Below are 72,089 nucleotides of genomic sequence, written 5' to 3'. Positions count from 1 at the left end.
AATATCAGGTTTGATGATAAGCTTGGTCTTGAAAATCCAAAGTAGCTTGAGAATTTTGCAGATATAGATATTGATATATCAGAAGCAGTAGAACCAAGAAGCAAAGCTGCAGAAGCTGGCAGTCTCAGAAGAAATGGATCAGAAGATCAAGTTGCTGCATCTTTAGAGAATCTCAGGATTTCTGAAGAGCCAATAGTCAGAAGATCATCTAGACTTGCATCAGCTCATTTAGAAGATGTGATCCTTGGGAAGAAAGATGATCCTATCAGAACAAGATCCTTTCTAAAGAATGACTATCAGAAGTAGTGATCAGAATCAGAAGATGTTCAGTCTTTTCAGAACAACACAACTGTCATCTATGAGTATCTGAAAATGAATGCGTGTCCGTACGGTCAGTACAAAGCGTGCAGTTGAAAAGACGCCGATCTAGATAACTGTGTTAAATCATTTCTTTTACCACGTTCTCTCACCTAACGTCATTCATCATTTAATGCAATTGATTTCCTTTGATTCTGTAACTGTTCAATCTCAAAAATTTTATTGCATTTTTTTAAATCCGTCTCTATAAATTCTTTTCAAATCATATTGTTTATCCTTTTCGCTCCCATTCTCTCTTTCTTCTTGCATTTTTTTTTTAAACCCTAAACGAAAACCCATAATTTGTTCTTCTTATTTGTTCGTTCTACTTCAATGGCTGCTTCTTCATCTCAAAATGTTGGTTCATCTGCTCCTGTTCATCTTCAAGAAGAAGAAAATCAGCAAATCACTCCGGTTGTTGCGTGCTCCATTCCTAAGGATGAATTGGAAGTTCTATGTGAACTCATGGTTGATTTTGATAACATTGAAGAACACCAATATCATCTTAAAGATGATATCATCTTTCAAGGATGGACTTCACTGTTCGCTGAGTTCTGTGGACCAGCCTATCCAGATCTTGTCAAGGAATTCTGGGTGCATGCAGTTGTCGCCCCTAAATCCATCTTGTCTTTCGTCCATGGAAAGTTTGTGGTAGTGACTGAGGACATTCTGAGAATGATGTTTGATCTGAGAAACGCCGAGGGGGCTTTTGAAATTGATCAAAAGGCTGACTGGCAAGTTGTGTTGTCTACTCTCTACACCAACGCAAATAAAACAAAGCATGTCAAGGACATGAGACACCTCTACAAAATCTGGACCAAGATTCTTCTTGGGTGTTTCTATCACAGGAAGAGTACGCATGCTGCAGACTTCGTCAACAATGATCAAAAATACATTCTGTATTGCATTGCCACTAAGAAGAAGGTTGATGCTATCTACATTATCTTCAACCATATGTGGAAGGCTGTGAGGGATTCCAAAAATGCCTTCAGAGAAAAAAGCTGTACCACTATTCCTTTTGGTAGAATCATCACAAATCTTCTGGTTCATTCCAAGATTGTTGAGAACCTGGAAACTGAAGGTATTATCAAAGACCTTGCTGTCACCTCTGGGAGTTTCCTGAATGCTCTCACTTTAAAGAAGATGAAGGTGATTGATACTATCATCAAAACTCCCCAACCTCTTGCTGGAACAAGAATCATAAGAGAACCCGTTCTAGCTGAATTTGACACCTTCTTCAATAGTGAGGTACCAGGAGTCAGAACTAGGTATCTGAAGTCACTAAAAGAAGATGAAGGTGTTAAAGGTCAAGAGAAAGGTGCTCCTGCTAAAGTAAACCCCAAGAAGGAAGGAAGGACCAAAAGAAAATTTGATCATCCTTCTGTTAATCAGGTGAAGGTACTTCAGAAAGTTGCTGCTACCACTGTGAAAGAAGTGGTTCCAGAAGAAGTCATTGCAAAGGTTGTTAAGGCTGTCTCAGTTGAATTTGAGAAAAATAAGAAGGAGATTGAGAAGAAGAAGAAGTCAAATAACAATGCTGAGATTGTTAAAGTTGTTGAGAAGGAGAAAATCAGAAAAAGAAAGCTAATAATTCATGACTCCGATGAAGAAGAGGTTGTTCAAGAGGCTGTGAATCAACAGGAAGCTCTGGAGACCGTCAGAAGAAGAGAAATCTCTCGCGGCAAAACAAAGGTTGTTGAAGAGCCGAAGGGTAAGAAGGAGAAGAAGCTTGAGGCTGTGGTCGAAGCTGTTCAGAAGGTATCCAAAGGTATACATATCTCTGAACCTGATTCTACTCCTTCTTTACGTTCAGAAGTTGCATCAATAGCGGTTGCCCCTATCCCTGAACCAGAAATAGCCCCATCAGAATCACCTATAAACATCCATGTTCTTACACCTCCATCTTCTCCTGTAACCATTCCTTCTTCTCCACCCACCATCAATCCTGTTTTGGATATACCACCCCCTTCAAACTCTCTTTCCACCTCACACAAATATCTCCATCTCTCAACCTCCTCCCCATGCAAACTTTGAATCCATTCCTTCCACCTCTCAAAACAACCAAAGTGGTTCTGATCTTCCAAACTCTGCATCACATGAGCAACTGCTCCGTGACTGCAACTACACTCCAAAGCCTCGTCCTGAAGCTGAACTGGTTGTGTTAGAGTCTGATAATGAAGCAGAATCTTCTTATAGGTTGGATAGAGAGCCTCAACCCTATTATGTCCCTAACCCTGTTTCTTCTCGAACCATTATAAAATCCCGCCTAGTCTACCCTATTGATCTTTGATACCCTCAGAATTGCTGAAAGTCCTGGCTTGAATAACGTCGCTATGCGGAAGTTCTGGAGAATCTTACGCAGAGAAACAAATGCTTACTTTATAGAACTTCAGGAAGCTTGCGTAAAAGCTGCTCCACGACCTCGTGGAATTCTGAGAAGTTATGAAGACTTCTGATATACCTTGGAAGAAAAGCCCTTTGTGGATGAATTGGACGAAGCAAGACTTGCTGCTGCAATGGAAGCTAACCCTTGCAGGGAAATTGTGGTCTGGAGACCTCAATATCCTGTTCTACTCGGAGACTTCAAGACTCTCTTTGACTTTCTGAGGGAAAACCCTTCTAAGAAAGACCCAAGCTTGGTCATTCCAGAAGTTGTAGACCCACCAGAAGTTGAAGGTCCTTCTGCCCCTAGGAATCTAGCTGCCATTCTTCAGGCACTTGAGAATGGAGATTCTGAGATTCCGGCTGCAGAATATGAAGTTGCTTCTATGCAAGAAGCAGATGTAGAAGATCATGTTGCTGAAATAGTTCCTGTTGAGGAAAACCCTGCAAATGATCTATCAATGGAAGCTACAGATCACAATGCTATCCCTGTGGATAGAAGCTGTGAAGCTTCTTCTGATGAACCTTCCCGTCTTGCAAGGACTCTGGAAGTTATTCAGAAGAACCAGGATGAGCAAAGCTCAGTCAATGCTGAGTTTAGAGCTTTCATGGAGAGGCAGAATGAGCACAACAATGGGGTTCAAGATATGTTGGCCAAGATCTTGTCGAAGCTAGGGTCATCTTAGATTGAGTCTTAGTTGTTTTGTTTTCTCTGTTTTTTGCTTTGCTGCATCGGTTTTGTGCATCTTCTCTTGCTATCCTCATGTACTTCTGTACTTCTGTCTTCTTGAGCCTAAATGAAAGTTATCTTTTTCTTTCATCTATTTCCTTTTGTTTTTCATCTGAATCTTTTATGTTTTTGATGTTATGACAAAAAGGGGGAGAAATATGTGATAAATGATCTGATTTATATTTATCAGTTGCTAGGAGAAATGCTCCACTTGTCTAACAGAACTTGCAAATTTCTATGCTTTAAGTTTTGTTGTTGCAGGAATTGAAGATCCTCTTCAAGGAGAAGCAAGTCTAAAGAATTAAACTCTTGGATTCTTGAAGCAAGCTGAGTGCTATGAAGCTTCAGAATCAGAAGCAAGAAGGAAGAATGTTCAGATATTCTGATGATAGAATATACTCTGAAACATTATGTCCATTTGTTCTGATACATATTATGTGGCTCTGATACATATTATGTGTTCTGAAACATATTCTATGTTCTGACTCATTCATGCTGACTTTTGTCGTTTAGTTTTGTTCTGTAACATTTCAGGATGTAGAGATGCTCTGATGATGCTCTGGTACATTCAACAATGTTCTGATACAATCTAGCATGAAGTGATGTAAGAAGAAGTTCAAGCTCTGAAGTTGTCCGATGGAAGCAAGAATCAGAAGCTGTGAATGTTCTGAAGATCAAAGAAATTCAAGTTCTGAAGCTGTCCGATGAAAGCAAGAATCAGAAGCTGTGAATGTTCTGAGGATCTAAAGAAATTCAAAGTTCTGAAGCTGTCCTATGGAAGCAAGAATCAGAAGTCATGAATGTTCTGAAGATCAAGCATATGTGAACGTCTCTACTGAAATACTCAGGGAAGTCTTTTATTATTAAAATTCTTCTAGTATTAATTTCAGGGGGATATTATCTATCTCAGGGGGAGATTATAAATCTCAGGGGGAGACATATTCACATGCTTATGCTTTAGCTGTGTAATTGTCTTTAGCCGTCTGCTCTTTCTGATCGCAAATTCATATCATTTATATATGTTTATGTCATCATCAAGAAGGGGGAGATTGTTAGAACAAGATTTGTTCTGATCAATATTCTTAGTTTTGATGATAACAAGGATATGAATTTTGGATGAGATAATGTGGTACTCTAATACACTGCAATTTCCCTTTCAGGAAATATATAAAGAGTATGCACAAATCAGCGCTCAGAAGCTTTGACTCAGAAGGTTCACCATGCAACATCAGAACATGGTCTGGCAAGACATCAGAAGATGGTCAAAGCAGAATCAGAACATGGGTCTATGGAAGCATCAGAAGAACTTGAGATCAGAAGCAGAAGCACTGAAGTTCTCATGGTATCACGCTCAGAAGAACTTCAAGGTCAGAAGACAAGAAGATGCTCTGCACCAAGCTGTTTGACTCTGATGATATTCAAACGTTGTATACACAAACATCAAATCAGAAGCAAGTACAAGATGGCAGGCTACGCTGACTGACAAAAGGAACGTTAGAAGCTATTAAAGGCAACGTCAGTAGACACAGCGTAAACAAGGCTCGAGGTAGTTGACAAAAGAGTGAAACATTAAATGCAATGCTGTACGGAATACACAAAGCATTAAATGCTCCCAATGGTCATCTTCTCAAGTGCCTATAAATATGAAGTTCTGATGAGAAGCAAGGTTACCGATTCTGACGAATTCTGTGAATACAAACTTGCTGAAACACTGTTCAAATCAAAGCTCACAAACTTCATCTTCATCAAAGCTCACTACATTGCTGTTGTAATATATTAGTGAGATTAAGCTTAAACTTTAAGAGAAATATCACTGTTGTGATTATAGCTTTTCAGAAGCATTGTAATACTCTTAGAATTGATTATATTAATTTGTAAGTAACTAGAGTGATCAAGTGTGATCAGGATACTCTAGGAAGTCTTAGCTTGTGTGTAAGCAGTTGTAACTAGAGTGATCACGTGGTGGTCAGGATACTCTAGAAAGTCTTAGCTTGTGTCTAAGCAATTGTTCCTGGAATGATCAGGTTGTGATCAGGATACTCTAGAAGACTTAGTCGCGGACTAAGTGGAAAACCATTGTAATCTGTTGAGATTAGTGGATTAAATCCTCAGGTGAGGTAAATCAATCCAAGGGGGTGGACTGGATTAGTTTAGTTAACAACGAACCAGGATAAAAATAACTGTGCAATTTGTTTTTATCGTTCAAGTTTTTAGACTACACTTATTCAAACCCCCCCTTTTTAAGTGTTTTTCTATCCTTCAAGAGATCCTAACCAGGATCTGAGTACCTTAGGTAAATGGCATGAGACTAAGGAGACTGCACAGCGTATACTGATGTGGTTGATATGGTGGCCATCGTTAGTGTGACACATTGGTTTGTCCTGGTGTTCTTTGGGATCCGACTCGAGGAAACACTTGGCTGCTGCGTGGTGTCATAAGCACTAATTTGCCCCTAGAACCTTAGTTGAACTTGACTTTGGCCTATTAGAAAGTAGCGAGGTGGTTGGCTTTGGTTCCGACTGAAGTTGGTTGATACTCGAAGCTACACTCATATGGACTGGACTTTCAGGACCTTTTCGGTCGGTGATTCGATTGCCGAACTGAGATAAGCGCCTTCGAGAAAGATCAATGATATGAGCTCCCTATAACCCAATCTTTATATAGGACAGGATGAACCAACTAAACTTCAGTGGGGAGGGTACTTACCTACGAACTTCATGCAAGCCTCTAAACCTAAGGGTACTTGTGTGACTTATTTTTGTTTGCCACTAACCTTTGTTTTCCTTGCAAGTTTCCTCTGTAGGATTTGTTTGTCCTTATTATCTTACGACATTCCTGATGCATTGCATGACATCATGACATCATGTCATCATAAGCATAACATGATTTAACTGACCCTTTCAAGGATCTTAGGAATTTAGGACGCACAATTTCAGGTGCTCTTATCAAGGACTGAATTCCTATCAAGGGGCAAGAGGATTTATTTTCCTCTGGCCACACACCTTCCAATTCAGAGACTCAGTACCTATCAAGGGGCAAGAGGATTTATTTTCCTCTAGCCATATACCTTCAAATTCAGAAGTATCTCGAATCAGAGACTATGAACCACTCGATATGGAGAGCTTGATTCCCAAAGAAGGAAGTTCAAAGACAAAGTCAGGGTTCTTCAAATAAAGATACAACCAAATCATCCCCCGATGTTGCTAACTAAATTTCCTAAAGATCCTTGAAAGCATTGCATTTGCATTCATAACATCGCATCACAGGTTTCTACCGCAGGTTTATCACCTCCTCGCTGTTTATTTCAGCACCATGAATCTTGAGCAATCAGTCAAAGACCTTCAAGCTCAGAATGCCCAGTTTCAAGATTTGATCCTGAACTTGTCCAAGGGGCAAGATGAACTGAAAGCACTCCTGACCAAGAAAGAGAAAAGGCCTAGAAGATCTGTGGGTGTCCTTAACATGGGAAGAAGATTCCGAGGTCCACTCAAAAGGGCTGAAGAAGTCAAGGTTTCTCAAGAGGATGACAATGAACAAGACAATGGTGCTAGTGTCAAAACTGATGCGAAAAGTAACCACGATTCTGCCAAGCCCTCTGAGGAAGAAGAAGACTACTACCATGAGGATGAACATCACGATGATAAATACAAGTGGTTGGAAGAACGTATGAAAGCTATGGAAATTCAGAAAGTACCTGGGTTGGATTTTGAAGAGCTAGGACTCATCTCAGGGGTTGTCATTTCTCCGAAATTCAAGACTCCGACCTTTGCTAAGTATGATGGAGTCTCTGTCCTAAACTGCACCTGAAATCCTATGTGAGGAAGATTCAACGTCATACCGCTGACAAGATGCTATGGATCCACTTTTTCCAAGAGAGCTTATCTGGAACCCAACTCGAATGGTACTATCAACTGGATGGTGCCAACATTCATACCTGGGAAGACTTGGTCGGTGCTTTCTACAGGAAATACCAGTACAATGCTGATCTCGCGCCAACCCGCATGCATCTACAAAGCATGTCCATGGGACCTAATGAAAGCTTCAAAGAATATGCTCAGAAATGGAGAGACTTGGCTGGCAGAGTCCAACCTCCCATGGCTGACCGATAGTTAGTTGACGTGTTCATGAATACACTGACTGGTCCTTTCTATAGCCATTTACTTGGTAGCTCCTCGTCTGGTTTCACCGACCTCATACTGACTAGAGAACATGTTGAAAGTGGTATCCGAAGCGGAAAAATTCAGGCGGCTACTTCTTTTGGTACTGTAAAAAAGCCATACAATGGGAAGAATGAATCCAACACTGTTGGGGCAGTCCTAGTCTCTAGTCAGGCCCCAACACAACAGCAACAGAAAGATCAACGTAAGCAACAAGGTGGCCAACGTACTTGGAAATCCAAACCCAAAAGGTCATTTACCCCACTACACATGCCATTGGCTCAAGCTTTGCAACACTTGCTCGACCGGAGTCTGATAGCTCTACTGCCTCCATACTCAGCTCCTGCTAATCCCGTCCCTGGGTACAAGCATCATGCAAGATGTGCTTACCATTCAAATAGTCCTGGTCACGATACAGAAGATTGTGGGCCATTAAAACATAAAATTCAAGACTTGATTGAAGAAGGGATCGTCGAATTTGGCCAACCAGAGGAGCCACACAAAGTCTAAAGGATGGCTATTTAGATCATTAATTTACTCGCATTCGCAATTTCTTTCCTGTTTGTTTAAACATTCGTCTTATGTCAGACTCTATTCATTTTATCATAATCATTAATGCATTGCATACGTTTGTCTTGACTTATTTCTCCTTCGATTGCTATATTAAACTTTATTTTACTTGGTTTTCTTTATGATATTTAACTTTCGCTAAAGTTGTTAACCTTTTAAGGGAGGATGACGAAAATGAAACCGCAACCTCGTACAATATGCTTCCGAACAGACTATGCTGACGATGTACAAGCATTGTTTCATTTCCTAAACAGTGGAGATATAAGGATGTTAATCCCTCGTCAACCCCTTTGAGCCTAAGAAGTAGAAGTTTTCTTTCTCATACAGATTAAAACCCTTAATCATAACCTGGGGCAGGGTAGTTACTCAGTTAACTCAATTATACCAGGTGCTTTACACAAGTGATGGATTCCCGTAATTCTCAAGTCAGACAGTCAATATCCATAGAAGAAAAAATGTTAAGTTAAAACCTATGAAGGAGACTTATCAAGAACTAAAACATCCCGCTAACTGTAATCTCAAAATAAACAGTTCAGGCAAAAGTTTGGGATAATAAAGTCAAAAAAGAGGTCACTACAAATCCTCGATAAAAGAAAAACAATTACAAAAAAAAGGATGACTGCCTTTTCAAATAAACTTTCGGTGCTTCAACCATCATCAAATGTCAATATTACGACTTCAAGACCTGCTAGAACTTAAATGCAAAGTTAACTGAGCATAAGATCGAAGAACATCACGAAGATTAGGATGGGTACAAATAAACTTTGAGCCTTTATCCTCTGTTTCTTAAACCGTGAACCAAGCCACGTTACAACCCTTGAAAGTCCTAACTGAAGCATGGTTAGTTCGAAAGCATACTGTCACAAAAAAAGGGTATCCTGACTCCTTAAAGTTTACCAAAAATCCTGAGTTGATATCATGTTTTTACAAATATCACTTTCTTACATCTTTTGTTTTACTAAAAATGTTTTTAAACTCCAAGACAGACATATGCATTGCATTTTTATGAGTGTCATTATAAAACAAATTTTGTCTACGTAATTTAAAATGTTTGACATCAGGAAGAATTTGCATGGGGCATAATTACTGACTAAAAGTCCTCCCGACAAATAAATTTGCAGAGACGTCTGTATGCATGACTCGATCAGCTAAAAGCTTGTTTAGACAAGGGGCACGACATATTATTATCCCATCTACTGGGGGAAAGCTGGTCACGATTCATAGAATCTCTCAGAGGCACTGAAAAACCAGAGAAGTTAGTCCATCACTGGGGGCATGTCATATCAGTCACAAATCTCAACAAATGCTATTTAGCTACTAGCATCAGATGATGTCAGTATCTGTCTCTTCTTTGAAGTTCTAATTCCAAATGCAAGTATCAAGCATACCAAGCTATTGATTCCAGGGGCAGGTATACTCTCGCAAGTGTTTTTCAACAGCAAGTACTCAAAGACAAGGGGCAATGAAAAATTGAAAATCTCTGAGAACCTTCCCCACAGAGCAGTTTTCATAATATATCCCCACATAGCATTCCTTAAGAAGTTATCTTCAAGCAATCTCTTCCTAACTGAGACTTGGTTCCCCAACAGATTTTATACCTCTGACATTGCCGATTTTCTGACACAACCTTCTTCTCTAGCATGGTTTATTCAAACTCGCTATTTCCATTAAAGTTGCCGCTCAGAAATCTGGTCGGATAGTATACTCATCTCTCTTGTCCCCAGGATACATCAGGATCAGATCACTCAAGTCACTCTCATCCCCAAGCGAATATCAAAAATCCCCAACTGGATATCATCGAACGAAAGATAGGAATTCTCTTGTCATTATCTCCAACGGCATACAGGGATTTATTTTCTCAATCAGCAGTTGCTATACAAGAGTTATCAATATGCTTCGACTATATAGTCCATCCCTGCATCATTCATAAAGACATGCATAACATACAGTACTCTCGTTTATTTCGAGAATCTCAATACATGCATCATGATATTGCATAAAACCAATCTTTCCTTTTCAGGTCACTTCATAATCAAAAGAATATTATCATCCAAGTACTATGCAAATACAATCATATCAACGATTTAATCTCAACACTCATTCAAGACAAATAAAATTCTGAAACTTCATTCCGGGTCTTTCTTCAAAGATAATTCAGAAACAATCAAAGAACTTCTCATCTTTTCTAGGAACCTTTCTAGGTAATCTTTTCTAAGATGTTTCATATCCTTTCTAGGAACCTTTCTAGGTAGTCTTTTCTAAGATGTTTCATATCCTTTCTAGGAACCTTTCTAGGTAGTCTTTTCTAAGACGTTTCTTATCCTTTCTAGGAACCTTTCTAGGTAGTCTTTTCTAAGACATTTCTTATCCTTTCTAGGAGCCTTTCTAGGTAGTCTTGTTTAAGACGTATCATATCCTTTCTAGGCAGTCTTGTTTAAGACGTATCATATCCTTTCTAGGAGCCTTTCTAGGTAGTCTTGTTTAAGACGTATCATATCCTTTCTAGGAGCCTTTCTAGGTAGTCTCGTTTAAGACATATCTCAACCTCTTTAGGTAATCTTCCTTTAAATATTTGTCCAATCTTTTCTAAGACATCCCTTATCCTTTCAGGAATCTTTTTAGTCAGTCTTCTCTAAGATAATCCTTCCCGAGCTTTGTCTAAAACCTAATCTTCTTTACAACAGTCAGTGATCTGCCCTACTCAAGAACCTCTCCAGGTAGTCTTCTGAAAGACATTACTTCATTTTAATGAATCTCTCCTTCAAATACAATCAATGCATATGATCCAGTCTAAAAAGCATCTACTTTAGACGAACAACTTTTCAAACATCTGATGGCATCTTCAAGCCCATCTCCGACAAACGCCTCTCAATACTTCAAGCTCGGATATAGTCTAACGTACGACTTATTCTAACTTTCGTATTTATCCAGATCAGATGGCATCTTTAAACCCGTATCATACATCTTTTCCAACACTTGGACGACATCTGTAAGCCCGTCTCCGGCAAAAGTCCCTGCTTCGGCTAGGGCAAATTCCTTGGTATTCTAGTATTCAATCCTCTTCTACCTTCAGATTCCGACAGGCACACAAGCCAATCTACATCCTCAGGTATAAGAAGATTGAATAGGGGCAGCTGTCATACCCCAAAATTTTTCCATCATATTTCAAAATATTTTGACTCATATGATCTTCAACTGCCCAAGAATCGGGCACACTCACTTATCTCCTAAACAATCAACCCACAACTAGGGTTTTGATTCTCTCAAAGTAAAATCAAGTTCTAAGACCTCAAATGGATCCCATGGCCTCTCATATGCTTCAAAGGGTCCTCATGCCAAGTTTCAAGCTCTGATTCATAAGGTTGCTCAGTCAACTGCTCAAATGATCAACAGTCGACTAGTTTGACCTAAAAGTCAACTGAGGTCAAAGTACAGTCAAAATTTTTGATTTTTGGTCAACATCCTCATTTTGAAGTATCATTCATCATTTGATCAAGGATTGATCATGATTCATCAAGAAAAGCTCCAAAATCATCAAAGGTCCAAGTTGCTAATTTAGGGTTTTTAGGAGAAAGTCAATCCAACTTTGACTGGTCATATCTCTCTCATACTTCATCAGAAATTTCCCAATCAAAGCTCATTCTTAAGGAAATTTAATTCTCTATAACTTTTATGTTGGGCCCAAGGTCAAGAAATGCTTCCGCATAAGAGATATAAGCCAAAACATTACAGGTCTTTCTAAAGGATCGCAAAAAAGTCATTTTTTCTCAAAGCTCATAACTTGAAAATGGTAGATTCAATTGAGATGAAACAAAAAGGAGCTTTTATAGGACTCTTTGAGCTTTCAAAAAAGTCATATAACACCTTCATACCATAAAAATTGAAGGAGTTATGAATTGATGAAGTTGGGCAAAATTCAAGAAATCTACAAAACCCTAATTGAGCAAAATGGACTTTTTGGATAAATGGGCCTAAGTTTTGGATTTCAAGCCAACATGGGATTCATATAAGGGCCTATAAAACCATTATTATATTTTTGGTGTTTTTATTTATATTTTATTTGAATTTTATTCATTTAAATGCAAATAAATTAAGTAAAATACCAAAAATGATGAAATAAATTCTATGGCATTGTTTTGGACCATGTGAAAGTCCAAGAAACACCTTGAAGACCCTGGAATTTCGTGTGCACTTGGTTTGGATTTTTATTTTATTATTATTTTTTATTTTTATTCAATTTAAATCAAAGAAAAAATAAAATAAAATCAAGTTAATGCATGATTTAATTTTTCCAATCACAAGATCATTCTTGGGGCTCAAGGAAATCAAATATATTGATTGGAAAGAGATTGAACCAAATATAGTATGATTTTGTGCAAAATTCAATCAAATTATTTTCTCATTTTTTCTCCAAATCAAAGATTTGATTATTCTCCAAAATTTCAACCCTAGTTAGCCCATTATATATAGTACATACTATACACAAGGATTGAGGACGAAAATTGAGGAGGAGAGGCTAGGGTTTCAAGGTTGGAAATTTCAAAGAAAAGGTGCAAGTCGAGATTTTGCATTCTAGCCATTATCAAAGCCAAACGATTATCCCAATCTCTTTCTGAGGTAGCATATGGTAAGGATATATCATTAACCGGCACCTAATACGCAGGGAGTGTACGCATCACGTTCATCATCATAGCATAAATGTTAGTTTTCATATATTGCATGCTGACATGTTTTAATCCAAACTAATGATTTATTTGAGTTTCTAGTACAGTTTAAAGAAGATATAAACTCTTAGTTTGAAGCTTTAACGCAGGGAACACCAACTTCCATTGTTAGGGCACAAGACATGATGTTCTTCGTATTAATGTTTGCAGAACGTTTCAGTTAAAATAGAGGCCATATTCGTGATCAGACGACATTCTTAAGTGGATCTGGGTTGTTTGTTTTCTGTTGTGATCGTTTTTTGCAGGATGGATGCCGGAACGCATTGAAGAAGACGACCGGAATTGTACCGGTCCGGCGGCTCCGTTTTTCCTTATTGCGGTTGACTGCTGGCGTGGCGTAAACACGTGTTGCCATTGGTGGGTCAAGCGTTCTCGTTCTCTCTCTTAGCCTCATTGGACGGTCAAACTTCAACAATTTTCTCTCTTTATTTTCATTGGCTTATACATGAAATACTGGGCCCCATGGTTGACTGAGGTTTGATTTTTCCATATGGCGCTTGATTATATATTAATTAAATTTGGATTGTTTCGTTATCAGCAAACAATTGTAGCATGATTGACAGCGTGTAGGGACCGTAATTGACTCATAAGCAAGGGCAGGGGTTTGATCCCTGCCTCTTGCAAGATTTTTGCTTAATTTTCTTCTTATTATGAGATTATAGATCCGGTGCACGTGTTCAATGGATGCTCATGGTGCGCCCTTCTGCCATTACCACTTGATCAATGCAAAGTTAGATCCAACGTTCCAAATGTTGCAGCTCCACCATGGACACTCAGTGAAGGACCACACAGAATCCCACGCCCAGCTAAGTTTTCTAACTCTTTTTATTTATTTATTTATTTTTTATTACATAATTATTCTTTTATTTATTTTCTTTTTCTTTTTTTATTTAAATTTTTTTCTAAATCTCTTTAGCATTTACTAAAATTATTTTCTTATAATGTTATTTTTATAATTATTTATTTTAATCGAAAACTCGATTTTTCCATAATTTTATCTATAATTGTTTTTTTAACAATAAAAATTACGTTGTTTGCCTTATACGGTCGACTGGCCTTTGTTTATTGATTTATCATTTTTTGCCCTTTCGGGGTTTGTTTTTGCCTTACCCTTTTTTTTGTTTGCCTCAATTATTACTGTTTTAATTTTCGATCTGCCACGTTATAATTGTTGAGAACTTTAATGCACTAACACATTTTTCTTCGTGCCCAATTTTCAGGGTTAATCAAAGATCTTCTGACTGCGCGCCATGGCAATCGAAAAGCTAAGTTCTAATCCTTTTCTTATTTAAATTTTATTTTAATTTTTGCCTTATAGGTTTAATTAAGGTTTATTTTCAATGTCAAGGAATTCCACATACACTCACCCCTGTTATTTTCTGTTTAATTCTCAGATGTTCAGAGTCAATCGAAGGTTCGAGGAAGATCAAGGCTCAAGATAAAGATAATTAAATTAATTATTCATACTTCTTATTTTCTGCTTTAATTCCCCCATCCTCGCAGGTGTTTATTGTAATAACGTAGGAACTTTTATTTTTCTGCCTTTAATTTCTGCAATTTTAAATTGCGTGGTTAGTAACCCTAGGGAGTGCAAGACTATTAACTGAATATAGATCACTAACTTACAAGATAAATATCATCGAAGTTAACCACGTGATTGTTGCACCCACACACCTTTAGGGTAATCCCTCTTGTTGCCTTTGTTGCCTGTTGCCTTATGATTCTGTTGCCTCTAAGTATGCTAAATAGTCAAAGTCCCTCGATTCCGAGGATACCTAAAGTAATGTTGCCTTTAAAGTTATTGAAACTCCCTCGAGGTTTCCTTATAAAAATATAACGATTGTCCCAAGTGCTGAGGTATCCTCGCATGATGCCTAAAAAATTAATGACTATTATATCCTTCCCTTAGACTACCTTCCCTCTTTATGGTAGGGACAGTCTTGTGGCGAACGATTATTCTCGATGACCCTTAACATCCAATAAAAGGACTTCCTACCCTCCTATGGTATGGATAGCCCTGAAAAGCTAAAAGAACAATTTTTCTAACTTAGGGTAGTTGCTCTTTAATTGCTTGCTCTTATTTCAAATTCAAGTTCAAATCAAAATATTTTCCCACTTCTTTTCAAAATCAATTTCAAAAAGACTACGCTTATTTACAAGCTAAAGTTCTTATTCTTATTTCTATTCACACCTCCTTTTCAAACAATTCAAACATTTTGAAAACAAAGTGAGCTAAGCAATTAAGAGCCCATGGGTAACCATGGATACAAAGGGTGCCTTACACCTTCCCTTTGTATAACCTACCCCCCGAACTCAAAATCTTTTAAAGGCCTTTCCTGTTCTTTTTACCTTTCCAATTGGATAAAATAAAAGTCGGTGGCGACTCTTGCTATACGCAACATTTTCAAATAAAGTCAGTTCACCGTATTACATTATGCAATGAAGCTTTCGACAATTATTGTGCTTTGTCTAGTATTGCAAAGCACAAGACTACTACGGGTACTCCTCGGCAAAATGGCCAGGATTAGAGGTTCAATAGTACAATCCTGGAAAGGGTTAGATGCATGTTAGTTAGTGTTGGATTGAAGAAGGTGTTTTAGGCTGAGGCTGACGTGACTGCAGCATACTTGATTAATAGGTCTCCCTCGACTACCTTGAGGATGAAGACGTTTGAAGAAGTTTGGTCAGGTCATCCATCAGTTTGGTCAGGTAAGACAAGGTCGAACCTAGAGCTATGAGATGCATGTTGTAACACCCCTTTTCTAACCCCAAATATATACATATATATCATCTTACAGAGTAATCATGCATAAATAAAAGGGCGTCACATGTTATTTTCAACACAATGAAAACCTAGAACAAACATCCAACATTCTTAATATGTAAAGATCATATTGTAACACAAATGTAAATCTCATGCTTTCATACAATATGCATAGACGCTTGCGGAAAACAATTGAATTGATAAGTTTCAATGAATATATCCCATACTATATTCATCTACCAATTCAAATTAACATTTATATTCAAACATTCTACTTTAAGATCCACAATATTGGCCACATAGCCTTAAACAACATATCCAAAATCCGAAACAAATACATCCGAATATCCAACAAAACATAGGAAATAGCAATATCCAAACATAAGCATAAGTCTAAAGAAAATCCCCTCAAGTGTTACATGATCAGAGCATATGACTTGCTACTTAATCCAATAACAAACTCAGAAGCTCCTTGGCTAAATCCTCATACAAGCTACTACTCGTCGGAACCTGCACGTTACCAACGAAGGATAACATTCAAACAGAAGGGTGAGAATTCAACTTCTTATAGAAAACATAGTAATGGGAAATGTAACACAAACAAGCATACATTTCACAATTCATCACTATTCATAAAAACATACTTTTATAACCATACATCAAAGTTAACATGTTTCATCACTAGGTCACCAAATTCCATCATTCGAGTAATTATATCTAATTACTAATTCAACAATTATAACCCACTAATGAAATGCCATCAAGTATACAACTATCACATAAAATACACATTATGCATCACTCATCACATAGTCAATCCAAGCCAATCATATTGCAAAATCATACAAAACACAATTCACACCGACGCGTGCGACTCAAATGTGACTCTATGCAATGTGCATGTGGATCCCATCCGTTATCATTTCCGGTCATGCCGATTGTCTTTCCTCTATAGACTAGATAACCACCTCAAAAGCCTCATTTCGCGTTAAGCTTTCAAATCTCATTCGGCGTTAGATTTGGGACAAGTAAATAACCTTCGCGAGATTAAACAACATTTCCACTTTCAAAAACTCATGTTTGTGTACGTGTGCAACAAAACAAGACTCGTGCATTTAAGACGATCTCTTTATCTCTTAAACTACACAATCACATCTTTATAACTTTGCACAACATTACACAACATGACATTCAATCCAATCTCAAACATCAATTAACATTTAGCAATCAATCACATAATTCATGACATTAACATCTCATAAGGCATCCATGAACATTGATCATATAAGATTCATCCATAACATACACAATAGCTACATGTTATTCTCAATTAACATCATAATTAAATTAAACAAATGCAATTAAACTCTACTCTATCATATAGACAATCTCATTAGCTTCTTAACGCTTCGAACGACGCATAAAACGGAGTTACGGATCAAAAGTTATGGTCTTTACAAAAATCTGCCAAAAATGGAAGTCTGCAGGTCAACGCAAGGAATGCATAGGTCGGCGCATGGATGATTTCCATCCCTCTCGGGTTAGCTCAGGTTGACACATGAGTCGATGCAAAGGATGCTATAGTTCGACTCACATAATCTACAGGTCGACGCATGCTGAAGGAAAATGGATTTTCTGCCATTTTGGCTGTTCAGGTCGACTCATGCTTCTGTGTAGGTCGACCTACACTGCGTAAAAATCAGAAAATCACCATTTTGCTTCCCCATCCCCCTCATACAACACCCATTAACCCATATACATTTTATACATCAATTGAAAGCAAATTTAGCACACATATAATGTTCCTAAACATGTTTCTAACCTTGGGTCATTCATACAACACATTGAACATGAGCAAATTATAAAATCTCATTGTTTTATCATAAACCCTAAAATTTTCCAAAATTATGAAATTGAGAGATGAAAGATTACACAAACAACACATTACCCAATCATGTAAACTATAAGAACTTGGATTCTAACCCCTACCTCTATTCAAACTCCTCAAATCTTCAAGAAATCTACAAATCCCCTCTTCTTCTCTTCTATGTTCTTCTTCTCTTCTTTCTATTCTTTCTATTCAAAATGATAGTAAAATCTAAACCCTATTTCCTTAATATCTTCTATTAATTAATTGGGCTTAACCCAACCCACTACTCTTTCTAATAATTAGGGCCCCCACCTATTATATTACAATTCTACTATTAACTAAAATAGTCTCAATTAATAATAATAATAATCACCCAAATCAAACAATTATCATGCCAAATAATCATTAAATAAAATAAAAAATTATTAAAATATCAAATAAACTTAACTATAAAAATAGTTAATAAAATCGGGATGTTACAACTCTCCCCCGCTTAAAAGATTTTCGGCCTCGAAAATTACCTTAAACAAACAACTCCGAATACAATTCCTTCATCTTATCCTCGAGTTCCCAAGTGATATTACCATCGACGACTCCACCCCATATCACTTTCACCAAAGCAATCTCCTTACCACAAAGCTTCTTCACCTCTCGATCTTCGATTCGCATAGGTGATGTATCAACCGTCAAATTATCTCTCACTTGAACATCATCTAATTGAACAACATGCGATGGATCCGCAATGTACCTCCTCAATTGAGGCACATGGAACACATCATGAAGATTAGAAAGAGACGGTGGCAATGCAATCCGATATGCCACTTCACCTACCCTCTCCGAAATCTGATAAGGACCAATGAAATACAGTGTCAACTTATGTGACTTCAATGCTCTACCAACACCCGTTATTTGTGTAACTCGGAGAAACACATGTTCATCCTTCTCAAACTCAAGAGCTTTCCTCCTCTTATCATGATAACTCTTCTAACAACTTTGAGAAGCCTTCATCTTTTCTTGAATCATCTTAATCTTATCCGTAGTCTCTTGAATTAACTCGGGTCCAACCACATCACTCTCTCCTGATTTGTACCAACACAAAGGAGTTCTACACCTTCTACCATAAAGAGCTTCAAAAGGTGTCATTCCAATACTAGAATGGAAACTTTTGTTATACGTAAACTCAATCAAAGGTAAGAAACTATCCCAATTTCCTCCTTGTTCCAAAAAACAAGACCTCAAAAGATCTTCAAGCGACTGAATAGTCCTCTTCGATTGACCATCAGTTTGCGGATGATACTCCAAACTCAAACGCAACTTTGTACCCAAAGTACCTTGCAAACCTTCGCAAAATCTAGAAGTGAACCTTGGATCTCTATCTGAAATGATACTTGACGGAATACCATGCAAACACACAATCCTCTCGATGTATAACTTAGCAAGTCTTTCCATCGAATAGTCCATCCTCATCGGAATAAAATGAGCACATTTCGTCAATCTATCCACGACGACCCAAATTGCCTCACAATTACTCGATGTTCTCGGCAAACCCGAAACAAAATCCATAGAAATGTTATCCCACTTCCACTCGGGAATAGATAACGGTTGCATCAAACCATACGGCTTTTGATGTTCAATCTTTGACTTTTGACAAGTCAAACATGAATAAACAAACTCCGCTATATCCTTCTTCATACCTTGCCACCAAAACAATTTCCTCAAATCTTGATACATTTTAGTAGCACCGGGATGAATACTCAAACCACTTCTATGCCCTTCCTCAAGAATTCTCTTTCTGAAATCCGCCACATCCGAAATACAAACTCGATCACGACATCTCATAACACCATTCTCGTCAATATGAAAATCACCACCTTTACCTTGGTTAATCAATGTCATAATGTCAACTGTTAGAATCCCAATTGTGTATATTTTATATATGAATTTTGTGGTATTTCTTAAACTCTTGTGCCAAGTTTGATTTCCTTTTGATGAATTAGGATGTAAATAAATAAATTTTTGTTTATTTTATATATAAGTTAGTTTAGTAACATTTGTAATGTATTTTATAGGTATTAGCAATTTTTGGCAAGTTGGAATGAAGAGAAATGATGAGAACAAGCTTGCAAGGAGGTTGGAATACCAAAAGAAGAAGTTTTGTATCAGCAGGTCCGCTCAGCGGAGCTCTAGCGGACCTGGGCAGATAGTTTGGATCATCAAGTCCACTCAGCGGAGTTCAAGCGGACATGGGCAGAGGCGAGCAGCAAATGTGATTCCGCTTAGAGGACCCCCTCCGCTCAGCGGACCTTGAAGACAAAGAAGATATTTTGGCTAGTCCGCTTAGCGGACCTATCCTGCTCAGCGGACCTACTTTTTCAACTTTTGTTCTTAGCCACTTAAACTTGATTTTTTGGGGTGGTTAAGATAACTTTATCATAATACAACTTTAGAAAAACACTAGGGCAAGAAAAGAAGAGAGAAAAACCATATCATAAGTGTAAAATCAAGATTTCCAAGCATCTTTCTTCAATCTTCTTGAGTTTGATGTCACTAAATCTTGGTTTGTTGCTTGTTGTTGAAGCTTCCATGGCTATGGAGAGCTAAGTTTCATCTTGTGTCAAGATTAGAGGTAGTTAGTTTGTAAATATGTATTTTCTTTGATCTTGTATGTATGAACTTGGTTGATGATTAATACATGGTGAATATCTTGTTATTTATGTTTCATTTGTTGTTTTGGATCACTATTGAGAGATATGTTTCAAAGCTAGATCTAAAAGATATTCATCTATCAATAAACAAACTCTAGAGATAGATTTGTGAGTTGATAATCACTTGTATCAAGCTTTTAAGATTATCACGTTGATTGTCGGCATGAGAGATCATTTGACAGTTAATATGATAATAATCACGATATTGCTTTAGAGATAAACGGTATAGAGAGGATACGTGGCTATATTAATCATTAATAGGTTCATATATATATATATATATATATATATATACATATATATATATATATATATATATATATATATATATATATATATATATATATATATATATATATATATATATATATATATATATATATATATGATCAGTAGAGTACATATGAAGCAAACTAACGAATACTAATCTTGACACAGTTTTCTCAAATCGTTTTCAAACCCTATTTTATCGTCTTTACTTACTTTGCATGCTATTTACATTTCATGTCATCAAACTTTCACCCAAATTTAACTCAAAATACACTAAGCTGTAGAACGGTGATAATATCGCATCAATCCCTGAGGAGACGATAAAAGACATGCTTATCCTATGCTTTCTAACATCAACCAATCTCAAATCCGACTTCTCACCTTCTCTAATCTCATCAAGAATATCACTTGTAAGCTTCAACACACCAAGCTTAACACATGTAGTCGTCGCTTCACAAACCAAACTCAAATCTCTAAATTGTTCCAACAATTCCAATTCTTGAATCATCAACATATACATATGCAATGATTTCCTACTCAATGCATCGGCTACAACATTCGCTTTTCCAAGATGGTAGTTCAAACTAAAATCATAATCCTTTATGTCATACCCCAATATTTGCCCACTATAGTTCAAGACAATTTGTCTCCTCATACTCAAGTATCCTCAATTGCCCAAGAGTATTCAAGGTTTTCACCAGATAAAAGCGTCTCCTAAGTGACATGGCCCAAAATTAGGGTTGTGATTCTTTTCAAGAAAACTGAACTTCTAAGGCCTCAAATGGACTTCATGGTATCCTATAGGACCCAGGGTATCCTCATACCAAAATTCAATCTTTGAATCACAAGATTTGCTCATTCAATAGCTCAAATGATCAACAGTCTACTAGTTTGACCTAAAAGTCAACTATGGTCAAATCATAGTCAAAACTTCTGATTTTTGGTCAAAATCAACATTTTGAAGTCACATTCATCATTTGATCAAGGGTTGATCATGATTCATCAAGGAGAGTTCAGAAATCATCAAAAGTCCAAATTGCTAAATTAGGGTTTTAAGGAGAAAGTCAACCCAACTTTGACTAGTCATATCTCTCTCATACTTTATCAGAAATTCCCCAACTAAAGCCTATTCCCATGGAAATTTCATTATCTACAACTTTGATGTTGGGTCCAAAGTCAAGAAATGCACCAGTTGAAAGATACAAGCTAATACATTATAGGTCCTTTTGAAAGCAAACAAAAAGACACTTTTTCTCAAAGGATGGTAAATGAACATGGTAAACTCAATGAAGGTGAAACCAAAAGGATATTTTAGAGGACTCTTTGAGATTTCTAAAAATTATAAGAACACCTTCATATGATTAAAAATGAGGGAGATATGCTTGGTACAAGTTGGTCGATTTTCAAGAAAAGTGTGAAAACCTAAATGATCAAATTCAAAGTTTTGAGTAATGGGCCCATGTTTTCATGATATTCACGTGATTCCAAGCTTATAAGAGGCCCATAAATATATTTATCTTTATTTTATGATTTTTATTTCTTTAGTTTGAATTTATTCATTTAAATTCAAATAAAATCAAATAAAATCATAATTAAATGATGAAAATTTATGTGTTTATTTTTCTATTTTTTCGAATCAAGTCAAAAATCATGTTGGGACCCATAAGACAATTCCATATAATTATTCATAATTTTATTCTTTTATTTATTGAATTTATTCATTTAAAATTCAAAAATATATCAAATAAAATCATGAAAGATACCATGGAATATTCTCACTCATCCAAATAAATCCAACTCCATCCAAGGGCCAATGAATCGTGAAAAACATGTTGGAAATAGAATTGGATTCAAAAAGGAAAGGTTTCATACAAAAAATAGAGTCAAATTTTCACAATGATTCCACTTGATTCTTTCCATGTTTCCTAAACCTAATTTGATTTCCTATATATACACATGTGATCCAACATGAGAAGCCACGAAACCCTAGCCTCCAAACCACCATTCAAATTTCCAAAAATCTCAAAAAAGGAGAAAGCTTTCGTTCTCCTATTTGCAGCATCCGTCAAGCCAAACAAATTGTCCCAAGTTGCTCACAAGGTGCAAAAGCATAGGAAATTCAAAGCAAAATTCCGCAGGTAATTCTGCGGATGAATCCGCAACAAATTCCACAAGTATCGAGGAAGGAGAAGATGAATAGTAATGTCAAAAGTGGGACTCGCATGCGTGGCCATTCCATTCCCTCTCATTGGTCGGTCAGTTTTTTTGAGTTTCTCCCTCCGCGTTTGATTGGTTAGTCAACAAATGAGATTTCAGCCTCCCTATCATTTGCTGACACGCGTTGAAGACTATGGCCCACGTTTGACTTTCCCTATTTACTGGTTATATTTTATTTATTGTTTGTTGGGTGTATAACTAACAATAAATGCAGGAAGAGTAATTGGCAAGGGTGTTGGCTTGGCAATCTACAGGGACCTGGATCGATCCCCAGCGTGGCCATTTTTTTGGCTGTGCATTTTTTGAAATTTTGCCTTAATATTTCCTATTAAATTTCTTGAATTTAACTAATTAACAATAAATAAATAAACCAACTAAAAATTAACCCTTTTATTTTTAGACTTTAGAATTTGAATTAATTAATTTAATCATTTAGTTCTTATTAATTTCTAGATTTTTATTTTTTATTAGTTTTAATATTAATTTAATTTAGGATTTAATTTAACTTAGCCATTAATTAATTATTAAAATTAGGTTATTTAATTAGTATAATTTAATTTAGTAACTAATTTAAGTGTTTTAGGATTTAGTTAATTAGACATTTATAATTAATTTAAGTCAATTTAGAATCAATTTCAATTAAAATTAATTTTTTTACTTAATTAACCATCAAATCTTACCTTCTCTCGACTTCTTCTCTCACCTCAAAATCCTTTGTATGACGCATGTTTTTTTATTTCAAACAGTAGAATGTACATAGGTGAAAGAATATAAATATTATAGTGAATCTCTTTACTTTTCTGCAACTTTAGATTTTTGTATGTTAATTATGTTGTCTAGATGTATGTTAAACTAGGACATGTATGGCAAGCTCGAATTGAATGATAGATCACATAAAAATACAAGATAAATTATAATCGAATACAACACACTTGCACGCACTCACCCTTAGGGTACGCCCCTCTTGGTTGCCTTCGATTATAAGGTCGTGTCCCTCGAAATGTAGAGGTATCCATTAGCAAAGGTCCCTCAATATAAAATTGTCACTAAGTCCCTCGATGACCCTCGAATGTTGCCTACGAAAAAGTGACGATCGTCCCTTCGAACTTGCTAAAGGTACCTCTACCTCTTGCTTTCAACGACCTCGATGACCCTTCGATTGTCCCGAACACGTCCAATCAATAGGACTACCTACCCTAAATGGTAAGGATAGCCCTATCCCTTTATTAGAAGAATAAAAAGCATAGAAAAAGACTAATTTAGGGTAGTGCTCTTAATATGCCTAGCTCGATTAAAAAACATCTTTTCAATACTCTTTCAAAGACTAAGGCTACGCATTTACGCTAAAGTCCTTAAGTCCCTTTTCAACTTAAATTAAACAAAACAAACATGAGCTAAGTAAATTAAGAGCCCGTAGACAACTACGGATAAAAAGGGTGCTTACACCTTCCCTTTTCATAATCTACCCCCGAGCCTGTTTTCTTAAGAAAGGGTCTTTTTCTGTTCTTTTTACCCTTCCAAGATGTTGGACAAAATAAAAGTCGGTGGTGACTCATGCTTATCGCGACATTGTTTGCTCAAAAATAAAAGTCAGTTCACCGAGTTACAGAACTGGCGACTCTGCTGGGGAGTCTTTAAGAGGGGTTAACCTTAGGGCTTAGTTCATTATAAATGTTTTTAATTGTTTGTTTGTATGCTTTATTCTTAAGGGTTGTTTGGGATTGTTCTGTGTGAAAGATTTTAACCCAGATCTCGAGATTACCCTAGGTATATGGCAAGAGACTAAGGAGACTGTACGGTGTATACCACTATGGTTGACCTGGTAGCCATCGTTAGTGTGACACCCTGGATTTGTTCTGATGTTCCTTGGGATCCGACTCGAGGAAACATTTGACTGCCATCGCGTCATTAAGCACTAATTTTCCCTTAGAACCTTAGTTAAACTAAACTTTAGCCTTTTAGAAAGTAGCGAGATGGCTGGCTTTGGTTCCGACTAAAGTTGGTTGATACTCGAAGCTACACTCATATGGACTGGACTTTTAGGACGTTTTCGGTCGGTGATTCGATTACTGAACTGAAATAGTGCCTTCGAGATAGGTCAATGATATGAGCTCCTTAGAACCCGATCTTTACTTAGGACAGGTTGAGCCAACTAAACTTCAGTGGGGAGGGTATGTACCTAATGAACCTAAGGCTCTTGTGTGACTTGTTTGTGTTTGTTATCTACTTGGCATCATGACATCATGCGCATAGCATTTCACTAACCATTTCAAAGACCAAGGAATTTATCTTTGTTCTCTTTTTTTGTAGGGTCATGGAAACCAGAAATACTATCCGAGTCAACTTTGTGAAAGTACCTTCCGAGCTGAAAGAATTGGTATCAAAGGTTCTTGTAGGTTCTCGTTTCACCGAAAGACATGGTCATCTACTCGATTTTGTTACCTCAGGTTTTGAAGAAGAAATGATGAGTGTGCTATTTCAATTCTTTGACCCCGAGCATCATTGCTTCACGTTCCCCGATTATCAGTTGGTGCCCACCATGGAGGAATTTTCTGAGATGCTTCACATCCCTATTGGAAATCAGCTACCGTTCACTGATTTGGTGAATATTCCGAAGCCTGAAGTCATTGTCGCAGCCTTACATCTGAAGAAGGCTGAAGTTGAGAATAATTGGGAAACAAGGAGTGGAGTCAAGGGTTTCCTCGCTAAGTTCTTACTTGATAAGGCTCGATTATTCTCGGATTCCATGAGTTATCATGCTTTCGAAGACATATTGGCTTTGCTCATCTATGGTTTGGTGTTGTTTCCAAATCCTGACCAATTCATAGACGTACATGCCATCAAGATATTTCTGACTCCCATTCCTGTGCCTACTTTGCTTGGAGATATTCTACACTCATTTCACACTCGTATGATGAAGAAGCGAGGGACTCTCATGTGTTGTATACCTCTGTTGTCTGGGTGGTTTATTTCGTACCTTCCTCGATCGGTAATGAGGAATGACCAAGGCCAGAAGTGGCATCGGAGAATAATGTCGTTTTCTCAATCCGATATTCGTTGGTGTTCTCTGTCCAAGGAAAATGTTATTATCATCGACCGTTATGGACAATACCCTAATGTGCCACTCCTTGGCATAAGGGGGTATTACCTATAATCCCTCCTTGGCTCTACGTCAGTTTGGTTACGCGTTTGGTTACGCTCGAAGAGATGGTATTCATCACATGCTTATACAAGGCATCGTGTTCAACTATTAAGATGATTCTGAAGGTCACCGTCAGAAGTTTATACGTGCTTGGGACATGGTGAATAGGATTGACAGTGTAATACGGTGAACTGACTTTATAGAAATGTCAGGGTAAGCAAGAGTCGCCACCGACTTTTATTTTATCCAAATTAAAGAAAGGCTAAAAGAGCAGAAAAAACCTTTAAAAGAAATTTTGAGTTCGGGGGATAATTTATACAAAGGGAAGGTGTAAGGCATCCTTTGCATCCATGGTTTTCCATGGGTTCTTAATTGCTAAGCTCACTTTGATATGTTTTGAAAATGTTTGCAGTGAATAAAGAAAAAGATTTGAATAAGGACTTTAGCTTGTAAATAAGCGTAGCCTTTTTGAAGGTTTTTGATAAAGGGTAAGAAAAAGATTTAAACTAGAGCACGCAATTAAGAGATAATTACCCCCATTAAAAAGGTTCTTTTAGCCTTTCAGGGCTATCCATACCATAGGAGGGTAGGAAGTCCTTTTATTGGGAGGTTGAAGGGTCGTCGTAGTTATCGTTCGCCATAAGACTGTCCATGCCATGAAGAGGGCAGGTAGTCTAAGGGAAGGATAAGAATAGTCATTATTAGGCAACCAAGAGGACACATCGGCAATCGGAAGGGACCATCACATCATATTGTAGGCAACCTTGAGGGACGAGATCATATAACCGAACCGAAGCAGCATCATTGGGACTTATGATCTTTTGGTGATGTGATTGAACTGAGGGCAACATTTGCTGAGGCGTCCCCGTATCCGAGGGACTTGACTATTCTGCACTGAAAAGGCAACAAGGCAGCAGGAAATAGGCAACAAAAGGGGTTACCATAAAAGGTGTGTGGGTGCACAATCACGTGATTCAATTCAGATAATTATCTTGTAAATTAGTTATTCTAAATTCAGTTCGAGGTTGCACTCCCTAGAATTACTAACCACGCAGTTATAATATAATGCATAACAGTTTAAGTGCCTTCAAGGCCACACAATACAACCCAGGAGCAGTTACAAAATATAGCCATGGGGAAGGGGAAAAAGCAATAATATAACCCCATAAAACAATGGGTTAAACACAAGTAATAATTAAAGAAGAATCGAGTTTAGGGTTACCGAAGGTTTGAGCTTTGAACGGTTGGTTATCCCTGAAAATCAATGAAGGCAAAAAAAGATGGGTGAGCGTAGGAGTAATTCATTGACTATTTAAAGTAAACCCTATTTTGGGCAAAAGGCAAAAATTAAAATTAAAATGATATTTAACAAGAAAAGAATTAGAAACTTAGCTTTCGATCTTGATATGGCGTATGGCTGAAAGATCTTTGACTAACCCTGAAAATTTGGCAAAAAGAAGAGAAACATTAGTGCATTAACTGATCTACAACCCTGGTTTACCGGGGTAAATCAGGGTTGGAAACCATAAGATAAAAAACGAATACTTTAAATAATGCCAAAGGTTAAAAAAAGTTGAGATTTCGAATCAATTTATCAATTAAATAATTATTGGATGGAACCCTAATTATTTAATCGATATAAATTTATTTGAAAATAATATTGAATTTAAATGAAAGATACAACCGTTATTAATAAAATCGTAAAAGATCGAACTTTCGATAAAAAATAAATAATTACAAAACTTTATATAAAACTAGATTATTGAATAAATAAAAAATAAATAAAAAATAAAAAAAGTAAAAAGAAAAATAGGTAAAAAAGCAATTATGTAATTAAAATAAAGAAATTAGAAAAGAAACTCAGCTTGGATTTAGTGTGGTATGGCCATGAGGGACTATGATGTTCCTGCAGCTTCTTGGGACGTTGGATTTGCTTAGAAACTGATCTGATGGCTATATGATGAAGTCTTACCATGAGCATCCCTTGACAGGCCACGCTGGATTCGTGAGAACAAATTATGATAACAAAAAAACGCGTATGTCGTTGATAGGGTTCGAACACACGCCTTAGACCACCAAAGCCTTTGCAGCGCTTTCCTCAACTGGGCTATGCTTGTTTTGCTGTTGACAATACGCGCGCATATGATAATATAAGAAAACAATCGAATGAAAATTTTAAAAAGAAACTTTCCGCGCCCAGCTTCGTCTTCATCTTCATTGGGACTGGAATTTTGGCCACGGTGTTGCTTCCATTTAACCACGAATTCTGCCATAGCTGACCCCTGCAAATTCTCATCTCAAGCAATACAATGGATAAATATCAAAGAAGCAAATGGATCGATTGAAAATTAGATTCTAAGCATGATAGTACCCCTAATTCGGTTCAATTTTCCTTATTTCAAAAAGCCCTAAACCAAACCTTGGAACCCTAGCCATGGAGAATTCCCCATCTCGCGGTTAAAACACAATCAAACCATCCAGAAATATTCGAAACATCATTAAGAACAAGAATACGCAATAGAATTGTATCAATTATGCACGAATTAACGAAAACAAATCTAAGATTTTGAGTGCAAACTGTAAGCGTATAAGCTTTGATTGAGATGCTTTAGGCTTCGATAGCGACTGGGGAGTGATCAGGGGTGCTTCCAGAATATGTTTGAACCTTCAAAGGTCTCTGAATCCCCTCCAATCTCTCAAACCGATTTCAAACTTTCTTGAGATTTTTTTGAGCTTTTCACGTGTTCTATAGGGCTGCCATCCTCTCCTTTTGCATCTAAATGACTTAGGTACTTATAATAGATGGAATTAGGTTAACAATTCAATCAAAATATCCATGATTGGAGAAGATTTGATTTTGATTGAATTTTGGATTGAAACTTTCTAACTTTGGATCCAATCTTACTTATCTCTCTCCCATCTCCCTTGCCACGAAAATTGCACCATATCTTTGATATTTGGATAGTTAAAATTGATTGGAAACAAAATTAAACCAAATCTTTTATATTTTCTTCAATTTTTTTGATTAAATCTTCCTCTTTTAATGAATAAAAATTCAATAAAAATAGGACAAAAATCACATGGGCGTGGCAGTGGATTTGGAGGCTCTTAGTGACTTGAGGATCAAGTTTGAATAAAAAAGGATTGGGCCCACTTGCAAAAAAAATCATTTTGGACAATAGTTACTTCACATTTTTCAATCAAATTTGTCGAACTTTGACAAGGCATATCTCTCTCAATCTTTAAGATATGGAGGAGTTCTTGGACTTTTTGGAAACCACAAGATGTCCTCTACAAGCCACTTTGGAAACTTTTTTCGATTTGAGGATTTTATCTTGATGATATTGGCTTTGACAAAAAACAGCTTTTGGATGACTTTCAAAAAGGACCTACAATTTTTTGATCCATATCTCTCAAATGAAGCATTTTTGGACTTGGCTTGTGAGAGACAATATTGTAGAGAATTCGATTTCCTTCAGAATGAGCTTTGGATGGGCAATTTATGATGTTCCATGTGAAAGTTATGGCTGGTCAAAGTTCAGTTGACTTTCTCCTACGAAAACCCTAATTTAGAAACTTTTGAATTTGTTGATTTCTGATCTTTTCTTTGAAGAATCATTATCAATCCTTGATCAAATGATGAATGATACTTCAAAATAAGATTGTTGACAAAAATTAGGAGCTTTGACTGTACTTTGACCACATTTGACTTTCAGGTCAAACCAGTCGACTGTTGACCTTCTGAGCAATTGAGTGGTCAATCCTTGGAATTGAAACCTGAACTTTATCATGGAGATAGTTTGAAACATCATAAGTCATACGAAATGCATTAGGGATCTTTATTTATTAAGTTTCTTCAAAAGAATCAAAACCCTAGTTTATTGAGCCATTGCTTAGGAAAATGTGTCTTTGAGTCTTGAGTCTTGGCATGAGCTTAGGAAGTAAAATGAGATGGGCAAATTTTGGGGTATGACAGACAGCAAGAGTTTAGGTCAAAATAACTCCATTCCTTTAGAGGCATACCTCAGATGGGTGCGCACTCGTGCTCAATCTTTTGTCATGCCATATCCATATTTCAGACCTGTGATTGTGGAGCCCGAATACGAAGAAGATGTTCCTCAGGTTATTCTTCATCCAGACATGCCTACCGATCTTGAGGAGCTGAAGAGATCTTGGATCCAATTGAAGGAAGAAAGGGACACCTTTGAAGCTCAATTTCACACTAAAGAGAAGAAAGTATTAGAGCTTACAAAGCAGCTTCAGGATGAGCAAAGCATCAACACATTCCATGGTGCAAAGCGAAAGCGTCCATGGGAGACTTGAAGACCTTCTTTTTATGCTTTTATTTTTGCTATTTCAGTTTCTTTCATTGTAAAGCCTATAAATGGCAAACAATTTTATGTTTTTTTAACGTTATTAATGAAAGTTTCTTTCTTGTTTGGTTTAAACAAATTTAAATTTCAAGGTCCTTGAAAACTTTGCATAAACATGATCATATCATTTCATAACATGGCATAGCAGGTTTCTATGACGGGATACTCATCTTCTCGCTGTTTATTTCAGCTAAGAAAATGTATCCTCTCGAGCAATCATTCAAGGATCTGCAAGCACAGAACGCTGAATTCCAAGCCCAGATCCTGAATTTGTTCAAGGGGCAAGAAGAGCTGAAGACACTCCTTGCTAAGAAGGAGAAGAAGACCAAGAAACCCGTGGGTGTTTTCAACATGGGAAGAAGATTCTGAGGCCCTCTCAAAAAGGCCAAAGAAGTCGAGATCCCAGAAGAGACTGAACAAGATGACGATGCTATTGGCAAGATTGATCAAAAGAGCAATAATGGTTTTGTCAAGCAAGAAGAAGAAGAGGAAGAATACTACTATGAGTAAGAGTATCCGGAGGATAAGTACAGACAGTTGGAGGAACTGATGAAGGCTGTGGAAATCCAAAAGGTACCAGGGCTAGACTTTGAGGAACTAGGGCTCATCTCAGGAGTCGTGATCCCTCCAAAGTTCAAGACTCCGACCGTTTCAAAGTATGATGGAGTCTCTTGTCCCAAACTGCACTGTCATACCCCAAACTTTTCCCATCACATCTTCATACTCAAGCTCATTTGAATATCAAAGGCTCGAGACATGACTGAATGCGCACTTTCCTAAACAACAACTCTCCAACTAGGGTTTTGATATTTTTAAAGTAAGATCAGCTTCTAATGCCTCAAATGGACTCCATGGACTCTCATATGATTCAAAGGATCCTCACCTCAAGTTTCATGCTCTGTTTCCTAAGATTGCTCAATCAATAGCTCAAATGGTAAACAGTCAACTAGTTTGACTTAAAAGTCAATTATGGTCAAAGTATAGTCAAAACTCTTGATTTTTAGTCAACATCAAAATTTTAATGTTATATCCATCATTTTATCAAGAATTTACCATGACTCATCTAGAAGAGCTCCAACATCATCAAAACCCTAAGTTTCTAAATTAGGGTTTTTAAGGAGAAAGTCAACCCAACTTTAACTGATCATATCTCCCACATGCTTAATCAGAAATGCCCCTATCAAAGCACATTCTCAAGGAAATTCAATTCTATACAACTTTGATGTTGGGCCCAAGGTCAAGAAATGCTTCCGCGTAAGAGATATAAGTCAAAACATTATAGGTCCTTTTAAAAGCCAACAAAAAGTCATTTTTTCACAAAGAATGGTACATGAACATGGTAAACTCAATTGAGATGAAACTAAAAGGAGGTTTTAGAGGACATCTTGAGCATTCTAAAATGGTCAAGAAAACCTCCATAGGGTTAAAATTGAGAGAGATATGCATGGATGAAGTTGAGCAATTTTCAAGAAACGCATGAAACCTAATTGAGTAATTTTGCGTTTTTGAATCAATGGGCTTAAGTTTTAGATTACAATCACACATATGATCCATAAAAGGGCCTATAAAATCATTCTTATATATTGGTATTTTTATTTCTATTTTATTTGAAATTTATTCAATTAAATTGCAAATAAATCAAGTAAATGCCAAAAATAATGAATTAAATTATGGGACTTTATTTTGGATCATACAAAAGTCCAAGAAATACCTAGAAGACCAAATAATTTCGTTGGTGCATGGTCTTGGATTTATTTTATTTGTTTATTTGAATTTTCTTCATTTAAATCAAAATAAATCAAATAAATATCAAGTGATCAAACAATGGCGTATGGATTGGATTTTATGATCATAGATCAGCCTTGAAGCTCAAGAAAATCCTATAAGTTGATTGGAAAAAGATTGAACCAAGAATAGAAAGATCTAATACATATTTTTAATCAAATTCCAATCTCTCCAACATATGATTTCTTTCTAAAAACAATTGACCTAGTCTCTCCCTCTATATATACCTAAACTATTCAGAAGCAAAAGAGGACGAAAAAGAGGAGAGAAAATAGGGTTCACAAAGTTGGCAAAATTTCTCAAAAATAAGTGCAAGCGTGAATTTTTGTTTCAAAGAGTTTCAAGGCTTTCCATCCATTCCATTCAATCTCTAAGGTAACATGGAGTAAGTATGCATGTTTATTAAGCTTCCATAACATCAATAACATGTATTCTAATCTTCACATATTCATTCATATTTTGTGAATTTCGTATTGCACTTTCCCATTTTAACGTAATTTGTGTATGTATACGAGTTCATGGGGACATTTAGAGGAGGTTTGGATCGGTGGAACCAAGCTTTGACGCAGGGAGTAAGAAACACCATGGCTAGGGCATGGATTTTGTAGGGTTCGGTTTGCACGATACAGTCACCTAATGAACAAAATGACCACACCAATGAACTCAGGGGAAGTTTTTATATGGATATGGGCACTCTTTTTATTTGGCTAACGTTGATTCAATGCGTTTTTGTTGTTTGCAAAATTCCAAGGAACTTCTGCAGGTAAAATCGCAACAAATTCCAAAGCTAAATCCGCAGGTAATCCCAAGGAAGAAGATGAACAGTAGTCTGGACTTGAGTGGCACGCGTGGCTGGTGGTGATTCGCTGGTCAAAGGTCTTGATTCCTCTTCCACGCGTGGGGCACTTCCATTGGTTGGTCAACAACCATCTCACACTCTCTCCAATTATGATTGGTCCTCGCGTGCGTGTGGGGCCCGAATCTATTTCTTTTTGACTATTTCAATAAACTGGATTTTTTTAAATATCATATTTCTTTGTGCATTAGTTAACAGCGAATCAAGTGTGGCATGACTAGCAGGATGTAGGGTGTGTGACTATCAGTACCTGGGTTCGATCCCACGTTTGTACAATGTTTTTTCTTTGAATTATTTTGCTTGCAGATCCAGAACTATCCACTCAAGAAGGGTCACGGTGCACCATCAGCTGCTGATCGTTGATTCCTCCTCTCAGCCAGATCAAATGACTAGGATGAGCTGCCCACCATGCACCCTCAAGCCTTGCCACTCCAGATTATTACGCTAAGTTTTCTTAATTTTTTTTACATAATTGTTTTTATTTGTTATCTTTTTTCTTTATTTATTTTTTTTCTTATTAAATTACCTTTAATTAAATAATGTAATATTTTAACAATTATTTATTTTTTATCGAAAACTCGACTTTTTCCGTAATTTTATCGATAATTGTTTTTTTAATTAATTAAATAATTAGGATTTAATCCCATGATTATTTAATTGTTATATTTAATCGAACATTCGACTTTCTTGACCTTTTAATGGTTATCTAAAATATTTAATTAATTGTTTTGCCTATTTTGGTTTAAATTAGGGTTTGTGTAAATAATCAATGGATCTTTAATGCACTAACCTTTCTCTTCTTCATTCTTAAATTTCATGATTGATCGAAGGTTCGATTGAAGATTCAAGATATTTAAATATATTTAATTAATTATTTTTCCTCTTATTTTCTGCCTTTATTTTCTGCATCAACGGGTTTTGGGCATGTAATCCCCCACCGAGGCCTTGTAATAGTTAGGTTTTGTATTATTTGTTTTTAATTGTTATGGTTAGTAATCCTAGGGAGTGCAAGCCTGTTAATTTAATTAGCATCACTAATTTACAAGATAAATACTCGAATTTAACCACGTGATTGTGCCACACACACACCTTTGGGGTAACCTCTCTTGTTGCCTTGTTGCCTGTTGCCTTATTATCTGTTGCCTTTAATTATGATTCTGAATGGTCATGTCCCTCGATTCCAAGGATACCTAAGAAAAATAGATGTTGCCTTCAGTTCATTATCATCATCAGTTTTCTCCCTCGAGGTTGCCTTATAAATGATGATCGTCCCCATTGCTAAGGTATCCTCGTCTGTTGCCTAAAAATGACTATTATATCCTTCCCTAAGACTACCTGCCCCCCTTTATGGCAGGGACAGTCTTGTGGCGAACGATAATTTCGACGACCCTTTTTTACATCCAATGAAAGGACTTCCTAACCTCTTATGGTATGGATAGCCTTTTCAAACTAAAAAGCTAAAAGAACAATTTTTCTAATCTTAGGGTAGGTGCTCCTGATTGCTTGCTCCATTCAAATTCAAAATTCAAATGCTTTTCCCAGTCCTTTTTAAAAATCAAATTCAAAAAGACTACGCTTATTTACAAGCTAAAGTTCTTACTCAAACATTTTTTCCCACACTTCAAACATTTTGAAAACAAAAGTGAGCTAAGCAATTAAGAGCCCATGGATAACCATGGATACAAAGGGTGCTTACACCTTCCCTTTGTATAACTTGCCCCGCGAACTCAAAGTCTTTTAAAAAAGGTTTTTTTTTTCTTTTCTTTTAGCCTTTTTATAAATTGGATAAAATAAAAGTCGGTGGCGACTCTTGCTATCTGCAACATTTCAAAAAAGTCAGTTCTCCCACCGTATTACAAAACTGGCGACTCTGCTGGGGATACTTTCGAATAAAAAGAGGGGTTACCTTAAAGTTTAGGATTAACTTAAATGTTTTCACTTGTTTTATTTGATTGCTTTATTTTTAAATGTTGTTTTGGGTATTCTGTTCAGTGAAAGATCCTACACCCGGATCTAGTGTACCTTAGGTATGTGGCAATAGACCAAGGAGACTATACGGCTGTCGCTACCGCGAAAATTAACAGAGTCGCCACTAACATATTTATCCTGAAAAGGAAGGGAATGCCAGCAAACCACAAAACAAAACAACGGTCTCACGACCAGAGAAAAGGGTAAGGGAGTCGGTTACGCAAGGGGAAGGTGCTAGCACCCCTCGCGCCCATCGTACTCGATGGTATCCACGCTAGTGTCTAAATCTATGGGTGTGTAAGCAAACTACGTTAATCTAGACTAAAATGAATGCAGAATGTAGGGAAAAGAAAGGATTGTGCTCGCACTGGCCCTACCCCGCTGCCTACGTATCTGTTTTGCAGAATCAGAGCTACCGTAGCTCGGCTAACTAGTTTCTGTTTGTTTTATGTTCTTTAGGTGAACGAGTTACATTCACACTCCGCTGCTCGACCTTTGGAGACTTATGCTTGGGAATGGAGCGGAAATAACAAGCTCTTAAGAAAAGAAAATCAAAGAGTGTGGTTTGTGTTTTAAAAGATGCATGAGGAAGACCTAAGCTAAGGGGGGAAAGCTTGCTACCTAATGTTATCATACAAAGGGTGCAAATCTAACTAAACTAACAACCTACGAGAAAAAGGGGAAGCATACAATAATATCACACAAACGAGCATCCGCTCGTAAAGCAAACAAACCAACGGTACTGACCGAATGGTAGAAAAGCGGTCCCACCATAGCCAAGGGGAGCAGCTCAACCCAAGTCAACCAAGCATTAGACCTCGCGAAAGTGATCGGGCCATAGACAAGAGGGCGGACCCCTCTCAGCAACCAAGCCGTCACGGATCATAAAGGAAAACGGTGCGTGCGTACACCGAGCATCAACGTCGAGCGACGCGAGCTATAGGAAAGGCGGGGGTCCGGCTGCATGAACCCTTTTCCTGACATACTCGATAACAAGATCTTGTGCTGGTTCAGAAGCAAGCAACGCGTAGCGTGCGCATACTGAACAGACTCGATGAGACTAGGCGGGGGTTGATTGCTAACCCTTTCCGCATGCCTTCTAAGAGGACTTAACGGAGTGCCATATAGGACTTATTACACCGTGACTCCCTGCCGCAAAGCACAAATGTAAACACACCAACAAAAACAGAGCCTCTTTCGAGGGCTTGGCCAGATGCATGTCTAAGTCCTACTTCTCATGTTAAAGGATGATGCGAGAAAGTGATAAAATGCGAGAGAAATAAAATGAAACGGAATCAATACCAAACGGATGATGATCCGTAAACTATAGCGACGAGAGCAAGAAAACTAGAGATCCCGTGAGCAAGCTAGCAAAAGCAACAGCAAACATGTCAGCACTCCGATTAAACTCCGCATAAGCAATCAAGAGTCGACGCGATGAAAGTAAATCACGCGCCAACGTGTGCATCGGGCACAACAAATACCATACACCTGCAAGGGAAACAGAAATCCGGACAAGCAAGCATAATGATAAAGGATGCGTGTAGAAACGCGAATCAGAGAGAGGATAAATGTCGTGTCCCGCAAATAAAGCGGAACACGAGAGCGGGTATCGACCAGAGCCTCCACGTTGCCTTGCATACTAGCACACATGTTAGAGATAACAAAACACCGCAATCGGAATTGCGTTATTGAATTATAAGCTAAACCGGAAATGGATGACAGAATAGAAAGTGAAAACATAACAAAAGCAAACAAGAAGAAACATGGGATAGTATTCAAAAGCAAATCAAATATGTACACCAAAACTACGGAAGCAAAAGCAAGTATTTACATGCACAACGGTACACCGAAACGGCAAAACCGGGTAAAAACAGTGAAAACTAAACTCGTCAGAACTAATCCAAAATTTTATTACAAAGTTAAAACATGCTAAAGAAGTCAAATATGCAATCAGAATTTACAAAATCGGCTCGGAAGCACGACTTTCGGAACAGGGGAAGTAGCGAAAACGGTAAAAAAAGTCAGCCGAAACCGAAAATAAACTGTACAAACAGCTCCGAAAATATTATTACGTATGAAAAACATTATTCACATGCTTAAAAACTCTTCCTAAATCAAAAGTTATGACAAATTTGATAAAGCCGACATACCGCGCGCGTAAGCTTAAAGCTAGTAGAAATGCACCAAACAAGTGAAACAGAAAAATTTCAGCACCTCTAACACATCTATTAGCACTTAATCAAACCATATAATCACTTGAAGTCAACCAACAACCAAACATATCAACTTTCATGTCAAAAAGTGTAAGAAAATAGCAAATTCCATGAGTTATGAGATGGACAAAATAGTGTAATTGGAACAAGCTAAAATTCTGCATAATAACCTCACAAAACCAGTCCCAAAAATGCCTTGAAACCACACCCAAACTCAATACAATTCATCACATTGATTGGCAAGAGATAGCACATGTTTCATGGGTAGAAAGTGACAAGATGCAACAACACAACAAGCTCAATTAAAATTCTGCATAACTTTGCCTTCAAAACAGCCCCAAGGCTTCTCACAAATCATGTTACATGTCACAAACAACCATGAAAAACCAACTACATTGATTCATATATTTTCAAGTATCTTCATGAAGTAAAACTCAAACATTAGTACATTTAAACTCTCATGAATCAACCAAAAAATAGCCATATCTCAACAAGTTCAAATATATCCACCAAACATGTTTATGTCATGCAATTTCGACATCTATGGATCAACAATTATGCATAAGAACTTCCAATTCAAGAATAGAAGCATCACAACAACCACCAATAACTTCACTATTTTTGTTCAAGATTTTTACCAACTTTCTAATGTCACCATAACAACAACTCAAGACAAACATTATCATTGGGGAAAATTCAACATATACACAATTTAGAACAACTCCAAAACAACACCAAGCCATGCTCTTATTCCTCAATCAAGCTCAAACAATAACATGTATTATCTTCCAGTCATTTCACACGCACAACATCAATTTGTATGCGGCAACAAGATCGGTCCCACAAGTACATCACATGAACTCATTCTTACTTTAATTCCACGATTCAAAAAAAACACAAAGGCTTTTAATACAGTAGCATTTCCATTGTTTTAAGCTCATCACACATCACATTCAAAAGCACTCTTCATGAACTAACCTAATTGTATTAACTCACTGGCATAGTTATCAAAGATAGCATCTTAAAAAAACAAATTCGATCACTAACATTCAATCAACATCATCATACATCAACACAGCTAACGAATCAATTGGTTCAAGAAAAAAAATCAGCAACTAAATCAAACTCCAACAGCATCGTTTATTCACGCTCAAGATTACCGAAACTCTAATTTGCAGTAGATATTCTTATTCAAGTAATACCACAAATTGAGTAAAAGAATTATTACCGACACTGCGAAGCTAACTTCTGAATCGGAAGAAGAGAGCAGCGAAATTTCACTTGAGGCTGAGAATCTCGTCGGTGTAGCGCTCGGTACGGGGGGAAAATTACGACGGTCTTCGCAAAAGAGATGAAAGGAAGGTGATCGGAGCAGCAGTGTCGTTCGGTGTAGATTGGAAATCAGCGGAGAATATATTGATGATCTTTTGCTTTTTTGTTCTTCTAAGATTGATGAAATTGTTATGCACTTGTTCAATGTTCTTGAGTGTTTCTTGAAAAAAAGATAGTTTTGATTTTGAGAGAATTGGGAGAGAATGAGAGAAAGTGTTTGTGAAGTTTTTTTGGAGAATGGAAGTTATGAGAGAAAAAGAGGGAAAATGACTTATATAGTGTGAATGATGAAATGTCAAAAATGCCCCCGACGTATCTCTTTTTTTGTTCGTTTTCGGGGAAATGTGACTCGGTGCGAAATTCGAAAATAAAACAAACATCACTGCGAAGATAACCAAATTTTTGACTCGTAGCCGCGAGAATCGTCTCAATCCGACAAACGGTGAGGAAATTATGCGCGTTTGAATGACGAGAAAAATCAGTTCATCTGGTGCGACTGTGCAAAATTTTGCGAGTACCGTTCAAAGAACGTGATAAAACTCAAACTTCGGCTCGAAATCTGACTTAGCACGTGTGACGAAGAATCGAAGATAACGAAATTTCCGAGAGAATGCCACCGGAATGGACCTCATACGATAACAATCGAAGAAGTTATGAATTTTCAAACTCGGCGCGACATACCCGAAAACACACTTTTTTACCGAAACAATGCGACGATCCTTAAAATTCTGGGAGTTTTCAGTGCATAATCAGTCTTCGGTCCAAACATATGAAATCTCGGTAATGATGACACGGAGCTCCAGTTAAATTTTCGGGCGAATCCGACTGGCGGATTAGGAGATATGAATTTTTTTACTGTCCGAAAACCTGCGGTTCAGCACCATTTTTCACTGTGAAACTTCGATTAATTTGCAAATTCGACAACCTTTCTCATGGAATTGATTTCTGAGTCAAACACGGAAGTTGTAGATAACGTCGAAACAGTAGGGGTCACGCGAGAACCAAGCTCATATCACTTTCCAAATCGGACTTGTGAATTTTCTCGTATTTCCACTATTTAAACCATATTTCACACTATATCTTCTTAGACCCATGAAAACCTTTTTAATATTTTTCTTCCTTTTCGAACGACGAAATAAACGTATTGGATAACTTATAGCACAAATAAAGAGGGCAAATTTTGGGGTGCAACAACGGCTCATCCCGATATGGTTGATATGGTGGCCACCGTTAGTGTGACACTTTGGTTGGTTCTGATGGCCCTTGAACATGATCGAGGAGACATTAGGCTACCATGTAGGGTCATCAAACAATAATTTTCCCTTAGAACCCTAGTTGAACTTGACTTTGGCCTATTAGGAAGTAACGAGATGGCTGGCTTTGGATTTCTGACTGAAGCTGGTTGATACTCGAAGCTACACTCATTGAGATCAATCTTTCAAGATGTTTTCGGTCAGCCACCCGAGCGCTGACTGAGATAATGCTTTCGAGAACGATCGTCGAGATGAGATTCCCTAGAACCCGGTCTTTATCTAGGACAGGTTTAACCAACTAAACTTCAGTGGGGAGGGTACTCACCTATGGACTACATGCTCGCCTTCAAACCTAAGGACACTTTTGTGAATTGCTTGTGTGTGCTACTAACCCTTTGGTTTCCTTGCAGGTTTTCTTGTGAGACTCACTCGCCCTTATTACCTTATGCTTTGCTTACTAGATCACATCTGCATGACATCATAACATCATGACATCATAACATATCAGGTAAACTAACCCTTTCAAGAATCTTAGGGATTTAGGGCGCACAATTTCAGGTACTCTTATCAAAGACTGAATTCCTAATCAAGGGGTGTAGCGGGGAAAATCTGATATCGAAGCCATTATATTGACTCGACTCAATATTTCAGTGAAAGTCGCCACCGCGCTTTATTGTTTCCAAAGGAAAAGGGAAAAGAACGAAAAAACCCAAAGTTTGTTTTTTAAAAACAAAAAGAAGAGATCTTAGGTACGGGTGTTGTTTATACAAGGGGAAGGTTTTAAGCACCCCTCATATCTGTGGTATTCCATAGGAACCTTTTTGAAAATCTGTGTCGTGTGTGCTAAAAAAGGGTTTGTTTTATTTTTAAAATAAGCTCGGCAAGACACTAAGCCTTGTGCCTACATACCTCCTCGGTGCAATGGAGAAGTCAGAGCTAATGTAGTTCCGCTTAAAAGGGAAAACATTTTAAAAACGGATAAACACTTTATCGTCGTCGGAGAGAAATACTCAGCCATTGATCTTGAGCATGAGAACAAATGAGTTCTTTGCATCGCAAATGAAAGAAGGGCTCCAACTCGGATAGAAATCAACGAGTATGCCACTAGCTCTCTCACGCGGAAAAGATCTCATCATATCAATCAATTTCAAAATCGTGGGGTATCGCCACTCGTTTCAACGATTAGTCGTGTCTAAACTTTTTGAAAAAAAAAGGCCACTAAGGGCAAAAGATATTTTTAAAGAAATGTTTTAAAAAGGTTGCAAACATAAGAAGGTTTTTTGAAAAAAAAAGAGAGAGAAGATTTTGAAAATTAAAGAAGGGGAGGAGATGAAGAGGCTATCCTATTGCGTAAAATAAAAGCTAAGGAAAAGAACAGTCTAACCGAAAAAGAAGCCAACACTTGACATTATGAGTCAAGGTAGATTTCCCATCCTTTGGAATATCGAAACTAAACCAAAACATTATCACTTGGGGATCCAGATGAACTTATTATCTTTAGCACCACTTTGCATTAAGCACATTAAAATTCTGACGGAAATTGGGCAGAGTAACGGCTGTTTTCGGGTAAAATCCTTATATCATTGCCTTGGAATTAACCATCAAGGACTTTCAAGGAAATACCTGCACATACAAACAGACAACAATCCAATGCCAGACAGACAGAATAACAACAGAGTAATAACGAAATAAGAGTGCAGAGGTACTAAGTCCATAAGTCCGAATCTCCAAATTGCTCGGGATAGTAACCAATAGTCTGAAAAAGAGCCTTAAACGTTTTTTAGATTTTTGTTGTTTATTAGTATTTTAGCATAAAAGTAAAGTATGGTCCAAGTGGACAAAAAGAAAATAGCGGAAACATAAACAATACGTCCAAATGGACAAAGAAAAAATAGCGGAATATAAACGTGAGGAAATGATAAAGTAAAGCATAAAGCAAAATATAAAGAGCAATATAATAAAATGCGGAAATTAAAGTCAATTGTTAGATGTTAAAGATAACCATCTTGAAACTTGTCAAGTATGTTATCAAAGTTAGTAATGAAGATCGATGGTGAGTGAAGGATGTTCTCGAATTTAAATTCAATGGAAATTTACCAGAAGCTTGATAAAATCATAGCGACTACACGATAAACCTCCATAAGTCTTAAATCAACCGCATACAATTCTCTTCCATGTTTGATCTTTTTTATTCGGGACACGAAATATTGTGCTATGTTAAGCAGATCGCCGAGTGATTTATGTAGAAATCACCCTACAACGAGGCCGGTCAAAAATTTATGTGCTAATGCATGCGAGAGAAGCGATATGTAGATCACTCTCCGAAAGCAATACCGCACGAAAAGAAAAATGTTGAGTGATCTAGTCTTTACCAAGAATCCATAAGAATTCTCAAGGTATTAAGACTTTCATCGATCAAAATAAAGAGAAACAAAAGATGGAACCACATTAAAAGCTCCTTTCACCCATAATTTCAATCACTTAATTTTGCGGATTTGGATTCTCATTCTATCGACGCCCTAAGTCCATTGAAATTAGAGAGAAATTAGGCCTCTAACTTGTGATTCAAAGAAAATATCAAAAGAATGGAGTAGAAGATGAGTTAGAACCAAAAACAAGTTAAAAAGAGGCAAAAAACACATTCTGCTTAGATGTAAATCGATTTGCACAGAGTGTAAATCAATTTGCATAACTCTGTTTTCAAATCTGCGCAGTTTTTTAGTTATGTAAATCGATTTGCACCAGATGTAAATCGATTTGCACAACACAGTTTTTCAAAAAAAGGCAAATAAAGAGAAGAAAACTTGTTTAAACATAAAACCAAACACCTTGTGATCTTGGATCAATTTGTGCACGAAAATGTATCAAGTAAGCAAGCAAAACTCATCAATGTAGCACCAAAGGTGCATCAAACATAAACAACAATGGATCACTTCTTGAATTATGGAAAGGATGTAGAATTTTACCAAATCTTCCACAAACTTCGAATCTTCTTCAAGAACACACAACCACAAGCCTTGATCTCTCACAATTGATGAAGAAAGTAGTGTTTAGGTTGAGGTTTAGCTCTAAATTAGTGAGGTTCAAGATGTGACTCACTAATTTTTATGGAAGAAACAAAAGCTTTGAGTGAGGGGTTTGGAAGAGGTGAGGAGAGAAAGAGCAAGAGTTTTCTTGGCTATCAAAGCTTGAAAAATGATGAGGGGAATGCCTCAATTTATAGCATTTAGGTTTGGGAATTTTTGTGGTTTGGAGTTAGGATTGGAAAATAGAATTAGGCTGGGGAAAAGGATTTGGAGCCAAAAATGAGATCCAATGGTCTTAATGCAATCACACGAGGGTTTATGATCAAATGATGTAGGAAATCAAATACAAGAGCTAAGTCATGCTTCCCATGCTTGCAAATGATGTCAACACTTTCAAAAGCTGAAATTTGCCTTCATTTTTCCAAATTCGCACTGGTGCAATCAATTTACACTTTATGCAAATCTATTTACATTGCTGAAAAAGGCAAAATCTGGGGCAAAAACAGTTATGTAAATCGATTTGCACATTATGCAAATCGATTTGCACTGATGGCAGATGCAAAATCTGGTGCAGAATCAGTTGTGTAAATCGATTTACACCTTATGCAAATCGATTTGCACAGTGAAATTGTTGAAAAATTCCCTTTTTGAAGGATACTTTGACTTGGTACCTACAAAACACAAACATACAAAAGCACAAGGCAATATTTTTGGTATTTTGGTTAGTAAAACAACATATACAAGAAAAAAAACATTGGTGTTTGATGATTCCTTTGCAGATGAATTGTACACAACATCACAAGTAGAGTTCTAAGTTGAAACTTCTTGATTGATGATTGATATGCAAATGATGTATGATCTTAGGGTCAAAAATTGGGGTATGGCAAGGGGCAAGAGGATTTATTTTCCTATGGCCATTTGTCTTCCAATTCAGAGACTCGGTACCTATCAAGGGGCAAGAGGATTTATTTCCCTCTATCCATGTACCTTCAAATTCAGAAATATCCCGAATCAGAGGCGATGACCCACTGGATATGGTGGGCTTGATTCCCAAAGAAGAACATCTGAGAATTAGAGTTCTTCGAACGAAGATGCGACCAAATCATTTTTAATGTTGCTAACTAAATTCCTTAAAGATCCTTGAAAACATTGCATCTGCATTCATAACATCGCATAACAGGTTTCCTACGACGGGTTTCTCATCCTTCCTCGCTGTTTATTTCAGCATCATGGATCTCGAGCAATCAGTAAAAAATCTTCAGGCTCAGAACAACCATTTCCAAGAGATGATCCTTAACTTGGCCAAGGGGCAAGAAGAGTTGAAGGTACTCCTGATCAAGAAGGAGAAGAATCAACATAGGCATCAAGGCGGTCAAGATAATTGGAAATCCAAACCTAAGCGATCATTTATTCTTTTGCACATGCCGCTGTTTCAAGTTCTACAACAACTGCTCAATCAGAACTTGATAACTCTATTGCCTCCATATTCAATTCCTTCCAATCCTGCTCCTTGGTACAAGTATAATGCAAGATGTGCTTATCATTCAAACAGTCCTGGTCATGATACCAAAGATTGTGGACCATTGAAGCATAGGATTCAAGACTTAATTTATGACAAGATAATTGACTTTAACTCACCTGAGGAACCTCATATGACTGATGCTATGTACAACCAAAAATGTCGTGATGAGCGCAACCTATCTGTTGGGGTAGTTCCACAACAACGACGCAAGCCACATACACATAAGCGTCAATTCACCCAGATTAACATGTCACTGGCTCAGGCATTACAACATCTGCTGAAGGCAATCTTGATTACTGTAAGGGATCCTCCTGGGAAGCCCAACACCTCCTCTCCTCGATATAATCCCAATGCGAGGTGTGCGTACCACCCCTGATAACCCTGGTCACGATACAAGTAGTTGTTGGACACTGAAGAATAAGAATCAAGATCTGATTGATGATGGGGAAATCAAATTCAACCCTCCTAAGACCCCTATGGTGATCACTACTCCCATGCCTAATCATGACAAGTCTGACTAACGTCTAAAAGGATGGATTATTGGGTCATTAGCTTTGCTTTCATTTGCAAATTCTATCCCGTTTGTTTAAACATTCGACTTATGATAGACATTATCTGTTTTAATAATCATCATTAGTGCATTGCATATGTTTGTCTTGAATAGATTATTTCGCTATCACTCATTTAAACTGTGTCTTTACTTTGTTTATGTTTTGTGATATTCAACTCCTGCTAAGTTGTAAGCCTCTTGAGAGAGGATGACGAAAACAATACCGCAACCTCATACAGTAATGCTTTTAAACAGACTATGTTGATGATGTATAGGCATTGTTTCAATTCCAAAATAGTGGAGATATAAGGATGCTAAACCCTTGTCAACCCCTTTGAGCCTAAGTTGTAGGAGTTTTCTTTCACATACAGATTAAAACCCTTGATCATAACCTGGGGCAGGGTAGTTACTCAGTTAACTCAATTATACTAGCTGTTGTTTACACAAATAATGATGGGTTCCCGCAACCATTTGTTAGAACAAGATTTGTTCTGATCAATATTCTTAGTTTTGATGATAACAAGGATATGAATTTTGTGTGAGATAATGTGGTACTCTAATACATTGCAATTTCCCTTTCAGGAAATATATAAAGAGTATGCACAAATCAGCGCTCAGAAGCTTTGTCTCAGAAGGTTCAGCATGCAACATCAGAACATGGTCTGGCAAGACATCAGAAGATGGTCAAAGCAAAATCAGAACATGGGTCTATGGAAGCATCAGAAGAACTTGAGATCAGAAGCAGAAGCACTGAAGTTCTCATGGTATCACGCTCAGAAGCACTTCAAGGTCAGAAGACAAGAAGATGCTATGCACCAAGCTGTTTGACTCTGATGATATTCAAACGTTGTATACACAAGCATCAGATTAGAATAAAGTACAGGTGGCAGGCTACGTTGACTGACAAAAGGAACGTTGGAAGCTATTAAAGGCAACGTCAGTAGACACAGCGTGAACAAGGCTCGAGGTAGTTGACAAAAGCGTGAAACATTAAATGCAATGCTGTACGAAATACGCAAAGCATTAAATGCTCCCAACGGTCATCTTCTCAAGTGCCTATAAATATGAAGTTCTGATGAGAAGCAAGGTTAACCAATTCTGAACGAACTTATTCTGAAAAACTTGCTGAAACGCTGTTCAACTCAAAGCTCAGAAACTTCATCTTCATCAAAGCTCACTACATTGCTGTTGTAATATATCAGTGAGATTAAGCTTAAACGTTAAGAGAAATATCACTGTTGTGATTATAGCTTTTCAGAAGCATTTGTAATACTCTTAGAATTGATTACATTAATTTGTAAGTAACTAGAGTGATCAAGTGTTGATCAGGATACTCTAGGAAGTCTTAGCTTGTGTCTAAGCAGTTGTAATTAGAGTGATCACGTGGTGGTCAGGATACTCTAAGAAAGTCTTAGCTTGTGTCTAAGCATTTGTTCCTAGAGTGATCAGGTTGTGATCAGGATACTCTAGAAGACTTAGTCGTGGGCTAAGTGGAAAACCAATTTAATCTGTTGCGATTAGTGGATTAAATCCTCAGGTGAGGTAAATCACTCCGTGGGGGTGGACTGGAGTAGTTTAGTTAACAACGAACCAGGATAAAAATAACTGTGCAAATTGTTTTTATCGTTCAAGTTTTTAGACTACACTTATTCAAACCCCCCCTTTCTAAGTGTTTTTCTATCCTTCATTTGGCATCAGAGCGCCGGTTCTAAGGTGCAAGCACTTAACAGTGTTTAGAAAAGATTCAGGAAGAGAAAAACGCTTCAGTAAAAAATGGCTGGTGAAATTCCAACAAATCCATCTGCATCTACATCTGGCTCTGCTGAGCAATACAATGGTAACAATGGTTATACTAGACCACCAATATTTGATGGTGAAAACTTTGAATACTGGAAAGATAAATTGGAAAGTTACTTTCTTGGTCTAGATGGTGAACTATGGGATCTTCTGATGGATGGTTTCAAACATCCAGTGAAAGCTAGTGGCGTAAAGCTTACGAGGCAAGAAATGGATGATGATCAGAAGAAGCTTTTCAAGAATCATCATAAATGTAGGACTGTTTTGCTGAATGCTATCTCTCATGCTGAGTATGAGAAGATATTTAACAGGGAAACTGCCCATGATATATATGAGTCATTGAAAATGACCCATGAGGGAAATGCTCAAGTCAAGGAGACTAAAGCTCTTGCTCTAATCCAGAAATATGAAGCCTTCAAGATGGAGGATGATGAAGATATTGAGAAGATGTTCTCAAGATTTCAAACTCTAACTGCTGGATTGAGAGTTCTGGATAAAGGCTACACCAAGGCTGATCATGTAAAGAAGATTATCAGAAGCTTACCCAGAAGATGGGGTCCAATGGTGACTGCATTCAAGATTGCAAAGAATCTGAATGAAGTTTCTTTGGAAGAGCTTATCAGTGCCTTGAGAAGCCATGAAATAGAGCTGGATGCAAACGAGCCTCAGAAGAAAGGTAAGTCTATTGCGTTAAAATCAAATGTTAAAAAATGCACTAACGCTTTTCAGGCTAGAGAAGAAGATCCTGAAGAATCAGAATCTGAAGAAGAAGATGAACTGTCCATGATCTCCAGAAGGGTAAACCAACTCTGGAAGAGCAAGCAAAGGAAGTTCAGAGGCTTCAGAAGTTCAAAGAGATTTGAACGTGGAGAATCTTCTGGTGACAGAAGATCTGACAAGAAGAAGGCTGTCTGCTATGGGTGCAATGAGCCTGGACATTACAAGAACGAGTGTCCAAAACTCCAGAAGGAGAATCCCAAGAAGAAGTTTCATAAGAAGAAAGGTCTTATGGCAACATGGGACGATTCTGAATCAGAATCAGAATCAGACTCTGAAGGAGAACAAGCCAACTTCACGTTGATGGCTACAGAAGATGATGGATCAGAATCTACATCAGAATCAGATTCTGAAGAGGTATTTTCTGAACTATCTAGAGAAGAGTTAGTTTCCAGTTTAACAGAACTTCTAGAACTCAAGGCTCATCTTAGCATCAAATACAAAAAGTTAAAAAAGCAGTTTGAATTTGAAACTAAGAAGCTAGAAGTGGAAAATTCTGAACTGAAGGAAAAAGTTTTAAATCTATCCAAAGATAGTGGATCTCCTTCTGAAACAGAAAAATCCATTCCTAGCATGAATCATATTCTGAAAGAATATGACTCGAGCTTCAGAAAGTTCTTATCTAGAAGTATTGGCAGAAGTCATCTTGCTTCTATGATATATGGTGTTTCCGAAAACAGAAGGTTTGGTTTTGGCTATGAGGGTGATACCTCACATAAATTTGAATCTGTTGATGATCTGAAGATCACATACAAGCCATTGTATGATCAGTTCAAATATGGCCATGCTCATGATATTAGGCTCACTTCACATGCACAGAAGAATATCATGCTGTTCACACCAAGAAGCATGTGACACATCCTAAGAAATATCATGCTGACAAACCTAAAGAATATCATGCTGTTCCTCCTGTTAAATATTTTGCTAAACCCAAGTTCAATCAGAACTTGAGGAGAACTAACAAGAAAGGACCCAAGAAATTATGGGTACCTAAGGAGAAGATAATTTCTGTTGCAGATATCCTTGGAGGCAAAGAGGACAAAAAGCAAAATGTCATGGTACCTGGACTCTGGGTGCTCGCGACACATGACGGGAAGAAGGTCTACATTCCAAGACCTGGTGCTTAAACCAGGTGGAGAAGTCAAGTTTGGAGGAGATCAGAAGGGAAAAATCATTGGCTCTGGAACCATAAGTCTTGGAAACTCTCCTTCCATAACTAATGTACTTCTTGTAGAAGGATTAACGCATAACTTATTGTCCATAAGTCAATTAAGTGACAATGGTTATAATATAATCTTCAATCAAAAGTCTTGCAAGGCTGTAAGTCAGAAGGATGGCTCAATCCTATTTATAGGCAAGAGGAAGAACAACATTTATAAGATTGATCGTTCTGATCTAGAGAAGCAGAAGGTGACTTGTCTCATGTCTGTTTCTGAGGAGCAATGGGTCTGGCATAGAAGATTAGGACATGCTAGTTTGAGAAAGATTTCTCAGATTAACAAACTAAATCTGGTCAGAGGACTCCCAAATCTGAAATACAAATCAGATGCTTTTTGTGAAGCATGTCAGAAGGGCAAGTTCTCCAAACCTGCATTCAAGTCTAAGAATGTTGTGTCTACCTCAAGGCCGTTGGAACTCTTGCACATTGATCTGTTTGGCCCAGTCAAAACAGCATCTGTCAGAGGGAAGAAATATGAATTAGTCATCGTAGATGATTATAGCCGCTGGACATGGGTAAAGTTCTTAAAACACAAGGATGAGTCACATTCAGTGTTCTTTGAATTCTGCACTCAGATCCAATCTGAGAAGGAGTGCAAGATCATAAAGGTCAGAAGTGATCATGGTGGCGAATTTGAGAACAGATTCTTTGAGGAGTTCTTCAAAGAAAATGGTATTGCCCATGATTTCTCTTGTCCTAGAACTCCACAGCAAAATGGAGTTGTAAAGCGAAAGAATAGGACTCTACAAGAAATGGCCAGAACCATGATCAATGAAACCAATATGGCTAAGCATTTCTGGGCAGAAGCAATAAACACTGCGTGTTATATTCAGAATAGAATCTCTATCAGACCTATTCTAAATAAGACTCCTTATGAATTGTGGAAGAACAGAAAGCCCAACATTTCATATTTCCATCCTTTTGGATGTGTATGTTTTATTCTGAATACTAAAGATCATCTTGGTAAGTTTGATTCTAAAGCACAAAATTGTTTCCTTCTTGGATATTCTGAACGCTCTAAAGGCTACAGAGTATACAATACTGAAACATTGATTGTAGAAGAATCAATCAATATCAGGTTTGATGATAAGCTTGGTCTTGAAAAACCAAAGCAGTTTGAGAATTTTGCAGATTTTGATATTGATATATCAGAAGCAGTAAAACCAAGAAGCAAAGCTGCAGAAGCTGGCAGTCTCAGAAGCAATGGATCAGAAGATCAAGTTGCTGCATCTTTAGAGAATCTCAGGATTTCTGAAGAGCCAACAGTCAGAAGATCACCTAGACTTGCTTCAGCTCATTCAGAAGATATGATCCTTGGAAAGAAAGATGATCCTATCAGAACAAGATCATTTCTAAAGAATGACAATCAGAAGCAGTGATCTGAATCAGAGGGCGTGAAGTTCTTTCAGAAAAATACAGTTGTCATCTATTTTCGGATGGTGAACGCGTGTCTGTACGGTTAGTAAAAAGCGTGCAGTTGAAAAGACGCCGATCTAGGTAACTGTGTTAAATCATTTCATTTACCGTGTTCTCTCTCCTAATGTCATTTCTCATTAAATGCATAATGATTTCGTTATTTTCAAATCATTTAAATAACCCGCTTCACCTTCATTCTTTCTTTTTTTCTCTCTCTCTCTCTCTCATTTGTGCATCCCTTTTATTGCATCTGTTTTTCAAACCCTAGTTTTTGATTTGATCTCAAAGCATAATCATCATGAACTCATCTTCATGTTCATCAAATTCAAAAGAAAGACTCACTTCTACACAGATCCTTCTACGCAAATATGAGTATGCTCCATTGAAAACATGCTTAATTCCCACGGAAGAACTGGAAGTTCTATGTGAATCTGCTGTGGACATCAACAACCTAAAAGCAAATGGCTTTAAGTGTGATGCAAGAATCTTTGAGCAAGGATGGTCTAAATATCTTGATAGATTGGTTGGTCCAATTTATCCTGAACTTGTGAAGGATTTCTGGGTACATGCAACGGTTACCCCAACTTCCATCATTTCATTCGTGCTAGGGCATGAAGTGGTTATCACTGAAAAGCTCATCAGGAAGCTGTACAATCTGAATGATGAAGAAGGTTGGTCTGGTCTTCAACATGCAACAGTTGACTGGTCTAAAGTTGAACAACAAATCTCTCTGGCTTTTGGAATTGATTCTCATAACACGGGCACCTTAAGGCCGTTTTATCAAGTATGGGCTGAGATTATTCTGGGTTCTCTTCACCATAGAAAGAAGATGCTCTCCTCCTCCTACATCAGTCCGGATCACAAGTATACTCTTTTATGCATTGGCAGAAAGATAGAGATCAACATCTCTCATATTCTGTTTGAGAATCTGAAGACTTCTATTTGTGAGTCAAGAGAAGATGAAAGGGCGAAGTACCCTCATATTTCAAGAAAGACTATTCCCTTCGGAAGAATGATTTCAGACATTCTGATTGAAAGCAAAGTGCTGGACTCCATCAGAAAACTCAATGCGTTCCATTTTCTTGGAGTAGTTCAAGGTCCCATCTTCAATGGTGTGGATTTGTTCAGACTGGAACTCATTCAAAATGTACCCTCTGTGTGCACAAGCTTTCCTGACATCCTGTCAAGAAGAGTTGCTGTTGAAGGTTTTGCCTCTTTGTTTCATAAAGAACTGCATCAGGTTGTCAAGCTTTACCTGGAAGATTGTGTTAGGAAGCAATCAGATATTGATCCTGCTTGGATCCGTGGCAGAGTACTTCCGTCCAAAGCTGATCTTCTGAAGAAGGATCAGAAGGAACAAAAGGCTAGGCTAAAAAGAAAGGCCCGAGAAGATGAGGTTATGAAAGCCAAGAAGTTGAGGGTCACCTACGATCCTGACAAGGTGGACTCTGAAGAACGAAGGGAGAAAAGGATCAGATACTCCTTTCACAGAACCAGATCTTCACATGCCTCTTCTGAACACGTCTCCAGGCAGGTTTTTACTCCACCTCCTTCTGTCCCTAAACCATCTCTCCTATCACCTCCATCTGAACCAAAAGTAAACTTCACTTTACCAAATCCTTCTCCATCATCTTTTTCATCTCCCATTCTAAACCCCACACCTCTAAGTATTCTTCCCCCAACTCCTTCTAATAAATCTTTCTCACCAATTCCCTTTACAAATACTCCATCCTCTTCTCAATCTATCCTTTCTGATATTCCATCCTCATCAATCATTCTCTCAGATATCCCTTCTTCCTCTTCCACCGCACCTCCACCTTCTATATCCCATCCCTTACCTACCAGAAAATCCAAACCCTACTGTCTTCTCTACCCTGACTACAAATTCACCTTCAATCCGCCTGAACCTGAACCCTATACCTACCTGGAACTATTCAGACATGAGGTGATTAGCAGTCTAGACCTTCTGAAGGATGCCTTTCTAAATGGTCTGGATGATGTTTCTACAAGAAATCTCTGGAAAAGCTTTCGCAAGGATTTTCAAGTAGAAGCAATGGGAGTACAGAAAAGACTAGTGGCTGCTGCCCCTGGTTACTCTGGTTACCTTCTGAAGGGTGATAATGGTATATACTACCATCCTCTCAGAAATTGTGTTGCTGCTGAGGAGAAGCAGTTTGTGGATGAATTGGAAGAAGCAAGACTGGCTGCTGTGTAACACCCTGGATTCCCGCTTACCCCGCAGGGCTTCCGGCCTACCAAGCATGTCACCAGCTTAATCAATAATCCCCCCTAGGTCCGCTTATCGGCTGCCCAGGAAATATTGTTTTTGCCTCCCGCAAGAATCGAACCATGTACCTAGGGGTTAAGTACAAGAGGAGAAGAACACTTGAATTTCAAGAGGGAGATCATGTGTTTCTGAGAGTAACTCCTACGACGGGTGTTGGTCGAGCACTGAAGTCAAAGAAGTTGACGCCGCGTTTTATTGGTTCGTTTCAGATTACAGAAAGAGTAGGAGAGGTGGCTTACCGCATTGCTTTACCAACAACACTTGCGAACCTACATGACGTATTCCATATATCTCAATTGAGGAAATATATTGCGGATCCGTCTCATGTAATCCAGGTGGATGATGTGCAAGTGAGAGATAATATGACGGTTGAGGCGTTGCCTATGAGAATTGAAGATCGGAAGTTAAAGCAACTACGTGGTAAAGAGATAGCTCTAGTCCGAGTAGTTTGGGGAGGAGCTGCAGGTGGAAATGTTACGTGGGAACTGGAGAGTCAGATGAAGGACTCCTATCCCGAACTCTTCGTTTGAGGTATGTTTTCGAGGACGAAAACTCTTTTAGTGGGGGAGAGTTGTAACACCCCGTTAATTCTTGTTATTAATTTAATTATTTTTCTTTAATTAAATTATAAGAATTAATAATTTTTGGGAATTATGTGGAAAATGATGAAATATTTGGTTTGGGCTAGAGTGGTGATTAGCAGAAGGGGGGTGTTAGCTAAGCAAGCCAATTATAATATTTATTTTATTTTTCATAAAATAAAAGGATTTGGGAAAAGAGGAAGTAGAAGAAAAGGGGACAGAGTCTGAGAAAGGAAGAACACGTGAAAGTGAGAAGAGCCAAAGGGGGAGAAGAACTTCGAAGATTCGACTTTGAGGTAAGGGGGGATTCTTCGGGTTAGTAATCCTTATGCGATTATAGGTAGTATGATTGATTAGGATTATTGTCTAGATCAATCGTACGTGTCGGGTTTGGGAATTTTGTTAGGTTTTGATGAATTTGTATGAATTACATGATTTTGTTAATACTCATGATATATGCTGTTAATACTTGGATAAAACTTGTCTGAAATGTGTGATGATGTGAAAATTGATGGTATTTGTGTGCTATGTTCGTATGTACCTGATATTGGGGAAATGGGATAGGGTAAATGCTGTCAAAATGGTGAATTTGGTTGTGCAGGTACGTAGGAACCGGTTCCCTTGTGGGACGAACCGGTTCCCCCTTATAAAAACAGAGAGGTGTGGATTCTGGGTTGCTGGGAACCGGTTCCCAGATAGGGACAACCCGGTTCCCCATAGTAAAAATCAGAGGCGTGATTTTGGATGCAGCCAGGAACCGGTTCCCATGTGGGACGAACCGGGTTCTGCAGCATATTTTATAAAAATGTTTTATTTTCAAAAACCCATAACTTTTGATCCGAGTATCCGATTTATGTGCCATTTTGGGCGTTGCGAAGCTAATGACATGCTTTATCTGATGAAGTAATAATACGGGCAGTGGCTGACTTATTTATTTATTCAATTAAATTATTGTTGAATTGGATTGAGGTAGCAATTAACAGTAATGTGATGTGTATGTTATTGTAATGATGTGGTGTATGTTGTGAATGATTGAATGATGCTTATACATGTACATACTTGTTATGATGTTATTGGTAAGAGGTGATAAGCGATGTTAAGCATCGGAATGATGATGATGTATGATGATGTAAGTATGTTTCATGTGTGCATTATTCATAAATCATTTGCATTGGAAGGCTAATTCCCATTGTGCGGAGATTAGCGGGAAGTCATCGTATGCCCATGTGGGGTGTGAGCGATGAGGCAGTAGTCGTGTGCCCATGTGGGGTGTGAGCGACTAGAGGGCAGTATCAAAGAGAGAAGTTCTATGATGTGATTCACGAATCTTGGTACCACATGCATGAGTGTCAGTCCATTCATTGCATTATAGCTTGATATAATTGGATGATTGTGTGTGTGATAGATGATGCTTATGTGCTGATGTTTGCCTGTTATAATAATTCCCTATTATATGTATGTTGAATGGATGATAGTTGCTATGAGATCTTATTGCTTATGATTGTATAATGGTTATTAATTCGAATGAAACTCACCCTTACTTTGATGATTTCAGATTAAGGATGTAGCGGCGTCTTGATTGGGTGAAGATAGCTTGTAGGCTAGCCCGTAGTTCGTGTCGAGTCATGCTCTGATTGTAACACTGGGATCGATTAGTCTAGCGTTACTTGTTATACTTTGTTGCCATTTTGGCTATGGATTATGTATTGAGTATTTGTGTGGAGTTGTTTCCTAATACTGTTGAATTAAGTTCCGCTGTGCTAAACACTTGTTTGATATTGGTTAATTTCTAATAAAGCATGACAATCGACTTGATGTTTTTATTTATTTAATAATTGTAGCATCCTTGATGTGTTATTACTCTGATAATATTATATTTTCCGCGGGGGTTTAGAAGGGTGTTACAATAGTGGTATCAGAGCATAGTCGGTCGTTAGAGTTAGAGTCTTAGTGTCAGTGTTCCCTTGTATGCGACTAGTGTAAGGTAAACACTGTCGATACTTTTATTCTGATGAGGTTGTTTTGTGATTGAGCAGAACAATGGCTGGAAGAGGTGGAAGGAACGATGACGCTATCGCGGAGGCTCTAGGTATGATTGGTGGTGTACTGGGAGGGAATGCTAATGGAGCTGCGATTGGTGCTGACAGGCAGTTGAACAGCTTTTAGAGGAACAATCCTCCACTGTTCAAAGGCACTCATGACCCTGATGGTGCTCAGAAATGGTTGAAAGAGATCGAGAGGATCTTCTGAGTAATTGATTGTGCAGAAAATATGAAGGTGAGGTACGGTACTCACATGCTATCAGAAGAAGCTGATGACTGGTGGGTTACTACTAGGACTGAGTTGGATTCAGATGGGATTGCGATTACTTGGGCCATATTCAAGAGAGAATTTCTGAGGAAGTACTTTCCTGAAGATGTGCGGGGAAGGAAGGAAATTGAGTTCTTGGAGCTGAAACAGGGTAGTATGACAGTGCCGGAATATGCTTCCAAATTTGTGGAATTGGCTAAGCATTACATACACTACACCAACGATGCAGCTGGAGAATTCTCTAAGTGTATCAAGTTTGAGAATGGTCTTCGTGATGAGATCAAGCAGGGTATCAGGTATCAAAGAATTCGCCGGTTTGCTGATTTAGTGGACTGTAGTAGAATCTTTGAGGAAGACAGTCTTAAGCTGAAATCATCTCACTCTCGCGAGTTAGTTGATAAGAAGGGTAAGAAGCCTATGGACAGAGGTACACCATATGGTAGGGGAAACCCAAGAGCTGGTAATTGGAAAAGGCCTAGTGGGGGAGATTCTGGTGCTCCCGTTAGGTGCTTCAACTGTGGTGAAACAGGACATAAGAGGAATGAGTGCAAGAAAGAAGAGAAGAAGTGCTTCAAGTGTAACAGAATGGGTCATATTGCTGCTGACTGCAAAATGAGAACGGTAACTTGTTATAACTGTGGTGAAGAGGGTCATATCAGTCCGCAGTGCACCGAACCAAAGAAGGACCAAGCTGGAGGGAAAGTCTTTGCTTTGTCTGGATCAGAAACTACTCCGGAGGATAGACTGATTAAAGGTACGTGTTTCATACATAACACACCTTTAATTGCGATTATTGATACTGGTGCGACTTACTCGTTTATTTCATTGGATTGTGCTAAGAGGCTAAATTTAGAGATATCACAGATTGGTGGAAGTATGGTTATTGATACTCCTGCGTCGGGTTCAGTGACCACTTCATCTGCATGTTTGAACTGTCCTGTTGATATATTTGGTAGGAAGTTTGGAATGGACTTAGTGTGCCTTCCACTCAAACAACTTGACGTTATTTTGGGGATAAACTGGTTGCAATTTAACCGAGTTCATATCAACTGTTTTACGAAGACGGTCATCTTTCCTGAAGAAGTTAATGTCGATGAGTTAGCAATGACTGCAAGACAAGTGAGTGAAGCAATTCAAGACGGGGCAGCCGTGTTTATGCTTTTTGCATCGATGGAAGTGAAAGGAAGAATAATGAGTAATGAACTACCAGTGGTACGAGAATTTCCAGAAGTTTTTCCAGAAGATGCTAGAGAGCTACCACCTGAAAGGGAAGTAGAGTTTGCCATAGAGTTAGTTCCTGGAATCGATGGCACCTTATAGAATGTCAGCATCTGAATTGACCGAATTGAAGAGTCAATTAGAAGAATTGTTGGAGAAGGAGTTCATTCGTCCGAGCGTGTCACCGTGGGGTGCACCGGTGTTATTGGTAAAGAAGAAGGAAGGATCTATGAGGTTGTGTGTAGACTACAGACAACTGAATAAAGTTACTATCAAGAATCGGTATCCATTGCCGAGGATTGATGATTTGATGGATCAGTTGGTCGGAGCTAGTATATTCAGTAAAATTGATTTGAGGTCTGGGTATCATCAGATTCGTGTGAAGGCGGACGATATTCAGAAGACTGCGTTCAGAACGAGGTATGGTCATTATGAATACACTGTGATGCCGTTTGGAGTTACTAACGCACCTGGTGTTTTCATGGAATATATGAATAGAATTTTTCATCCTTATCTTGATAAGTTCGTCGTGGTGTTCATTGACGACATTCTGATATATTCCAAAAGTGAAGAAGAACATGCAGAGCATCTCAGAATTGTACTGGGAGTGTTGAAAGAGAAGAAGCTTTATGCCAAACTGTCGAAATGTGATTTCTGGTTAAGTGAAGTGAGTTTCCTGGGTCATGTAATTTCCAAGAACGGTATTGCCGTAGATCCAGCAAAGGTAGAAGCCGTGTCACAATGGGAAGCTCCGAAGTCCGTGACTGAAATTCGTAGCTTTCTGGGTCTTGCAGGTTACTATCGGAAGTTTATAGAAGGATTTTCAAAGTTAGCTCTACCATTGACGAAGTTGACTAGGAAGGGTCAAGCATTCGTTTGGAACTCGAAATGTGAAGAAGGATTCCAAGAATTAAAGAAGAGGCTAACTAGTGCTCCTATTTTAATTTTGCCGAATCCAGCAGAATCTTTTGTGGTGTATTGTGACGCTTCATTGATGGGACTTGGAGGTGTACTAATGTAGAACCAACAGGTAGTCGCTTATGCGTCGAGACAACTTAAAGTGCATGAGAAGAATTACCCGACTCATGACTTGGAGTTGGCAGCAGTGGTGTTTGTGTTGAAATTATGGAGACATTACCTTTATGGTTCACAGTTCGAGGTATTTAGTGATCATAAGAGTCTTAAGTACCTATTCGACCAGAAGGAGCTTAATATGAGACAGAGGAGGTGGTTAGAGTTCCTTAAAGATTATGATTTTGAGCTGAATTACCATCCGGGTAAAGCGAATGTTGTTGCTGACGCTCTGAGTAGGAAGTCCTTGCATATGTCGATGTTGATGGTGCGAGAACTAGATTTGATTGAACAATTTCGGGATTTAAGTTTGGTATGTGAAGGCACTTCGAATAGTATCAAGTTAGGTATGCTAAAGCTGACAAGTGGAATTCTTGATGAAATCAGAGATAGGCAGAAGGAAGATGTGGGACTAGTTGACAGATTGACTTTGATTAACCAAGGAAAAGGAGGTGAGTTCAGAATTGATGAGAATGGCATAATGAGATTTGGCGACCGTGTTTGTGTTCCTGACGTTACTGAACTAAAGAAGAGTATCTTGGAAGAAGGACATCGTAGTGGATTGAGTATTCACCCTGGTGCTACTAAGATGTACCATGATTTGAAGAAGTTATTCTGGTGGCCTGGAATGAAAAAAGAAATAGCTGAATTTGTTTATTCTTGTTTGACTTGTCAGAAGTCAAAGATCGAACATCAGAAGCCGTATGGGACTATGCAGCCTTTATTTATTCCTGAATGGAAGTGGGATAGCATATCCATGGACTTTGTATCTGGATTGCCAAGAACAGCTAAGAACTATGAAGCCATTTGGGTTATTGTGGATAGACTGACAAAGTCTGCTCACTTCATACCGATGAGGATGGATTATTCGATGGAAAGGTTGGCACAGTTGTACATTGAGAAAATAGTAAGTTTGCATGGTATTCCTTCAAGTATCGTATCAGACAGAGATTCGAGATTTACATCCAGATTTTGGGAAGGGTTACAAAAGGCCTTGGGTACTAAATTGAGGTTGAGTTCTGCTTATCATCCACAGACTGATGGTCAAACTGAAAGGACGATTCAATCATTGGAAGACCTATTGCGTGTTTGTGTATTGGAAAAGGGTGGAGCATGGGATAGTTATTTGTCGTTGATTGAGTTTACTTACAACAACAGCTACCATTCGAGTATTGGTATGGCTCCATTTGAAGCCTTGTATGGTAGGAGGTGTAGGACACCACTGTGTTGGTATGAATCTGGTGAAGGTGCAGTGATTGGACCAGAAATTGTTCAAGAGACGACGGAAAAGATTAAGATGATTCAAGAGAAGATGAAGGCTTCTCAAAGTCGTCAGAAGAGCTATCATGACAAGAGGAGAAGAACACTTGAATTTCAAGAGGGAGATCATGTGTTTCTGAGAGTAACTCCTACGACGGGTGTTGGTCGAGCACTGAAGTCAAAGAAGTTGACGCCGCGTTTTATTGGTCCGTTTCAGATTACGGAAAGAGTAGGAGAGGTGGCTTACCGCATTGCTTTACCAACAACACTTGCGAACCTACATGACGTATTCCATATATCTCAATTGAGGAAATATATTGCGGATCCGTCTCATGTAATCCAGGTGGATGATGTGCAAGTGAGAGATAATATGACGGTTGAGGCGTTGCCTATGAGAATTGAAGATCGGAAGTTAAAGCAACTACGTGGTAAAGAGATAGCTCTAGTCCGAGTAGCTTGGGGAGGAGCTGCAGGTGGAAATGTCACGTGGGAACTGGAGAGTCAGATGAAGGACTCCTATCCCGAACTCTTCGTTTGAGGTATGTTTTCGAGGATGAAAACTCTTTTAGTGGGGGAGAGTTGTAACACCCCGTTAATTCTTGTTATTAATTTAATTATTTTTCTTTAATTAAATTATAAGAATTAATAATTTTTGGGAATTATGTGGAAAATGATGAAATATTTGGTTTGGGCTAGAGTGGTGATTAGCAGAAGGGGGGGTGTTAGCTAAGCAAGCCCATTATAATATTTATTTTATTTTTCATAAAATAAAAGGATTTGGGAAAAGAGGAAGTAGAAGAAAAGGAGACAGAGTCTGAGAAAGGAAGAACACGTGAAAGTGAGAAGAGCCAAAGGGGGAGAAGAACTTCGAAGATTCGACTTTGAGGTAAGGGGGGATTCTTCGGGTTAGTAATCCTTATGCGATTATAGGTAGTATGATTGATTAGGATTATTGTCTAGATCAATCGTACGTGTTGGGTTTGGGAATTTTGTTAGGTTTTGATGAATTTGTATGAATTACATGATTTTGTTAATACTCATGATATATGCTGTTAATACTTGGATAAAACTTGTCTGAAATGTGTGATGATGTGAAAATTGATGGTATTTGTGTGCTATGTTCGTATGTACCTGATATTGGGGAAATGGGATAGGGTAAATGCTGTCAAAATGGTGAATTTGGCTGTGCAGGTACGTAGGAACCGGTTCCCGTGTGGGACGAACCGGTTCCCCCTTATAAAAACAGAGAGGTGTGGATTCTGGGTTGCTGAGAACCGGTTCCCAGATAGGGACAACCCGGTTCCCCATAGTAAAAATCAGAGGCGTGATTTTGGATGCAGCCAGGAACCGGTTCCCATGTAGGACGAACCGGGTTCTGCAGCATATTTTATAAAAATGTTTTATTTTCAAAAACCCATAACTTTTGATCCGAGTATCCGATTTATGTGCCGTTTTGGGTGTTGCGAAGCTAATGAGATGCTTTATCTGATGAAGTAATAATACGGGCAGTGGCTGACTTATTTATTTATTCAATTCAATTATTGTTGAATTGGATTGAGGTAGCAATTAACAGTAATGTGATGTGTATGTTATTGTAATGATGTGGTGTATGTTGTGAATGATTGAATGATGCTTATACATGTACATACTTGTTATGATGTTATTGGTAAGAGGTGATAAGCGATGTTAAGCATCGGAATGATGATGATGTATGATGATGTAAGTATGTGTCATGTGTGCATTATTCATAAATCATTTGCATTGGAAGGCTAATTCCCATTGTGCGGAGATTAGCGGGAAGTCATCGTGTGCCCATGTGGGGTGTGAGCGATGAGGCAGTAGTCGTGTGCCCATGTGGGGTGTGAGCGACTAGAGGGCAGTATCAAAGAGAGAAGTCCTGTGATGTGATTCACGAATCTTGGTACCACATGCATGAGTGTCAGTCCATTCATTGCATTATAGCTTGATATAATTGGATGATTGTGTGTGTGATAGATGATGCTTATGTGCTGATGTTTGCCTGTTATAATAATTCCCTATTATATGTATGTTGAATGGATGATAGTTGCTATGAGATCTTATTGCTTATGATTGTATAATGGTTATTAATTCGAATGAAACTCACCCTTACTTTGATGATTTCAGATTAAGGATGTAGCGGCGTCTTGATTGGGTGAAGATAGCTTGTAGGCTAGCCCGTAGTTCGTGTCGAGTCATGCTCTGACTGTAACACTGGGATCGATTAGTCTAGCGTTACTTGTTATACTTTGTTGCCATTTTGGCTATGGATTATGTATTGAGTATTTGTGTGGAGTTGTTTCCTAATACTGTTGAATTAAGTTCCGCTGTGCTAAACACTTGTTTGATATTGGTTAATTTCTAATAAAGCATGACAATCGACTTGATGTTTTTATTTATTTAATAATTGTAGCATCCTTGATGTGTTATTACTCTGATAATATTATATTTTCCGCGGGGGTTTAGAAGGGTGTTACATGCTGCATTGGAAGCTAACCCTTGCAGGGAGATTGTGGTCTGGATACCTCAATATCCTGTTCTACTGGGGGATTTCAAGACTCTCTTTGACTTTTTGAGGGAAAACCCTTCTAAGAAAGACCCAAGCTTGGTCATTCCAGAAGTTGTTGACCCACCAGAAGTTGAAGGTCCTTCTGCCCCTAGGAATCTAGCTGCCTTTCTTCAGGCACTTGAGAATGGAGATTCTGAGATTCCAGCTGCAGAATATGAAGATGTTTCTATGCAAGAAGCAGATGTAGAAGATCATGTTGCTGAATCAGTACCTGTTGAGGAAATCCCTTCAAATGATCTATAAATGGAAGCTACAGATCACAATGCCATCCCGTTGGATAGAAGCTGTGAAGCTTCTTCTGATGAACCTTCCCGTCTTGCAAGGACTCTGGAAGTTCTTCAGAAGAACCAGGATGAGCAAAGCTCAGTCAATGCTGAGTTTAGAGCTTTCATAGAGAAGCAGAATGAGCACAACAATGGGGTTCAAGAGATGCTGGCCAAGATCTTTTCGAGACTAGGGTCATCTTAAATTGAGTCTTAGTTGTTTTGTTTTTGTTGTTGCTGCATCTGTTTTGTGCATCTTCTCTTCCTTATCTTCTTGTACTTCTGTACTTTTGTCTGCTTGAACTTCAATGAAAATTATCTTTTTCTTCCATGTGTTTCTTTTTGTTTTTCATCTGAATCTTTTATGTTTTTGATGTTATGACAAAAAGGGGGAGAAATATGTGATAAATGATTTGATTTAATCAGTTGCTTTACTAACAGAACTTGCAAAGTTCTATGCCTTAAGTTGTGTTGTTGTAGGAATTGAAGATTCAAGATCAATATAAGAAGCAACAAGATGAATCAAGTTCTTGGATTCTTGAAGCAAGCTGAGTGCTATGAAGCTTCAGAATCAGAAGCAAGAAGGAAGAATGTTCAGATATTCTGATGATAAGAATATGATCTGAAACATTATGTCTATTTGTTCTGATACATTCTATATGGCTCTGATACATATTATGTGTTCTGAAACATATTCTATGTTCTGACTCATTTATGCTGACTTTTGTCGTTTAGTTTTGTTGTGTAACATTTCAGGATGTAGAGATGCTCTGATGATGCTCTGGTACATTCAACAATATTCTGATACAATCTAGCATGAAGTGATGTAAGAAGAAATTCAAGCTCTGAAGCTGTCCCAATGGAAGCAAGAGTCAGAAGCTATGGATGTTCTGAAGATCTAAAGAAATTCAAGTTCTGAAGCTGTCCGATGGAAGCAGAAGTCAGAAGCTGTGAATGTTCTGAAGATCAAAGAAATTCAAGTTCTGAAGCTGTCCGATGGAAGCAGAAATCAGAAGCTGTGAATGTTCTGAGGATCTAAAGAAGTTCAAAGTTCTGAAGCTGTCCTATGGAAGCAGAAATCAGAAGTCATGAATGTTCTGTAGATCAAGCACTGTGAACGTCTCTACTGAAATACTCAGGGAAGTCTTTTATTATTAAAATTCTTGTAGTATTAATTTCAGGGGGAGATTATTCATCTCAGGAGGAGATTGTTAATCTCAGGGGGAGACATATTCACATGCTTATGCTATAGCTGTGTAAATTGTCTTTAGCCGTCTGCTCTTTCTGATCGCAAATTCATATCATTTATATATGTTTTTGTCATCATCAAAAAGGGGTAGATTGTTAGAACAAGATTTGTTCTGATCAATATTCTTAGTTTTGATGATAACAAGGATATGAATTTTGTGTGAGATAATGTGGTACTCTAATACATTGCAATTTCCCTTTCAGGAAATATATAAAGAGTATGCACAAATCAGCGCTCAGAAGCTTTGTCTCAGAAGGTTCAGCATGCAACATGAGAACATGGTCTGGCAAGACATCAGAGGATGGTCAAAGCAGAATCAGAACATGGGTCTATGGAAGCATCAGAAGAACTTGAGATCAGAAGCAGAAGCACTGAAGTTCTCATGGTATCACGCTCAGAAGCACTTCAAGGTCAGAAGATAAGAAGATGCTATAGACCAAGCTATTTGACTCTGATGATATTCAAACGTTGTATACACAAGCATCAGATCAGAAGAAAGTACAGGTGGCAGGCTACGCTGACTGACAAAAGGAACGTTGGAAGCTATTAAAGGCAACGTCAGTAGACACAGCGTGAACAAGGCTCGAGGTAGTTGACAAAAGCGTGAAACATTAAATGCAATGCTGTACGGAATACGCAAAGCATTAAATGCTCCCAACGGTCATCTTCTCAAGTGCCTATAAATATGAAGTTCTGATGAGAAGCAAGGTTAACCAATTCTGAACGAACTTATTCTGAAAAATTTGCTGAAACGCTGTTCAACTCAAAGCTCAGAAACTTCAACTTCATCAAAGCTCACTACATTGCTGTTGTAATATATTAGTGAGATTAAGCTTAAACGTTAAGAGAAATATCACTGTTGTGATTATAGCTTTTCAGAAGCATTTGTAATACTCTTAGAATTGATTACATTAATTTGTAAGTAACTAGAGTGATCAAGTGTTGATCAGGATACTCTAGGAAGTCTTAGCTTGTATCTAAGCAGTTGTAATTAGAGTGATCACGTGGTGGTCAGGATACTCTAAGAAAGTCTAAGCTTGTGTCTAAGCATTTGTTCCTAGAGTGATCAGGTTGTGATCAGGATACTCTAGAAGACTTAGTCGTGGGCTAAGTGGAAAACCATTGTAATCTGTTGCGATTAGTGGATTAAATCCTCAGGTGAGGTAAATCACTCCGTGGGGGTGGACTGGAGTAGTTTAGTTAACAACGAACCAGGATAAAAATAACTGTGCAAATTGTTTTTATCGTTCAAGTTTTTAGACTACACTTATTCAAACCCCCCCCCCCTTTCTAAGTGTTTTTCTATCCTTCACCATTAAGTTAGGCAGTCAATATCCGCCAAAAAGAAAACTTTTAAGTCAAAACCTATGAAGGAGACTTATCAAAAATTGAAACATCCCGCTGACTGTAATCTCAAAACAAACAGTTCAGGCAAAAGTTAGGGATAACAAAGTCAAAAAAGAGGTCGCTACAAATCCTCGACAAAAAAAAATTACAAAAAAGGATGACTGCCTGTCCAAATAAACTGTCGGTGCTTTAACCATCATCAAATGTCAATGTTATGAATTCAAGCTCCGCTAGGACTTAAACGCAAAGTTAACTGAGCATAGGATCGAAGAACATCACGAAGATTGGGAAGGGTACAAATAAACTTTGAGCCTTTATCCTTTGTTTCTTAAACCGTGAACCGAGCCACGTTACAACCCTTGAAAGTCCTAACTGAAGCATGGTTAGTTTGAAAGCGTACTGTCACCAAAGGGTATCCTGACTCCTTAAGGTTTGCCATAAATGCTGAGTTGATATCATTGTCGCGGGCGAAAAATCGTTTTGTTCCTCTTTTTTGTGGATGAGACACCTGATGCCTTCTTTGGGCTCGAGTGCTCATAAAAAAATGATTTTTCTTTTGTATCGACCAAACTTTTTATTGTTTCCAAAAGAGGAAAAGGAAAAAAGCTGCAATAACCTTAAAAGTGGGGAGAGATCTTGGGTAAGAGGGTTGGTTATACGAAGGGAAGGTATTAGCACCCAACGTATCTATAGTACTCTATAGGTTTCTTTGTTTTGTTTATTCCATTCTTGTTGAGAGGTTCTGTTGTGAGAAAAGAGGTGGGACCTAAGGTGTTTGTTTGATTATGCTCGCAAAGATCATCGCGATCCTCTGCATACATATCCCTTAGAGGGAATCAGAGCATCTGTAGCTCGGGGTCTACGGGTGCTAAGGTTTGAATGGTTTTTTTTGTTTTGTTTTGCTCGCCAAGGATCGACCTTGTGCCTACGTATTCTCAAAGGGATGTTGAGAAAGTCAGAGCAATCGTAGTTCCCACTTATGCTAGTGGAAGCAAAGGAAAATAGACAAATGTCGTCTAAATGCTAGATGTATCTAATCTATATCATCACATACATCTGTTTGATTTTTGTTTGAAAATCTTTTCATTATAAGCCCGGGGCCATGCCACTTAGGGTGCTTAGAATGATAAAGATGTTTTTGTTTGTTTAACCAGCCTTGTGGCAAAAGTTTCAATGAAGTCAGCCTTGTGACAAAAACTTTGATTAATCAGCCAGCCTTGTGGCAAAAGTTTCAATGAAGTCAGCCTTGTGACAAAAACTTTGATTAATCATCCCGTACGGTGGTAAAACAGTTTGATTGATTAGCCGGCCTTGTGGCAAAAAAGTTTGATTTATTGATTGATTGATTGTTTGTGATGATATAAAAGAGATACTCCTAGCATAGAGATAAAAAATGTCTAATCTCCTAGGGTATTTTGATTTGGATATTGGGGATGCTTATAAGAAGCCCGTGGGTCCTTGTACGAAGCCCAAGAGGAGGCTATCCGAGGGTCCTTGCATTGTAAGCCCAAGAGGAGGCTATGGGAGGGACAATCCAGGGTCCTTGCATTGTAAGCCCAAGAGGAGGCTATGGGAGGGACACTCGTTTGTACAAAGCCCAAGGGGAGGCATGGTATAGTTGGTTTGAGCTCTTAGAGCGATTTCACCGGGAAACCATACTCTATGTCCTAACCTAAACTAGTGGAGATTCTTTGCACGAAGCCCAATAGGAGGCTATGGGGAACCTAGTGTTGTACTAAGTTGAACAAGTATATATAACACAATCACAAGTATGAACAAGTACGAACAAATATGAACAAGTATGAACAAGCACATATATATGACAAAGTGTGTGTATATAATGGAGTTTATGAAGGAAATATACCTGTAAGCATGATCCATTTGTATACACAGGGCTCGGGACTCATACTCGGGGAGAGGTCCACTTGAGTTTATTCACAGCTATGTAAACAGGTATTTACAAGGGGCTTGGGACTTATACCTACATGGAGGCCCATGGTATATTTTTGGGAAGATTTAAAGAAACCTTCGTTTTTGGTTTGTTATTCAAAGTTAAAAACAAATTGATTGAGATATGTACAAAAGGCGTACAATGAAATACCTAATTTCATGTACTGGAATGGGTATGTACAAAAGAGGCTTGGGACTTATACCTACGTGGAGGCCCATGGTATATTTACAAAACATGGTGGATGGTTTTATTTACAGACGCGTCGTTTGTTGTTTTGAAAACAGTTTGAAAAGTATTGTTTTGAAAGAGTTTTCTGTACAAAGAAAAACTGTAAAAAAGGAAAAAAGAGTGGGTCTTATACTCTCTAATATTCGAGAGGCCCCACATCGTTTTGAAAATCAATTGATCAAAGATTTAATCAATAGTTTCAAAAAGAAATGGTTTATTGTTTTGAAAAGAATGATCGTTTATTTTAAAACGATTTGAATTTTGAAAGAAGTTAATTTAATCAAGATAAACAAAAAGATTGTCTTCAATTAACACTCAGATGATTAGGGTTTGCCCAAAAAATATTTACAAGTGATTAAGTTTGAGAAATCAAGTGAAAAACAATATTTAAAAGTATTAAAAAAACACTTAAAATATGTTATTTTAAACCTATTTAAAAATGTATTAAATAAATCTTTTTTGATGATTTTTTTTTTGTATTCATAAAATATGTATATTAAATGAGAAGTGTGCAAAAAATGAATAAAAAATGAGTTAATTTGATTGGTTAAATTAATGGTTGAAGTTGTGAAGAAAATGAAGAGAAATAGTGATAAAAAAGAAGGGTTTGGTCCCATAGGGACTTGAACTCGTGACCCTGAGGTCACTACTCAAAACAAAAGCCAACTGAGCCACGCTTGTGGCTTGTAATATACACGCGTTGAATTAATTATAATTTAAATCAATTTCCAGAAATCCTTTGAACCAAAAACGCGCCAAGAACAACCCTCCAACTGAAATTTGAAAATCTCTAAAACTGTGTTGTTTTGATCAAGCAAAGGGTCTATCTCACTCGTTTTTTCACAAGGAACATGATGGTGATCTCAGAATTCATTTATTTTTGCTCTAAAGGGGTCAATTTTCGCATGAACATGAAGAACCCTAGAACTGAAATTCAATGTGAAATCGTGTATGTGCAAGTTATGATGCAATTGATTGAGGGTTAATGATCCTCATGTGTGCAGAAATGAGATGGTATGTTCATATTTCATTTATGATGCGTGGAGAGTAGAGTTTGAAGTTCATGAGCACTTACCTTAAAAACGGCACAACTGAGAATCGAATTCTTGCTTGGAGGTGTTACAGAAGTTGTTTGATGATCTGGATAGCTTCAATGAACCTTATGGAAGGTGTCTGGATGCTTGGAACCATCTGAATTCATCTGGGCATGGCCATGGTACCCGATCTGCATAAGCTTCAAGAGTGAATCGAATTTGATGATTCTGAGGTTATTGGCTATATGTGATGGATTGGATAGTTCATATGTGATATATGGATGATGTTAGAAGTGGTAGTTTGGACAGAATTGAGCCTGAACAAAAATTGGCATGATAAGTCTCATGTTATGCATATTTGGAGGTGAGATGATGATTTTGAGTTTTCAGGTGTTTTGGGGTGTATGAGTGATTCAGACACATCATATATGACATTTAGAAGTTGTGGGAAGCATCACTTTGTTCAGAACTTGCAAGGTTTGGAGGTTGAGTTTTCTACCTCACTTTGAAACACATGACTTGTAATTCAAGAAAGAAGAGAAAAAACCTATAATTGTGAGGTTTTGGTGTGATTTGCAATGAAGTTTGGACCTCTATTTATAGGCCAAGAGTTCTGAATGCAGAGCTTTGCAACTTGATCAAAGTTTGATGATTTGGCTTAAGAGATAAAAAGGAATCTTTTACATTTAATGCAAAATGGTTAAAGTGACCAAACCATGGTTAAAACTCAAGCTTCTTATCCTCTTCCATTCTGATCTCAAATCAGAGAAAATATCTTCAATTATTGCCTCTTTGCATCATTACTTGGATTATAGGCAATGTAGTCTTGAAACTTAGTGAAAAATGGTGAAAATTCAAGTGAAAATGATCACTAAATGCATAATTCAAAACCATAGCTACACTCCATATTTTTTCATGCTCTTGGACATTTTGGAAAGCTCATGTTGCATACTTCAAAACCCTAGTTGAAAGTTTCTTCAAGACCTTTAAGGAAATGGGTGAAAAAGATCCATGAACTTTGAAGAAAATGAAGTTTTAAGTGAAGTTTTCAAAAAGTACCAACTTTGAAGCTCCATATCTCTTAAATGGTTGATCTTATGGAAAAAAATTATATGTGTCAAAGTTGTTTATTGGATCAAAATCTACAACTTTCATGTTGGAAGTTTTTTTCAGTTTGTAGGTGAAATTTTGAGTTATTCCCTTTCAAAGTTTGGAAAAAACCATTGAAAAACACTTAGAATTTTTCTAAGTATGGAAAGTCAAACTTTTGACTTTTTGATTCTTGATTGATTTTCTTGATTTTTCTTGATCAAATGACTTCATATATCATATATTGATGATTCAAAACTTCAAAAGTCATGGTTGACCAAAATTCCCCAAAAGTCAATGGTGATCTTGTACAGTTGACTTTTGCAGTCGAATCGCGTTTCTGGAGATTTCAAATGAAACAGGCTACCCTCACCAAATGAATGGTATGAATGAATCATATTGAAGCATTAGAGGATATTGAGCCATGGTTTGAGTTGTGACACCATGTCCTGATTAAAAAGTCAGTTATTCAGTGAATCAGGTCAAAAACCCTAATTGTCGACCAGATGAAATTGATGACTGTGGATCTTGAATTGAGATGTAATTTCCATTGGATGTTGTCATAGGGATTATTTGAAGATGATTGAAACCTTTGATTGACTCCCTGGGGGTTTTTAGGGTTTCCCAAATGTGATCCCTGATTTTAGTCCCTGATAGTTCAAAACCCTGATCTGAGGATTTGTCTGATCAATCTTTGTGTAGGAGATGTTATGAGCCAATGGATTAGGTCAAAATGATGCACTTGAGGTCTTGATATCATGTCCCAAGTCATTATGTCAAATCCTGAGCTAAAGTCAGGAGTGTGCTATCTTCAGTCAAAACCCTAATTCAGTCGATTCAAAGCTGTTGAGCTTGTTGAAATGAATCTCTGAGGACCAAATGTTGATTATTGATGAAGATGATTCATTTGAAATGAAGGGAGAACAAAACCCTAATTGATTGGTATTTGTACTGATGAGTGATTTCCTGATTAAATCCTGCTGAGTCACAAGTAACAAACACAAGCTATGCAATTTGTTAGAGATGCAAATGATGCATATGCAAATGATATGAGGTGGTATCTTAGGTCAAAAATTGGGGTATGACAGATGCCCCTATTTAAGTTTCTTCAACCTGAGACATGAAGATTGAAAATCTTCGTTTTGATAGGGTGGAAGAGACTTAAATATCAGAAGACGCAAATTTTGGACCTAAGATACCAAAATTGCGAATGATGCAAGGATATCTTTACCGAGGGATATCAAACTGACTCCACTGGGAAAAGAGATCGGGAAGGATGTCTCAATCCGTTTTAGGAAGAGAATCCGTTTTTTTTCTTTTCGGGAAAGCAAGTGTATGCTTCACCGGGGAATGATAGCTTTGTAAGAAAAGCTTACCTATCGACATTATCGACTATCAGCTTGGGGATAGACTTGTTTAATAATGCGAAGGTGAAAGGTATGAAACTGTGTTACCGACTATCAGCATGGTGACAGACTTGACATGGTAAAAAGAGTTTCAAAGGTTCGGTTAATATTATCGACTATCAGCATTGGGATAGACATGTTTAATAATATAACCAGAACAAAAGGTTACCGACTACCAGCCTTGTGATAGCGGTTTTGAAGACATGATCAATTATCAGCCAAGTGATAAAATGATTTTGGAGACTTTGCTAGGGAAATTACTGGTTATTCAGCCTTGTGAACAGTAATAAGGCCCTGATTGTCAAATGGTCTTCATGATTGATTTTCTAGAGAGGAAAAATCTTTTGGAAGAGACATAAGCTGCTCGGATGATGAGGCTATTGCTTATTGTCTGTTTTTTTCACGACTCTATTTGAGGAATCGGAATTTGAATCTCTGGTAAAGACAAGGTTCTAACCAAGAATGAATTGGAAAGAGACAGTCAAACAAGACTTTGTACCCATGAGGAATGAACTCAACTGGGTATTTTCTCCTTTGTTTTGAGAGGAGAAACTAAAGCAACCTTCTTCCACGAGGAATGATCTCAGTGGGGGAACTGGAGAAAGAATATGTTCTTTTTGCTTATGGGTGACGACCTACTGGAGAGATGACACGCCCATACCTATTTCTTTTTTCTTTTCTTCTTCTTTTTTTTTTTTGGGACAGATATATCCTGAACAAATAATTTCGAAGAAAACACTGAAAAATGCAAGAATGCACAAATAATGCAAATATGTATGAATGATGAATGTCATGAATGTTGCATGCATACTGACAATACTGACAGACAAAGAAGTATATACAGGAGAGGGACCGATGTCGCAATACAACCAGATACTCGGCAAATGTTCTTCAACACGGTGTAGATAACACAGGTGATGAATGGTGGTGCGTGTTTTAAACTTCTCTGGGGAAGATAAACATCCTTTTCTCATTGAGATGGAAGAATCCTTTCACTGGAGATGGAAAATCTTCGTTACTGGGGATAAAAGACCTTCTTCACTGGGGATAGAAGACCTTCTTCACTGGGGATAGAAGAGCTTCTTTACCTCGAGGGATAATTGCTTCAAGAATTCTTTCCTGGGACAAGAATACCGTTGTCTCATCATCTTTTTTTTTTTTTTTTTTTGGAAAAACAAACAATTCTGAAGGATAATCTTTGGTTCATCCTATGGAGGTAGTTGTTGATGTTCCTTCTGTTGTTCACAACTCAAAGGAAAGTTTCGCTTTTATTTTGAAAAAGGAAAGTAAATTCATTTAAAACTTTTTTTTCTCTTTTTCTTTCAAAAATGAATAACATAATTAAAGCGTCATTTTGCAAGCTAAAAGAAATTAGAGATTGCAAACAAATGGGCACAAGGCTCAAATTTATTTAATAGGATGGAAATCAGCTAAAGGCGTGATTCCATGGAGTATTTACAAAAGTTGGAAATGGTAATTATGCGGAAAAGGCTACATTGAAAGCAATAACCACTATTCCCTAACAACTCTGAGTTCCAACTGTGCTTGTCGCTTCAGATTGGCGATGATTTGATTGAAGATCCTTTGATGAAAAGACTCCTCAGGTGACGAAGTATGGACTGATGCAGTTACTTTGTCATTATTCCTTAATTTTTGCCTAGATTGCCCTTTCAGGTTTTCAATCTACCAGGATGAATTTTTGGGTTTTATTGTCTCTAATTTTTGCCTGGACCGCCCTTTCAGGTTTTCAGTCCACCGAGACGCTCATTTTTGCCTAAGTCGCCCTTTGCGGGTTTTCGACTTACCGAGCTGTTCTTTTGTATTTTTTAGACAAAGTATTTCTTGACTGCATCAGCATTCACAGGATGTGGGAGTTCGTCACCATCCATGGTTGCAAGAGTCATGGCACCGCCAGAAAATGTTCTTTTGACAACATACGGGCCTTCGTAATTAGGAGACCATTTGCCCCTAGAATCTGGTTGAAAAGACAAGATCTTTTTAAGCACGAGGTCGCCTTCTTGAAATTCACGAGGTCGAACCTTTTTGTTGAAAGCTTGTTTCATCCTTGCTTGGTATAACTGTCCATGGCATAGAGCAGTCATACGTTTTTCTTCGATTAAGTTCAACTGATCGTATCTGCTTTGACACCATTCAGCCTCTGATAACTTAGTCTCCATGAGGACTCTCATTGATGGGATTTCAACTTCCACGGGGAGCACAGCTTCCATGC

At 37.8% G+C, this 72,089-nt stretch overlaps 1 protein-coding gene across 1 annotated transcript; it reads left to right on the top strand.

Annotated features, from left to right (window-relative positions):
- The first annotated feature begins 25,060 nt into the window (after positions 1 to 25,060).
- Positions 25,061 to 25,900, top strand: LOC131613261 (uncharacterized). Its single transcript, XM_058884948.1, has one exon. The coding sequence runs from the start codon at positions 25,061 to 25,063 to the stop codon at positions 25,898 to 25,900; it is 840 nt and encodes a 279-aa protein (XP_058740931.1).
- The last annotated feature ends 46,189 nt before the right edge of the window (positions 25,901 to 72,089 follow it).

This window comes from Vicia villosa, linkage group LG6 (assembly GCF_029867415.1).
Source record: "Vicia villosa cultivar HV-30 ecotype Madison, WI linkage group LG6, Vvil1.0, whole genome shotgun sequence".
NCBI lineage: Eukaryota > Viridiplantae > Streptophyta > Magnoliopsida > Fabales > Fabaceae > Vicia > Vicia villosa.
The sequence above is the reverse complement of the archived record's forward strand: the minus strand, read 5'-3'. Positions and strand labels throughout refer to the sequence as shown.

Excerpts from the sequence above, each read along its gene's own strand:
- LOC131613261 (XM_058884948.1), top strand. The coding sequence starts at position 25,061 with ATGGAAACCAGAAATACTATCCGAGTCAACTTTGTGAAAGTACCTTCC.